Genomic DNA, 71817 nt, shown 5'->3' with positions numbered 1-71817 from the left:
GCCGGCTGTGGGCGATGTGAAGAAGGCGCTGCCTGGCTGTAATCCTGCTCCTCTCCGGTCCTGGCCTCGTTTGAAGGCAGCTCATGGACCCTGGCTGCGCTTCCTGGCCATGGGGGCTCAGGGCTTGCTTGCCCAGCTGACACTGGTCATTGCAGCTCTGCCAGGCTCCTACAGCTTGTGGGAGCTCTTCCATCAAAACAACAGGTTTTCATCAGAAAACGCCATCCAAATTCATCAAAATCAGCGCGCTCTGAACCAGGAGAGCAGCTTTTAATGAACTTCTGAGAAAAAAACAAACAGATTTTTTCAGGGCCTGCCTCACTCCCTGCTGGTTTCTTGAGCTGTCCTGTCTCCCAGGACTCTTGCATCTGTGGCCCCTGGGGGTTCCGAATATTTCAGATTTCTTGTTTTCCAGGGCCAGGAAGCCTGGAAACGTCTAGCAGGAACAGGGCTTAGCTCCCTGCAGCACAGGACAGAGCCTGGCATCCCAGAGGATACCCTCTCACACCAAGGACACGATGTCCCATGTTCATGGAACAAGGAACCTGGACACATTGAAGAGGCCTTGGATTAACACAAAAGGAAATTCCTGGGAAAAAAAAGGAGGTTTACAGGAACACCAAACACTAAACAACCAACCTAAATCCCAGGTTTTCCATTCAGGTCTCATACACATCTACGTGTTTATCCAAACTTCTTTTTGAAATGGGACATACTCTTGGTGGTCTGTGAGGAAGAAACACACTGCTTGTCCTCCCACCGCTGGGAAAGGAGAGTGCTCGAGGTTTCTAACTCTCCATCCATTCCTCTCACCTCACTTGTTGTAGGAACTGCAGGTTTTCCTGCAGGTTTCTTATGGGCAAATACATTTCCCTCAGTGCTGGCTTCACTGCATTGAGGGCACACAAGTCGTTCTTTTATCCAGGTGCTTATCTCTCCTGTGTTTGATGTTTATAAGAGCTATTTGCCAATGATTTCCAAGGTGTCATAATAGCAGGTGTTGCTTCTCTTATGTATGCCAGAGTGAAATTGCCTGTATGAGATCCAGAGATTGTGCGGAATGAGACGTACTGCTTTGGCTGTGGCTATGATAGTCTCTTCTTCTGGGCAGACCTTTCCTTCCACCACCCAGGGCAAGACTAGATGACCAATTGGGCATGTCTTTTAAAACTGCTGGAGGGAGCCAAAGCTACTCTGCACATTCCAAGGGCTTTTTGTAGAAGGCGACGAGCCCACAGCCCTCATTTCCTTATCCACAGCGAGTTGTTCAGGTGCCTTACCAGCACTGAGCACCCACAGCACGGAGAGACCCAGTCTGCAGGACTTACACAAAATATGACATTCGGGGGCATTTGGCAGAACTGCAGATACCTAGCTCTGACAGACACACTTCCCAGCACCCAAAGGGACAAGGCACACACTTATAACCTCCCTCTGAAGTGCTTCCATTGCTGTTTCTGGTTGATTGGGGGTTGGAATAGATGATCTCCAGAGGTCCCTTCCAACCCTATGATTCTATGATTACCTGTGATTAAAAGTCCGCTTAGTTGTAAGCACTGGCTTGAATTCCTCATTAACCACCATATCAGATACCCACACGTTCCTCCAAAGGTCTGGTTTAGCATTGTCTGACGGAGGTGTGAGCAAAGGAGCACCAGCTGCACAGGGTGGCAGACCCTGAGCTGAGAACAGAGAAGGTGGCCCATAGTCCTGGCAGGATTTGAGGAAAGGCAGTAAATACATCTCATTTCTTTTGCTTGCGGAATGTGAAAGGAGTGAGTGACATGGGGAAAAACAGACAAGAGAACATGAGGAAAGATGGGGGGAGAAAATGTTTCTCCTTGTCACCACTCAGGCTTGGCACCTACAGCAGGGGTTATGAGATGCCTTCTGATGTCAAACATATCCTGGCTTGATCTATCACCCTATTTTCCCTACCATTACTTGATTAGCAGACATTGTTGCTTTAGCGCATTAAAAGCATCTGCCAACAAGGTTGCAGAAACAGACAGAAATCCTCATCGTGTTCAGTGTCATGCCTTTTTTTGGTCCATCAGAACCATATTCAGCTCAGATGGCCCTGCTGCCCTCTGTAACCAGGCAGCCACCCCCTCAGAAACAGAACGGGCACAAGAAATAGCATGTTTAGAAGGGGTTAGGAGTCGATACATGGAGAGACGAACACTTTGATTTAGGGAATGGCCCATCCTTTTCCCACCTTGATGGACATGGACTTACTGAACTCGGAGACACACAACTGATCAGCCCTTCACCTCTTTCTCTTTGGTTGTCTGCTTTTGCTGCATTTGCTGCTGGCAGAGCAAGTTCTGTGCCCAGCCACTCACATCCTGGTGTCACGAGAGCCGATTGGCACCGTCCACAGACACCTGAGCGCAGAACATGTCCCACTTTATGTGTGGACCTCCAGCTCCAGCGCTGTTTCACTCTTAGCCTCCTCAGATTTTCACTACAGGAAAATGTGGGCACTCCTTCCACTGCTTTGGTTTTAATTAAAAACATCGTTTTCATTCCACTCATTATTTTGAAGAACTTGAATAGCTTCAACTGAGCTAAACATGCATTTATTCCTTTAAAATCTTTTTTTTTTCTTTTTTTTATCGTATGACTTTTCATCTTCTAATTACTCCATCGAGGCTTGAAAAATTACAGATTTCCTACGGTCCATGTTTCAGATGAGGGCTCAATGCTAGCTTGCTATGGGGGATTAAATATAAAGCAAAGATGAAAGAATAAACGCAGTCCTCTGTGTTCGATACAGAAGCCGACCATACTGTTTCAAGGCATGTTTCAGACAGAGCCGTGCAAACTGATTTGGAAAGGAAAACTCAGCTGTAGGCTGCGAGAATTCAGTGCTAACTACAGCAATGATATCTCTTTCTCTCTCTTAACTGAACTTTATCAGAAAAACAGAAACATCCTTAATATTCCTAGCACAAACCGGGCACGGATCCAAAAATATTTTACCTCTGAGTAACCAGGGAAATGTGTTCTACTCCAGTGACTCACCAAGTGGCTCAGCCCCCAGCATGAAGCATCCTTGCACGGCGATCCGTCAGCAGCAATGCTCAGTCAAGCATGTGCCATCGCAGTTCACGGGCTGCAAGTCAACTGAAGATTCATTTCAATACGGGTAGGAAATGCATATTTCATTATGTCCACTATGTAGAGGTGACATGCATATAATCTCCAAGAGCTCAATTTTAATATTAAAGCATGGTAAATGCTGGTTTTCCTTAATGTTCTACCAGTGCTGCATTGAATATTGTGTTCAAAACAAAGCCCTGTTCATGTCAGATTATGGTGATTTGTCCCAAATGGCCAGTGGATCCCTTCTGTAAGGTACACACATGCCTCATTCCTGCCTGGGGAAAAAAAATCCCAGGAAAATGTTCTAAAATGACTAAAATTGGCCCTGCCCCATCTTGTGCTGCGGATGTGCCCTCCCGCCCACTATCTCAGGAGAATAAAGCTTATTTATTCTCACTACTGTATTAAGGAAGAGATGCTGATTCTTTAACAAACTGCATGGGAACACACGCCCTTAAGCTCAAAAGGCACAGGCTGATGATAGAGCGAAGCCAAGGGGAGAGGCAGACCCACTTCCCTCGCTCCCCCTTACTTTTTCCCGGGAGTCAGTGGCTCCCCTCGCCCCGGCCCGGCAGCCCTGTGCTCTCTCTGGGCAGGATTCAACTCACTGAACCAGCAGTAGCTAATGCAATGAGAAAGTACTTGGAGTACTGTGTCCAGTTCTGGGCCCCCCAGTTCAAGGACAGGGAACTACTGGAAAGAGCCCAGCAGAGGACTACAAAGATGATGGAGGGAATGGAGCATCTCTTTTATGAGGAAAGGCCGAGAGACCTGGGTCTGTTTAGCCTGGAGAAGAGTGAGAGGGGACCTCATCAATGCTTATCAATATCTAAAGGGTGGGTGTCAAGACGATGGGGCCAGACTCTTTTCAGTGGTGCCCAGTAACAGGACAAGGGGCAACGCGCACAAACTGGAACACAGGAAATTCCATCTCAACATAAGGAAAAACTTCTTTACTTTGAGGGTGGCAGAGCACTGGCACAGGCTGCTCAGAGAGGTGGTGGAGTCTCCTTCTCTGGAGCCATTCAAATCTGCCTGGACGCATTCCTGTGCAACCTGCTCTAGGTGACCCTGCTTTGACTAGATGATCTCTGAAGGTACCTTCCAACCCCTACCATTCTGTGATTCCGTGAAAAAGCTGAATAGTTCTCTATTTCCATGTTTGGGAGTCATGTTGTCCTGGCAAAGGGTCCGTGGAGCGTGACAGCTGGCGCACGGAAAGGGGCTGGGCTGTGGGTGAGAGGCACAGGTAGCAGAAGGCAGGAGGGTGGTGAGGACACATTACTGCAACTATATTGCTGAGCCGCTGCCCCGTTCGGACCCTGGGCAGGGGTTGCTCTCACTGGTGAGCCCGGGGCAGACCCAGATATGCTGAGTCCTTGCCTGCAGGATGGGACGACCCGGCTCTCAGTCTGCTTTGTAATGACCCAGGAGCCTGATAAAAACAGCTCCTGAATCATTACCAATTATTCATGTGTCATTTTTGATGTGTTAGCAAACAGCTCGTGGAGGCAGGTTGTTCTGACAGTAAGACGGACACCTTGTCGTTCCTCATCTAGAGGAGAAGGCATTTGCTTTTCAGTAGATTTTACATGGAGTCCTTGACAATTCCTGCTCACCCACCACCATCTTAAGACCCGATCCAAACCACACAGAAGTCCATGTTAAGACCTGCTGACTCCAGTCACATTGGGACCTTTTTTTTTTGGTCAAAATAAAGGCCAGTGTAATGCAGGTCTTTACATGCAATATATCCTTTATAAAAGGAAGTTGTGGGCGTACCTGTTTACCTTATGGTGAATATTTTGACAAAGAATGAAAATGCCAAACTAAATTTCAAGGACTAAGCTGAAATTATGCACAGAATGTGTGCAGACCGAGTGCAAGAAGTACCACGCTCTTCACTGGTTTCGGTGAAAACGAGAATGAAAAATGTCCCCCTTCCCACATTTGCTCATTTTTAAATGAATGGGGAAGATCTTTCGCATCATGGTTAATTACAGAGATGGAAATGTGTCTTTCATTGTATCAGAGCGAGGAGCAAGATAAGAAACTAGAATTACAATACAAGAGAGCTAATTCCTGAACTCTGCTGTAACCATGGCAACCTTCATTCACAGTATTTAACTGAGAGTATAGAAAAATAGTGCATTCAGGAAGCCTGAATAAATTATCTACATCATTGGCTTACAAATATTTCAAAGATGTGAACCTTTACAGAAATTAAACTTTGTAAGAAGTTCGTATTTGCAGAAATCATTTCACATTACCTCTGCATTCCCCGTTCATGCTGACGCCAGGGACACATCTTTCCAGACTGGCCAGGGAGATATGTTTCAAGACAACAAAGAAAAAAAAAGGTGAAATACAAAACTAAGCATTAACATAAATTCCAACACAACATCCTATAATTGTGCAGTTAGTGTTAAAAGCTGGCACTGTCAGCAACAGTATTTTAGTTTTCTTTGACTGTACAAAAGCAAAAGGTGACCCTGGGCCAAATTCTTCTGTCACTTAAGTGTATGTTTTTCCCTTCCACCTTGGTTGGCGTCAGCAGCCTTGGCTTGCTGTGTTGCCACAGTCCCCAGTGCTCCCCATACATGAGCTCAAACGAGGGAGTAGTGTGGTTTCAACAGAAAACAAACCAAAATAGAAGTAATGGATCAATACAGTGACATTTCCTCTCCGCACCCGGCTGCTCCCTGGCACGTGGCACAACACTGTCATTCAGCTCTGCTTCAACCAGCATTTTTCTCTTTTTTTTTTTCTGGTGCAGAAAATGGCTGTAGCTGACAGAGGATAAAGCAAAAGGAAGGAAAATAATAACTTTCAAACACCAAAAGCAAACCCTTCCTCTTTATACATTTGTTGTAGCTGCTTGGTTTGAGGCAGCTAGTGAATGAGCTTTCACTTGCTATTTACTGATGACAAAAAGAAGCGGAAGAATGCTCCAGATCCTGTATTTACTTCAACATTCACTACATCAATGCACCATGTGGAAGCAACCACACCGTAGCTGTACTTGACAAACCCTTAACCTAATCCTTAGCCACACCAGATTGGTTAGTGGTGCTGGGACACAAGAAAGACGGAATTTCTAGTTCACAGGGATGGGCAGATTTCTGGCAGGGCTCTTACCACTGAAGGTTTAAGGGGGTCAGGGACATGTGGCTTCCCAACACCACACTACACCTGATGAGTTGGCCTCGCTAGCAAGGCCAAACAGGCTTGGACATGGTCACAAAACACAAGGTAGAGATGGCAAGATACCTGGTAGAATTAATGATTGTTGGAGGCATGCTAAAACTCTCAAAACACGAGGGTCTGGCACTGTGAGCGCTGTAAAGATGGCTGTAAGAAATGACCCTGGAAGATGGTACAGCGTGGGGAGAGACTCGCTCACGCTATAGTCCCTTTTCCCTTAGTCAGATTTTCCTTGTTTCATATACAAAATCCCAGTTCACAAGGGGGCTGGCCTTACTGGTTACAAGCATGCAAGGAGGCATTTGAGACCCAGAGGTCTGTCTATTCTCATAGGTCATCCTTAAGTATTTGGAACTAGCCTCCCTTTTTTTTCTTTTTTGAGGAAGACCTGGCAGCAAAACAACATTTTTAAACTTCCCTGACATGACTGGAATGTTTGGGTGTGAGCCTTGCTGCAGTAAGCGTTACAGCCTAAATGCTGTGCAGCAAGTCCCATACCTTTGAGCATGAGCTGGGCACGGGGAGGGCACTTCTTCTGCACATGGGAGCCCTAATATATCGCCGTCTGGAAGCAGTTCAGAGCTGTCGACGACGCAGATTTGCTAATCAAAACTCCACATGGCTGAAGGACACAACACACTGACCTTTACTACAGCCCTAGGAATGTTGCAGCAGCCTGAAATGACTTTCTAGAGCTGCTCCCACTGCTCAAATCAGAGAAGACTCTTTGCCAGTGCTAGTGGGGATACTGTGCCTCTGAACAAAGCACCTTTTTTATATGTACTTTTCAGAGAGAGGGGAGGAATTATCTCTGATCCAACAGGGCTTTCAGATACCCTTTCCAGACTACTACAGTGGTTTCATTCAGTTAAGCAGGCTTCAAATTAAAAGTTAATGAAAACTAACACACTTCTCATTTCTCCTGAGGTGCATTTGGTCTCTTATTTAGGCAGATGAGAAAAGAAAGTCAGAAGAAACTCCTCCTTGTTCGACAAAGGGTGTGGGGACTCTGAAAACTGCCTGGTAGCACATCCATGCATCAACATCACTGCTGTCATTTTGCATCAGCCCTGCTCATTTTCCAAGTGCGTGTTATAACAACCACCCACACAGCAACGCGTGTGCAAGTAAAGTATCATTAGCTCTGATGGGCACCCTTTGTCTTCCCAGGAAATGACTAAATGGTATCCTCAAAAAGCGGACAATTGGAAAGTAGTAGAAATTACAGACTCATGTTTGGCAGGGAGTGTCGTATTCGCAGCTGTACTGACTGCCTGCCAGGAGCTGTCGGCCTGCAGAACATGCCGTCTTCCAGTTGCTCGACCTGAGAGAGTTCAAGAGGATAAGAGCAGTGCTGGAGATGCAAACAGACACTCTTTTTGCAGATTTCTTTTGCTTGGTTTTATAGCTCCCCTCTGGAGGAAAGCGAGCCTGTTGCCAGTTTCTAGGCGATGGCAGATTCAAGCAGTGGTTTCCAGATTAACCTAAGAGCATTGCTTTTTGACTCTGGGTAAGGCATCCCTTCATTATTAACATGCAAGAAACACACAAACCTTTGAATGTTACGTATTTTACTCACTGATACGTGCAAATACAAAACGGAAAGACCTGAATCTAGGAAAATCACTGGGATTTTTTTTTTGCTAACATCTTTAAACCCTTACAGCTTCATATCCCCTGCTCTCCCTTATACCAGCTCTCCTTTTATAGCCATTCCTGTTTGATCCTAGCTATCACCTCGAGTCATGACGCTGGTACTGGGCATACCACAATAGACTCAAGTGCTATTCTTTATACAATTCCTTTATTTAAAAAGACATGTACAAAGTTCTTGTTTTTCTGAACATATCAAAAAGCCGTCAGGCAAACAGCAAGAGCCCACCTGCGCTCCCATTCAAACCTTTTCCAGGAAGCCCTTTGCCCCAGTGTTCTCTTTCCTTTCAGTGTCATGTCCCTGAACTTATTTTACTACAACCTTTGTATTTCTACTCTTTATTTTTATGGTTTTTTTTTCCTCTCTTACATGCACATGTGTGACTCCACAACTCACGGCTTAACCCTTTTCTGTCTGTATAATTTACCACTATACTGTATTACCAGCCTGTAGGGGACATGCTATTACTTGATTTTGTCATAGTGGTGCAATATTTTTGCAGGAGCATTGCACTGTTTTGGTCTTCAGTAATCAGAGTCATTTAACAGCTACCTCATGCCAAACCAATTTTATGTATCTTTTTTCTCATCCCATAACTTTCTCTTACTATTTTCAACAAGAGTTGATGTGATCACAGGCTGATTACATTTTGCTGCATGCAAATGGAAGTAAATTAAGATTGCACACGTGGGATTTTGCAAATGGCCAAAATGACGTTGGGATAGCTGCATAGGCTGATGGAGAGAACAAAAATCACCCCCAGGGTGCAAGTCTGTGTTCCCTCCTGCTCCCCCAGCCCCCCTGCAAAGCCCTTCCCTTCTGCTGCCTGCCCTGCTCTGCCTGCTGAGTGGTCTGCGGAGCTGTGCCCTGAATGGCTCGGTGAAATGATCCCAGTTTAAAAGTGCTTTTGGGGTAGTTCAGAGCGCTTACGCTTCAAAGTATGTCTGGACACACTCTTGCATGGGTGGCGACTTGGAGGGCCTGGGAGGGGACATGAAGGAGGAAGCATATAAAAGAGGGTGCAGCCGGATGGCTTACACGAGAAACGTCACAGAGATAACAGAAACATACGGACCTGCCCTAGGGACCTCCAGAGCTACCTGTTCTTGTGCCTTTTGCCTGAATGGCACTGCTATGACTGAGACAGATTACACAAGAGCATAGTGACACATTGCAACCCGGCTGTCCACTGGGTGGAACAAAGCACTCAAGTACGCACTTCGACCGTGAATCTAATGTTTTCCATTGAGAGCAAATGGTAAGGGAGATTAATCGCTGTGAGCACTGAAAACGAATTGAGTATGAAGGCAGTGCCTATGATGGCAATACTTGTGAGTGTATTTGTTTTCTGAGGATTGAAAGAAAATATTTTATTCATCGTCTCATGTGTGAATGCATGATTATATCAGCAACACTTATAAAAGGAACAAGAATATTGTGTGCTACCGCAGTTCACTAAGGCAACAGAAATACTGACTTGAAGTCAACCAGCCCTTGATAACCAAAGCTGTAATTTAAAACGTAAATGCCTTTCTGAGCTCATCTATTCTAAGCTGGATAGAGCCCAGCATATTTCAGTTTTTAAATAACTCATTCCCATGACCTTTGCAACTCACTACCTTACACAACAGTGCAAAAAAGAGCCTCATACACATGACTCAAGCTGCCTTAGGGTTGCTGAAATTTAAGAAGGCAGCCTACATAACATGATTGCAGGAAAAAGGAAAATAAAAGACTGATTATATAACATCCAGCCAAATTGAACAAACCTCTGCAGTTACACAAAACTGTGGGCTGCAGAGACGCATATGAAGTTCAAAGAAGTTTTAAAGAAACAGGCTGATGTGGCTGGTGTTTAGTCCTTGTGTTCAGCATCAACCCTGGTAGAAGAAATAATCCTTCCTCTCAAAATACTACTCTGAAACACTTAGATTGTAACATGGACGTGATCCAGGACATTTGAAACACAACGAGGAACATGACCCTGGGGAAAGAGCAAGGTGCCTGGACTGCTAACTTCCAAGCCCAAAATCATCCACAGTAGACAAGCAGGGTAGCAGTCATCTCACACTCACTGAATGTCTTCCTGATGCTCCCAGATCTTTCTGGAGGTTCCTCAGAGGCACAGTCCATCTGTGGGGAAACCTGTGATCTTGTACCACCTCCCTGGCCTGTGTCACCATGGCATCGTAGATCTGTGCAACTAAATATGCAGGTTATTTGGACTTGACAGCTAGATCCAGCCCTGGGCTGGTATCCAGAGCCAAGGAAGGCACCCAGGTGCCAATCCAGGGCAGAAGTAGAGTTGGGATCCCTAAATTATCTTCTAAAAATCTCCCCAGGACAAGAAGGGCACCCCTAAAGCAGGCCTGCTGGAAATGGTCACATTCAAGCCTTCTCTTCTGATTAAAAGTCTGGCACAGAAGCACAGCTTTGTTCTGCTGAGATGGACAGGATCTCAGGAGGAGGCATCTACCCCCAGATCCTGAACACCATAAACAAAGCTCCAACTTCTCTTGTAAGACATAGCATTGCTCCTTCTGCTGGTTCTTAGCTTACCATGTAATAGCCTAGCGGCTAAAGCCTATTCCCTGTAACTGGAAAACACTGGTATCATTTTCACCTTCAGCCCACGCGGCCTGTTTTCCAGGTGAATACTGTTACTGTCTTGCTGTAGGTCAGCTGAGGTGAGGGCAACCCTTTGCCCTGCAGGGAAGACTGGTCCCAACTCACACAGGAATCTACCACTCCTTGGCTCAGAGGCAGCAACCAGGACTCTAACCTTCTGCTTAGGGCACCTACCTGGAAGAAAAGAATAATTTACTGGATCTAGCCCTAAGACTTCAGATATTTTTAAATTATTATATTAGGTATATATTAGTTAGACTACATTCTCAGTTATTTGTCTGTGGCCAGACCCAAGCCAACTCCTTTCCAAGCCACCGGGAAAGTATTTTCCTTGTTCTGAGAAGCACACTGTCTAGGGACAGGCAGACAAACCAGACTGAAGGTAAGAGGACAGAACAAATACATTTTTAGTTCATTGTTTAAAGATATAAAATAAACATACAGTATAAAGCCTCCAGTAAATATTTATACAGGTGAGTTCACTTGAGATAATAACTCTATTAATGAAGGAAAACAGTAACTTAACTCATCTTTCTTCTGCAGAAAAAAAAACCCCAAATGCTTATATTTTTTCATCAAATGCAAATTTTAAACCCCAAAGGATACAACTAGGTCTTTTTTTCCCTAGCAGTTAGGCAAGGGTAAACTGCAAGAAAGTAAATAGGAGTGAAAGGAAGTCACTTTTGTCTGGTATTCTTCTTGTTAGAAGTGGAAATCGGATCTAACCCTGGTGCCTGACACATCGAAGACACTGGTTCAGAGTCTGCTCTTGGTTCTAAATCTAAATTTCTAATTTTATCTTCAACAACTACTTTCCACTCCAAAGTGCACCCTCATGCTAAGAAGATAACACCAGTACACCTAGTCATTGGCACTGGTTGCTCTTCCTCATTGCTGGAGAAATTATTATTCTTTAACATTCCCATTTGCCTAGCAAGATCTCGACTCAAATCAGCCACCTGCTTCTACAGACCACCCGTTGGCTTTCCATCTCTCGACTCCAGTGATCTCCAGTTAAGGTGAAAGGCTGTATCCAATTACCAATCTCTGAATAATCTTTAATTTCAGAAGTATCACCTAGGATAAAATGAAACCAGGATATCATTGTTCCAGTAGTATTTGGTAAATAATATTTTGTCTGTTATGAAGTGTAAGCTATTTTCTTTCTGGAAAAATGCAGGCAGACTCCTCTCCCTTCCCAACTTTACTCTCTACTACTTCCCCCGGAGCCTGGTGAATCCTTTGCACAGCAGCCACCATAACTGCAAATGTTGTTACTTTTTAAAATGACTATAACAAATAAATTTGAAAAATGCACACGATGGACTACAGCTGGAAAAGGCATCAGCCCCTTCAGAGCCAAGATAACTGGTGGAGCCAGCCTCCTGATATCCTGACACTGCTTCCTCATAGCACAGACACTGATAATGTCATAAATACCATTCTTGAAGCTTGCCAAAATGTCTTTTTCCAATAACATTTTTACTACAGAATTTCCTTTACTTCATCGAGTTGTCAGGATGCTGTATTCCTCAAACTGGATACCAAACCCTGAAAGACCAATCCCGGAGAAGGGTGCGAGCTAGTACACAATGCCTACCAAATGCAAAAAAGGCATTTAGTTCTCTGCTAATGAGATTTGAGGAATACAATAGGATGGTGAAAAGAAGTCCGGGAGGGGCAAGAGGCAACAGATCCAAGCTGAGCAAGGAAAATTCTGATTAACTACAAGGAAAAAATCTTTATGATGAAAGTGGTGAAGCACTGGAACTGGGGCTTAGGCAGGCTGGGGCACCTCCGTCCTCAGAGATGCCCAAAACAGGACTGGCCAAGTCCCTGAACACCCTGACCTGGCTTTGAAGTTGTCCCTGCTTTGAGGAGGGTGCTGGGCTCTATGACCTCCTGAGGTCCCGGCCAACCTCAATTGCTCTATGATTCTAGGAAGCTGATCCCAACTGCTGAATGAAGAAAGAGCCACCACTTCATTTCAGAAAGGAACTGAGAGTGAAGATACAAAGGGACTCTTGGGGGGACAAAATAAATCAAGCTATCCCCGAGTCCCACAGTGACGGCAAAATACCCTCTGAAAGCAATTGTCTCTGTAATTCCTCATCGGCCTCCTCTTTAAGAAAGAGCAGGGAGGAGACGAGTCGTGTGGCTCAGCACTGCTGGTTTACTCTCAGACTGAGTTTTTTTAAAAAAAATCACCTTTTGCAGGGCTCATTGTTAAACTTCAGAAACATTCAGCATGCCAGGGAACCCAGCTGTGCTATCGGAGGCCGAATACACCACCCACAGCAAACGCTCCCTGAGAGGGCAGCAGAAGACATGCATGTACAACCAAAACCTGCCTTTGAAGCAGACGGAGGACCACAGGACCATTGCTGTTTGCAGGTACTCCCTCTGCTTCCAGCTCTACTGACACATTTATTTTTGCATTTTTGCCATGTAATGCTCCCGATTTCTGCTAAAAATAAATTACTGCTCTGTGGAACAGCAGGCGTACATTGCTGTCATTGCTTCTATAATGCCCTCAGGAAAGGAGAGAAGATAGTTTAAGTCTTGTCCTACTCTTCCTCTTTATTCAGCACATGGCATGTTTTTCTCCCTTATTTCCCCCCTTGTTAGGCTTTTCTTTCCGCCTTCAAAACTTGTACAACTCTTCTATTTATTTTTTGCATTTTTTTCTGCTTCAGGTTGGTGTGGCAGCCTGCCAGGTGGAAGCCTTTGATCTCCGCACACAGTTTGGAGACAGGTTTTATGCGCGACTGCTCCTTTCAGCAGGCACAGGAGCAAAATGGCATTTCTGAAACACTGCGTGCAAAGATACCGTAAAAAATGTTAAGCAGTCAGGGGACTGATTCAATCACTTGAAGTATTACCCTGTGTTCCCGAACTGGTTTTTGGTAAAACTGAACCAATAAAATATTTATACATTAGGCATAAGAACTTATTTAAACTAGAAGGTTATCACAAACACCTGATTTAAAACGGAAATGGATTTCAATGATCTGTAATGGAGTTTCTCTGGAAATGCGCGTAGAAAGCTGCAGGGTAACTACCGCAGCACTTTAGCTGCAGTGCTAATGCATAGCTGCCTCTCGGTTCTGCAATGCAGAATCACCCGCTGCTGGCAACCGGCACAGCAGACAAGAACTGATGTCTTTTGTTACACACAGATGATAATCCTTCCAGCCAGGGAGAGACTTTGCATATCTCAAAGCAGTTACAAGTAATTGCTTTTCCATCAATCCTTGATGTAAAATGTTAAAAGTGGACCAACAGGTTTTCGTTCATTAAAATAATTTTTAATTCTTTAAAATCAGCAAAAGTGGACAAAAAGGTCTCGGCAGCAGAAACATGAAGAAAAAGAAAACCTAACTTTCCAGATTGCAACATCCAACTTCTGGCACACCAGCAAACTCACATCAGCTTGAGGACCAAAATGTCAGCCAAGTTTTAGTATTTTTTCTTTCATTTGTGGGATTTATATGGGGCTGCTAAGGCCAAATTCTCTTCTCTCTCAATATTTTAAAATTCAAATTCTGCCTTTTGTTCAAAGTGATACTGTGGCACAGGGAGCCACGGCTTCCAATACCAGCTCTAAAAGTAGCTCCTCTCCTGGCCTTAAATCAGGAAGAAAAAGGAATGAATGAAATAAATAAACAGAGCAATAACACTAACCTAATGGTCACAAGATGATCTGAAGACCAAAAGTGCTACATGCTAATTATTTTGTGGATTTTTTTTTCCTCAACAGGCAACTCTAGACAGCAACATTATCTTCAGAAGTCAAACATGAATCCACCCTCCAAACCCTGTACTTCCAATCAGAAACGGGTGATCAGTGGTGACTTCATCCCAATCCATTTCTATATATCTACTCATACAACTATCACTCAAATACACCCAGGCACAGGACTGTCTTCCCACAGCGTTTTACCTTCTGATGGGGTAAGAGGATGCCTTAATTGTGCTGTCTTACGTAGTCGTTAAGAACATTCCTAAACTTGGGTGCTTTACAGTCACTCTTGCTGCAAATGTGACTGTACATAATGCAAAAAATTATGTAAATGGTTGTTGCTACAGCACACTCTGCCAATCTATTTCTAACCATGTGCTACTGTTAAAAAGGAACGTAAATTATTCATCTTCCATACCATTTAATGAAGGCTTTAACGTACAATGGTGTCTGTCAGATGTTTTTGTATTTTATTTTATTCTAAAATAAGCCTCAAAGAGAAGATGATGGTGTACCGTTATGGATAAACAAATAAATGTCACAAAAGTCATCCAGAACACCAAAAACCAAACACTGTAATACTTTGTGCTTTCAGCTACTACTGTGAAAGACTTGCATTTTTAAGGATGGCATCATTTTATCTTTCTAGCTGGTTTTCACATGGAGGGTCGCAGGGCAGTACTTTCCACTCTCATATTGCAAGTAGACCTCTTGAGTCTTCTTGGCACTAAGTGCGGATTTTCCTTTGCTTCCTCTACTGGTTTCAGTATACAGCTGTAAATACAATAAAGAAGATAAGGATGCTAGTCAAAACCTATGCTTTGTTACAGCTGCTAAAGGAATGCTAATTGCAGCACTCCACAGGCTAGCTGAACATCTGCTGCCAACACCACACAGCAAAGTGGGCATCTCAGCCACCCTGAAAATAGAAAGGCATGAGAGCATGTGCATCTATAAACAGAGAAAGAGATGATCAAGGAAATCAAAACATTGTCGAATTTATATACTTTCCATATTCAAAAATGTACATGAAGAATACAGCTGGATCAAAGTGTCTCTAAAGCATATGCAAAACTGAACGTTGCCTAGAGCTGTGGAATGGGGACAGGATTGTATCTAACAGGGGAGAGAAAGGAAGGAGGGGAGGCCACGGCTTCTGTCCCACTGGTAGGAATGACAGGTGCTGCTCTTCTGGGGAAGGACTGTTCTTTCTTAGTAGCCATTGCCCTCAAACCATTCCTTGCTGGCAGCAGCAAATGCGGCTTTCTCAGGAACACAGGGCAGAGAGGTTGTTTGGCCTCTGTGGCAGCCTGCTTTGCCTGGAGAGATTCTGGTGAAGACAGAACACCAGGGAGCAAATATGAAACAGAAAAACCAAATGTTGCAATACAGGCTTCAGCAGCCTCTTGCAGCGTTAGCATGTTTTGCGACTGTTAAAAGCATTTCACGAACATTTGAAGGGGAAAAAACCACAAAACAAACCCCAACAAATACTTCCCACTCTTTAAAATTAATTCAGAGTAAAAGTCAATACGCCCCACTTAAGTTTGTAGACGTTTTCCCATTTTCAGCCTCCTTAACAGGCAGAAGATAAACGACCCTGACTCCCGATCCGAGGATCGTGGGGGGCAGGCTGCTGCAAGGGTGCCTGTGTCGCACGGCCGCGCCCGCAGGACAAGAGGACCAGCCACCACGGCTTCCCCTTCAGCTCCACCGCCTGGTGCCAGGAGCCAGCAGGAGGCCGGGGACAGCTCTTGTCCCCTTTTTATCTGCAAATCACCTGTTACAACCGCGAAGCACCGCGGGAAGAGCTGCCAGCCGCAGCCACGGCACTGCTCACCTCAGCCCCGGTCCCCGGGGCGAGGAGCAGGGGGGCGAGGAGCCGCAGGGGCAGCCCGCTCTCGCTGAGCCTCGCCCGTCCTCCTTCCTTCCTTCCCTCAGGAGCGCGGTGAGCCTCCCATTGGCGGTTCCCTCACAGACGGGCAGCTTCGGCCCGCTACCGCGGCCATGCGGCGGAGGGCGAGCTGGGGGGCTGAGGCGCGGATGGCCTCTCCTCCCCTCACACACACCGATGAGGGGTGGGAGGACGGAGAGAGAGCTGAGGGGCGGCGGGGGGCTGAGGTGGGGGCAGCCTCACCTCTCCTCCCCTCACACACAGCGGGCAGGGGTGGGGGGGCGGCTCGCGCCGCCACCTCATTCGTGCCTTCCCGCCCCTACACAATGCGCGCGCATGCAACTCCCCCCCTTCTCCTTTCCCCCCCGCGCTCCCTCAGCCACCGCCGAGCCTCCGCGTCACGTGCCCTCCTTGCCCTCACCGGCAGCCAATGGGCGCCGCGCCGCGCGCCACTGGGCCTTTATAAGGCGACGCGCAGCGCACCGGCTGCGGGTGGGAGGTGGTTGCGGCAGCAGTCTTGAGGCTGGGAGCGTGTGTGGGGGCATCTCGGTCCCTCCAGCCGCTTCCCAGTTCCGCCCGGGGGGCCGGGCTGAGCCGTCCGGGAAGGGGCCAGGTCTGTTCCCGGAGAGGAGGGAGGAAGGGGTCGAGGCGGAGGGAAGAGGGCTGGGGAGGGGCGGCCATGTCGGGGCCGCGCGTCGCCTGAGGGGGTAGCGGTCTCTGCCGCGGCGACGCCCAGTGCCGGCGGGTGGGCCCTGCCCGCGGGGAGCGGGAGCGGCGCCTGGCCTCCGCCAGAAGGGAGAGCGCGGCCGGCGCGGGGCACGGTGCCTGGCAGGGCGGTGGCGGGCGCTGGCTGCCGAGCTTCGGCGGGGCTGGCTGTCTCCCATCGGCGGGCCGGCGGCGGGTCCGGTGGCCCGCAGAGGGGCTCCGTGTTTGCGTGTCGTCTCCTCTCTGTCGTCCCCCCCTCCGTGTCGGAGCTCTCCATCTCCTCTAACAAACTCTCTGCCTTGCTTCTCCCTCGCCCCCCGGGCTTCTGCTTTGTGGATGTTGGCGGCTTCTTGTTGTGACAGGAGAATGTGTGTGTGTCCCGGGCCCAGGCGGATCGGTATGTATCTCGCACCGGTAGGCGCTGGAGCGCCAGGCTCGGGGGTCGGATGGGACCCGGGGAAGGGAGCGCCAGGCTGGGCTGTGCCCCAGGGCTGAGACCTGGCTGGAGGGAAGGCTCTGCTTGTCTTGAATGTGTCTTGTTCCTCCTCTCCCCGCTCTCTCCAACGGGCTGATTCATTCAGGTCTGTCAAGTGTCTGAAAGACACCTGGGGCGAGTGTTTTTATCTGAAGCCATGGGTGCCTTTGGCACAGTTAAAGGCAGGTGTTTTGGAGGAACCTGTCTGTGCAGCATCACTTGGCCTTAATAGTACAGTTATTGCAAGCCTTTATAAAAGGAGGGGGTAATGTTTTTTTCCATTTTATTAGTGTAGTACTACAAAACTCATTAAACTGCTAGTAATGAGTTAGATAGTCAAATTATATTTGTGGCCTGAAAAGTAGCATTTGTACTCTGTTCTGGGCTTGGAGAGGTATTTAATACTGACTTAGATGTTCATCTCTTGATAAATCTTGACTGGATTGTAAAATTTCTACTTAATTTCTTCTCTGCCATCTCTTGATCAAACATAATAAACTTGGGATCTTAAAGAAATTATTTAGGAGCTAGTTGGAGTACCTGGTTATATTTGGGGCATCCACATTGTGGGGATAAATGGGAGAAACTTAGGATAATTTCAGGTTGGCAAACTTGGATTTTCTGTCTTACTTAATCAAGTAGGATTTATTAAATCTAGTATGTGAAACACATTGATACCTTAAACTGATACGGATCTACTGTAAATGATACAGGCCATGGAAAATTTGATGTGAACTTCTTACTGCTTCCTCTTAGATTTTGTGGAATATTTGATAAACTAATGATTAAAAATCAGCAAAATATCTCCTGGTGGCACTGCAGAGCCACTGTAGCAGCAGTATCTTTGTATTTTTGCTTCATCATGGATCAACAGCAAAACTGTCGGAACAGTTGCGGCACCATGTGTGGATCAGCACTGAACACAAATGCTTAGGAGTCAGGAGAACTTGCTTCAGTCAGAGTCTAACAGGAGATCAGCACTGCATCTGAGGTGCTACTCTACGCCAAGCACATCTGTAGAACTCTGAGGTTCCCATTATGTAAGCAAAATTGTTGCTTTTAAATGTAATGTGAAAAAATATACGTAACTGTTGCCAAAATAGCTCCATTGTTATTAGAAGGCAGTGAATAGATTTTAAAATCTATATTTGGAGTTGCACTTCTGTCATGCTGTGTGCATGTGAAGCCTGGGCTGGAGAAACAGACTTTCTGGGAACCAAATGGCTAATGTAAATTTAGTATGCATCTGGAAATTCAAGCCCGTACACAGCTGCTGAGTGTCTGGATAGCTGTCTGTGGTCCAGAGGACTACAACCAGAGCTCTTCCTGGTAGCTGCATGACACAAAGCTGTCCAGTTGAGCCTTCATAGCTGTCAGGGGGAGACCTGAGAGAGGTCAATGGACAAGAATTTTTGTCAGTGTAAGTCAAGACTGGCAGTCAGTCATTAGTACTAGGAAGCCAGTGAAGTAGTAGAAACGGGAATTCTGCTTTGCCTTCAGCACTTACATATCTTGTAACAGAGAAACAGGCCCTGCTGCTGGTTACTTAAGGAGAACAAGCAAGCTTGGAGGGAAGAATGTGACTTCTGTTGCAACACAGAGAACAGGGTGAAGCTTCATATATTTCCAGACACTTCTCAGCTGGTATGGGTGATCGGAATCCTGTGTCAGAAACTATGGAATAGGGTGACAGCAGAATGCAGTTCCTTCTATGTTGCATGATCTTTTAGACTGAGTATTGTGGCTTCCTGCATATTTTGTAGGGGCTGTGTCTCATCTGAAGTACTGGTATGCCTGCTTGGCTGAAAAAAAAAATCAATTTAGTGACTGAAGCACCTTGCACAACACAGCAGTATCCAGTTTTTCAGTAGAACAATTATATTTGAGATACAGTGGTGCTGACAGGCTAGTACTTATGACTGCAGTGTGAGGTAATTTGTAATGGTCTTTTTCTAAAAAGAAGCTTTTATGATGAAACTTGATCATAAAAGTTGGAAAGAGAAAATTGAATTCCCCTTAACTGTACTTCACATAAGGCACAGTTCAACTTTTTTTCCACTATGGAATTGTTTTCTCAAGTACAACACTGTAAAAAAACTTCCTGATAATGAGGCATAGTGAATAAGGGATTTAAGAGGCACTTACACTAATGTGATTGGGTATGTAAATGAGGACAAGGAAGAGTATGTTAGAATAATATTTCTTCAGAGGAATGAAAAATTATAATGAGAATTTTTACATGTGGCAAATAGTAGTAGAATACTTTTTCTTGGATACTAAATAGTTTATCTTAACATTGAACTAGCTTTAGACTATCCTGCAGGGCTCTGTTGTAGCCATGGAAACAAACACAGCTTGCATGTAGTCCTTCAATTGAGTAGCTTTTTAAAGCAAGTTCTAATCCTGAAATTTACTGGGGTAGATGAGCTGCTGGTAGGAGAGATGCATCTGCTTTCTACCTCCTGTATTTTTACCTGATAGAATTTACTAGAAAATTGCTGCATAGGCTGCCATGGCTATTTTGTACACCATGGTGTCACAAGTTTGAAGTTTTACGTGTGAAAAGGGGGAGAAGAAACAAAACCTGCTACTAACTTGTGATTGCTTGAAGAATATCTGCTGTCTATGACCTACTGTTTGCTTTTATTGTCTAAATAATCTTCAACTTAAACCCAGTTGTATGTCATCTCAGAGTTGTTTCTTGAATCTTACTGGTATATGCTTCATCTCTTCTTCAGCTTTATAGAAAGAGTTTTCCTCTCTGTGTGCCACATCTGGCTCTGTCAGCTGGGAAACCAGCAGGAGAACAAATACTCATAAAAGTATTGTAGAGGGTGTCCATACTGTAGAGTGCTCCATGCTAACTGTTGTCTTAAGTTCTGTTTGAAGCTGCATTGTCTGTCTGGATAATGTTTTTGCTTCTTGCCTGCTGTCTGAGTGGGTATAAGAGCTAAAATGTCTATGCTGAATTTAAGAGTGGTACAGCTTTTTTGTTATAGCCCAATGTAGTGTCTATAAACAAGCACCTCTTAATGCCTTCTCTTTCTCAAGACCTGTGAAGCTATGAACTCCGTATAATAAGCAACTTTGTTAGGGGCTGTAAATGTCTTAACTTAGAGTTCTGGGAAAAATCTGTTAGCCGTGCCCCTAAGCATAGTTGTTCTCTTGTCTTTCAGCAATTCCAGTCCGAAGCTCCAGGCTACCATTGTTATCTGATGCCATGCCAGCACCAGCTCATCTGTTTCCATTGATTCGTAACTGTGAGATTAGCAGAATATGCAGTACTGTGTGTTACTGCCACCATAAACATCTGTGTTGTTTATCATCTCATTTTGCTCACGGTCACTTCAGATATGCACCTCAGAAGAAATTTGCGGCACTTTATAGGCCAAAGGAGAACTTTAATCACTTTATTCATGCAAGGGATTATGCTTCTACGCCACAGAGATTTTACCTCACGCCTCCACAGGTCAACAGCATTCTGAAGGCAAATGAGTACAGTTTCAAAGTCCCAGAATTTGATGGTAAAAATGTAAGTTCTGTTCTTGGCTTCGATAGCAACCAGTTGCCTGCTAATGCTCCAATAGAAGACCGGAGGAGCGCTGCCACTTGCTTACAGACAAGAGGGATGCTTCTGGGTGTGTTTGATGGCCACGCAGGCTGTGCTTGTGCTCAAGCTGTCAGTGAAAGACTGTTTTACTACATTGCTGTCTCATTGTTACCTCATGAGACTTTACTTGAAATTGAAAATGCTGTGGAAAGTGGCAGAGCTCTGTTGCCCATTTTACAGTGGCACAAACATCCCAATGATTATTTTAGCAAAGAAGCTTCCAAGCTTTACTTCAATAGTCTAAGAACTTACTGGCAGGAGCTGATTGATCTCAACAGTGGAGAAACTACTGATGTGAAAGAAGCTTTAATTAATGCTTTTAAGAGGCTCGATAACGATATTTCTTTGGAAGCTCAAGTAGGAGACCCAAATTCTTTTCTCAACTACCTAGTGCTGCGAGTAGCATTTTCTGGTGCAACTGCCTGTGTGGCCCATGTGGATGGTGTTGACTTGCACATTGCAAACACAGGTGACAGTCGGGCAATGCTTGGGGTTCAGGAAGAAGATGGATCTTGGTCTGCAGTTAATCTGTCCTATGACCACAATGCACAAAATGAACATGAAGTGGAACGTGTGAAAATGGAGCATCCAAAGTCTGAAGAGAAAAGCCTTGTGAAACAAGATCGTCTCTTAGGTCTCCTGATGCCTTTCAGAGCTTTTGGTGATGTGAAGTTCAAATGGAGTATTGAGTTACAGAAAAGAGTAGTAGAATCAGGCCCAGATCAGCTGAATGACAATGAATATACAAAGTTTATTCCTCCAAACTATCACACTCCCCCATACCTCACGGCTGAGCCAGAAGTCATACATCACAAATTACGGCCACAGGATAAGTTCCTGGTTTTGGCCACAGATGGGCTGTGGGAGACAATGCACAGGCAAGATGTGGCTAGAATTGTAGGGGAGTACCTCACTGGTGTTCACCATCAACAGCCAATAGCTGTTGGCGGCTATAAGGTAACTTTGGGACAGATGCATGGTCTCTTAACAGAAAGGAGAGCAAGAATCTCTTCAGTATTTGAAGATCAGAATGCAGCGACTCACCTGATCCGTCATGCAGTGGGTAACAATGAGTTTGGCACTGTGGATCATGAGCGACTATCCAAGATGCTTAGTCTTCCAGAAGAGCTGGCTCGAATGTATAGAGATGACATTACAATTATCGTGGTGCAGTTCAACTCACATGTTATAGGTGCATGTCAAAATGAGGAACTGTAAATTCAATGTAGTGAACTAGTTACCAAAGTTGTAACAATGGCCAGTATGAGCAGCAAATAAAAAACAACCACCCAACAATAAAACCCCCCAAAAAACCCTCAGCAAACAAATTGGTTGCTTGCTACATTCAGCATATCTATTGTTTCTGCCTTCCCCCAGAGCTCTGAATACATGGGAAGTGCCATTGACCTAATACAAACTTGAAGAGGATGTCACAGCTTGGGAAAAGAGGTTTTTGTAATAGCTTTGCACTATTGATTTCATGAATGCTGCTAGAACAATGTCTTGAATTTGGCAGATTTGGATGAGGGAGGGAAGGAGGATAAAGAATAAACTAACAGATCTGGCTATTCAAGAAATAAAACCTGTTTATAAATATCTGTACATATCTACACATTATCTTAAAAGATGAGTAAAAAGGAGTATTGTTGAATTCTACAGGGCTAATTCTTGCAAAGTAGATATGGCTATTTGTGAGTATATTGTCTACTGTTTCTTCTAAGCAGAAGGTCACTTTAACCAAGTCTTTGGTGTAAAAAAAGTTGTCTCACTTTCATATAGACAATGTCATTCACTTAAGGATATTTGTCTAAGTGTTGACTTTCAATGCAGGTCTAAGCCATAATCAATACCTGAGATTCTGTTACAGCTGAATCATATCTTATGCATGGTGACTTCTGAACTTCTTGTGCATTGATAGTTTCTTGGCTGTGGGTTTCTGCACAACTTGTAGGGCAATAATACATTACAACATACAGTAAGATACCAGATAACTTTGTGGAGGACTTCAGTTCGCAGTATGAAGAAACTTCCAGGCTTTTTGAAAAGTCGATGGTGTTGGTCAAGACTGTGTTGGCTTTCCTAAAGGTCATGTCCTTTATGGACTCCACACCTGTCTGGTGTTACTTATCTGGTAAATAAATGTTCATCTGGAAAAGATCGGGAAATTATTGCTAATCTCTTTAGCTTTGTAATTTGCACTCGTTTTCACTTTGTCTATCTCAAATGGTCACATATTTGGTGTCTTGCACTTAAAATCATATTTGTAAGTTGGTTTAAAAACTACAAATTACATAAAATTGAAGTATGGCTTGTAAATACTGTTTTAGTTGAGAAACTAACTGGTGTGCATGTGTATGTTTAATGGTTTTTTCTAGCAACTGCTTTATTAGCAGCTCTGTATTTCTGGACAGCTGGTGTACGCATGTTCTTACAGTCCAGAATGCTATCACAGAGCAATCTCTGAAGTGGATCTCTCTGGCATGTAATTGTTGAATTTGAACATAAAAGATTGGCTATAACTTGTGTGCCTAAAGTTGGGCTTATAACTGTAGAAAGTAGGGACTGACAACTAACTTATCGGTCATCATTGTGTCTGTTGTAGGTATGTTGCATTGTATACAGATTTATTTTAACCTGCCCTTAGGTTAAAAGTTCAAATGCTGGCTAAAATACCAGCCCTTGATGATAGAACACATGTAACTTGATTCCTGTGTTCTAGAGAACAGTGGTAGGTCAGCTTATTTCACTTTACAAGGTGTTTCAGTTAAAATACCTCCCTAGCCTTCATCATAACTGATTAAATCAACACTTTAAAAACCTAGCTAATTTTGATTAACTGAGTAATGTGGCATTTTCTACTAAATAAAAATATTGCCAATTAATCCTACTGTTACATAGGGTACACTTGGTTTGAACAATGAACCTGTGCTATAGTAAACATTGGCTTCTCACAAATGCTATGTGTACTTAGTGGCCTGCAGCTGTAACATGTCTATTCCTTCACCCAACCTTAAATATCAGGATCAATGTTGCTGTAAGGTTAGTGATACCTAAGTTCACATTCAAGATGTGCACAACCCTTCTTTATTTGAAGGGAAAAGGGGAACTCTTAAATGCTTAGACAAGTACTGGCTGTTGACATTGCTTCTTCATGTTGTGTTTTGGTGACTGTGTCATTAGCTAGGTCAATAGACTTTATGTTCTGTCATTCAAATGCAGTATGTATCTAAGCTGTTGCAGTATTTAACTTTCTTACTTTTTTACTGTTAAAGCTCTATTACATGTATTGATGTATTTAACCTATGATTATTGATACGAATTTGGTACAAGTCATAGCTAAAAGAGCTGAACATTGGTCCCATGGATATAACTTTTATTGAGGAAAAGCTGCTTTTTGTATAAAGATGCATATGTGTGGGGTCAGACAAAATAATATTTATGTATTGCTTGGAGACTTGCTCAGTATGTATGCAGTGAACAAGCAGCATAACTGCCTGCTGAACAGGTGATCTGAACAAACATCTTTTAACAAATTCCAATAAAATGATCAATTATGCAGAAATCCATGTGTATTGGACTGATATAGAATGTGTTAGCTATTCTGCTAGGGCTGAAACTTATGAATTACTTGTATTTCAAGAATGTGTTTTGTGTAGTCCCTGTTATGAATAGACCAGATGGCCAGACAAAGCAAAGTATAAATGGAAACAGACTGAGAATGGGACTTCAGAGCTCTTAAATGCTAGTGTGAGGCTTGAACACCTGCATCAGGCATGCTGGTGCTGCCACTGCCTGGCGGCAAAGCTCAGATCTTTCTGTCAATGTCACTGCATGTCTCAGTTCCCGTCATCTCATAATTACCTTCAGGGATGGTGCTGCGGGTAAAGCAGCATAATTTGATATCATTAAGTTGTGGACTGTACCCTATATAGAGCAATACAACATTTCATAAACAAGCCAAAATACTTACGTGCAAATTAAAATGGCATAAGAATGAATTGATGGTAAACTAAATAGAAACAGAGGACATGTTCTGTTCGTGTTGTCTACAAACATGTTGCATTGCGGAAAGAACTGCTACTTTATATGATAGGGGGGTGCTGTCATTACTTTTCCAAATTAGGATTTCACAGCTGCAGATACATCTCAGCCCAGAAGGATAGCTGAATCTTGGCTGTCAACACAAACCTTCAAGTTCACCTTTAAATCTTTTAAAGTGTTCTAGGTTAATGTGTCAACAGAACTGTTTAACAGTATACTAGGTAAGAGAGGAGTGGGAGATCTTTTAGTCTATGCTTCCAATTTAAAGCTTTGTAAACTCTGTTCCCTTGTGTTTAAAATGGTATGTGCGTTATTTGCTTTTTATGGTATTTTACATCTACTGTTCTGATAAATGGAGGATACGGAATTTGCCTTCTATGTGCATGACTCCGAGTACAGAACTTATTAAAACTTTCCCTTTCCACTCACTTCCTCATTGCAGGGCAGAGATTTGCATGTAGCAGGCTCTTAAAATGTGACACATGCAGCAAGGAGCATAGTCTCATTGTGAAATGTTTTTAATTAGACTTGAACTCAGGTCCCTGTACTTAGAACAATTCTGGAGTGAGAGGATGCCTGGTAACTATTTCTGATAAGCGCTCTGCAGAACAGCTGGGCTTCTGCAGAAGGGCTAGGCTGCTCTGTGCTTCCTCAGCATGGAGGCATATTTTATAATGAGATTACTTGGCATAGATGGATACTTCAGGTTTCTAGTTCTAATCATCTGTGGTGTCCTCAGCTCCCTGATGCAGACAGACCATCTGGGTTCATGACTCAAATACATGCCATCTGATTTTCATGAGTATAAACTGCTGAATGCCATCCTCAATGCTGCTGCACAGCAGGCTAAGAACAGTGCTAGCACAAGGCATTTTGGGATGCCAAGGGACTTGGCATCTTTTAGGTGATATGTTTGATCCCATGTAAGAAACTTGTGCAGCTCCTGATTGTTGTTCAGTAATGTATAAATAGAAACAAGATCTGTGGAGTTGGAGGATCTGGCCAAAATGCCCTGTCATTTCACTGAAATTTCAATTTCACGAAGCTTAGAATGAAGCAGACCCTGTGGGTAGAACTAGCTTTCTTCCAGCCTACCAAGTGCCACGCTGCAGCTTGATGTTGTCATCTTGCTATATGTGCAATGAAGAAGTGAGGTTTAACTTAACAAAATGAGAAAGTCCAAAGTGTCTCTCTCCAGAAATGATCATCTCTGTCATGCCGAGGGGTGCTTCAAGTGTGATAGCATTCCTCAAGCACTGTTTTGCAAGATGCTTTTTTCTGTTATCTTCAGGGGCTTACATACAGAAGTTAACAAGATGCTTCTTTGTTGTATATTTGGTCCTGTGTTAAAACAACTGTGCTTAAAACGAAGTGGGGATTAGAACTGAATGCATTCATGGTTTCTCATGCTAGGTTAACTGTTTTTCCTTTTTCCCCTGTTTTTATTTGAAAGTCCTCCTTTGCTATGTGCCTTTAGTTTCAGGATCTTTCCCCTTCTTGTGTTGCTTTTTATTCAACAGTGAATGCGGGATGTATTAATGTCTTTCCCAGCACTGAAGTATTTGTGCAGGAAAAAGGCTTGATAGTGTGCTCTGGATTAAATTATTTATTCAACAGCTACAGCATATTTAATTGCTGTGCAAACAAGTAGATATTGTCCCTTTGACAGGAGTGTTGTCAAATACAATCTATGCAAACTTATTGCTAGAATATTTTTCAGTTTAATGTTAACCTGACTTACCAAATCTTGATGAGGGAGTTCTTTAATTTACTCTTTTAAAATACAGTGTTAATAATAGTCTGTGGTTTAAAGTTAAATAAAATGTAAATATTTTATCATGAAATACTGTGTAGTGGAGGAAACACGTAGGTTCACTTTACTTTTCTTCTACCACAACGAACTAGGTGTTAAGCATTACTGATGACTGATTTTTTTTTTTTTAAGTGCTGTCTTGTAGGCCAGAACTTGGAACAAGTTCCTGAGTTGTGCTTACCATTGGAAGTACGGGGGAAGAGAAAGGAAAAAAAAAGTAAATAGTCTTCTAAGTAAGGCATCCTTTAAGTGGACAAACCAATCTGAATTCTGGTCCTTTTATTTGGCATCCCATCCACATGAATGCTGAAGTGCAGCCCATGTTGATTGTACCTGCTGTGTTGTTTTGTTGAAAGAAACCTGAGTAATGTGGTTCTCCCTATATTCTTTCATCTAATTTGGGTGGCCAGGGGAGGCCACCTTTTGGGAAGGTGAAAAAATGAAAAAGGTGAAAAGGAAGTGTATATCTGTTCTTAGGGGTCCCAGTCTTAAGTAATGGGTTGTACAGATCGCTGGGGATGTTTTAAGCAGTGGACCGTATGCTACCACAAACAATAGTGGATCTTTCTTTGAACAGAAAAATTATCCTTGATGTATAGACTTTCTATGAGAGATCTCCTAGCTAGGAGATGCTATTTAATACACCTTGCCAATGCCAAACTATTTTTATGTAGCATCATGAATAAAACTACTTGGTTTTAATATCCTATGTCTGTACTTGAGGGTAGCATTTGATATATGGCCTCTCATCTTAATTGCAAAATTAATCCAGTTAGGTCTGTCCAGCTGTCACATGATGCTGGAAGACAGGAAAAACACCTAATGAAAAACAGGGGAATCACTGATGTTAACAGGAAAGCACCCCATGAGCTGACGCACAACCATGTATATGAAGCCCAGTTTCATTCAAAAGCTCTGTATATTAATGAAATGAGTCAGCTCCTTATGACTTTGGTGTTTGCCAGAATTGTTGCAAGCCTATAATCATTAATTCTGTAGGTCTTCCCTGTTGCCCATCCCTAGTACTTCCTTGCCCACTGTGGTGGTTCAATGGCTGGGGTAATATAAGAATACTGTTTTCCAGGATTTTATTCTGTGCAAGTTGATTAAAATGGCTAATGGTAATCGGTCAGTGTTCTCAGTTTCATGCATCTGGGAGAGGAGTGAATGGTTCTTCCCTAATAGCAGCCTCTTCTAGAGAGGGGAAAAGGTAAATCTTTATTCATCTCAACAAAAACTGGCAGCTCTATAGAAGACCTAGCTATGGCACAGCAGTGCTTGACAGGGATTTATTACTCCTGCTAAGAAGCAAGGTGTATTAATCTGTAGAGCATGCTAAATTATTAGTACAGCTCTACCACTCTGCTACTCTGAAAGTAGTTCAAATGTCCCTGCAAAACTCGGTGTTTCCCTGTGTATAGTCACTGTCTGTTGTGGGCAGTTACCTTAGCAGCTTTATCTTAAGACACCTAAACTTGGATACTTGTGTGCACGCACCTGCACTCTGCGTGTTGAAGTTCCTGTTACAGGTGGTGGAGTCTCAGTAGCTATTCAGCCCACTCCACTCCTACATCAAACTCTACTGGGTGTAATAGAAGCTTAGGCACCTTGTCCACATATAGGCAGCTCCGTTTAGGTGGGGTCTGGAGGCAAATCTCATCCTTCCTTTCCAATGTCTTCAAGGATACAGTGGTCCTGCAGCTCTTGCATGTGCCAGTCCTTCATAACAACTATAGCTAGGGTTTTAAATTCGGTATTGTACCTAATGCACCTGCAAGTAGCCCTATCCTAAGGGCTTGTTCTTGCCCTTTGCTCCTTTAGATATATGGAAGGGCATCTCAAAGCCCAGTGTCACCTTTTGTGTTGACCTACGCAGGATATGGCTGTCATGAGCTATGACACGTTGCTGTTACCCCAAGGACTCCCTTTATTTTGACTGTTACAGAGCCCGGCCAGTGTTTAACAGCTGTACGTGAGCAATGTATGATTTCCTTGGCATAATCTCTGAAGCCGGCACTTGTAACAGTATTTGGCATTCCTTCTAGCTTGAATGAGTAGGAATCTATAAAGAAAAGCTCACAACACAGCCGATCAGAGGAATCTATGTTCTTCCATTCATTCCACTACAAAGCTCAATTGTAAGAGCAGCTGTATAGAAAAGGTGATCCAGGCCTTTACATAGTTCCCCTTTTTTTAAACAAGAAAGAAAAAATCCTAAACTGGGCAGAAAATGATGTTTTATCCGAGTAGTCCATCTTGTGAAAGGCTAAAATATTAATAAGTAAGGAAAAAAACAACCCTAACTTGTAGTTGATAGTACAGAAGGGAGAAGAGCTTGGCAGCACTGTAATGTGGTAATGGAAGACTGACTTCGGCCAAACTGAGTCGGTGAATCTAATCTAGAAATGGACACTGAGGTGCCATTTGCTTCTTAGTAAACACTGACGTGAAAGAGTCTGAGAAGCTGTCTGGCTTAATACCGGAAAGACAGATAAGCATAAAAAAAATTATAGCTGTTTGACAGACACTTGACAGTTTGTTTTTTGGATTTTTTTTTTTTTTTTTACATTTGGGTTGTGTTTATATAACTTCGTCCCAGATGATCATCAAGCAGGTGAAAAGAATCTATATTCTGTAGAATTGATGCGTAAGACCTGCACCACTTACAGCTGAGGAAGGCTACTGACGGCTCCTGGTACTTTGTCAAGCCTATGTAAGAAACTTGTGAAAATCCAACAAACAGAAAAGTACAAGGAGGAGAGAAAGTCATACAAGATCAGGCTTCAGAAATAACAAAACCCCTCCAGGTTGGTAGCTGGCAAGCATTCAAGCTGGTATTACTGCATTTTAAAGCCACTGTAGCAAACAACATTTGTGAATTAAAGTTGCCTGAGCTATGACAAGGGTTCAAACAGTTGGAATATATAATCACTCAATGTGGTAAAAGACACAATTCAGACAATTTTGACGCCTGTTCTATTTACTAACCTGTATTAAAATAGCAATACCAGTGTGCTCCAGGCCCTATTTCCTGATGCAGCAGCTCACAGGAGCCTTTGAAGCATGTCACAGCAGTGAGATTAAGAGCTCGGTTCTGAAGTCAGGGAATCATGAAAGTCTCTTTGATACAAGATCAAGTGTTCCCAGGGTATCTGCAGGAAGGGTGCTTGGCACTTGGTGCAGCAGCTAACTCTTACAAAAATAAAAAAAAAATAAATCATAGAACACAAGGTCTGTCTAGTTAACAAAGAGACAGCAAAAGCATGTCATAAGCTGTGAGGCAAGGCCTGAAATGGCAGTGAGTAGTGAGGAGATGGGTTCAGAAAAGCAAGAGAATGTGGAGTTTTTCAATGATACAAAGAAATACAATGAGTGTGAATCCTAAAAAAAAAAAAAAAATTCAGGATAAAGTAGGCAAATGAAAGGGGAGGAAAAAAACATGTCATAACGTGTCTTTAAAGTTGAAATTGTACACATGAAAGAAAACTTAGAAGTGTGTCATAGCACATGTAGAAGCCAGCACCATAAACTGTAGCGATGTCAGAGATAGCTATGAAGAGAAAGAGCTTGTACCAGTTACGGCTGGTGGCATGGTCCTGCTCAGAAAAAGGAAACCAAACAGCAGGCTGCATGTGAGATCAGAAATGCCTGAATGCCTAAGATGAAGACCAAAAAAAGCTGCTGCTAAAAAAAAAAAAAAAAAAAAAAAAAGGCAAGCTGAACAAACTATGGGTGTGGCTGTTTTGACTTTTTTTAAATGAGGTTTACTTTACCAATTTGTGCTAACATGAAAAGAGAGACACAAGTCATCAAGACAAATCTATGAGTGCTGGGAATGTTAAAAGCCAAGGACCACGCAGACTGCAAAACAGTGCTTTTCTGATTTTTACGTTGCCGTGACACCTCAGAGCAGGAGATAGAAAGGAAGCTGTGAGTTGAGGAAGAAAAAAGGATCAGAAAGACAGAGTAGAGGAAAGAAATGAAAATCCGAGGTGAGGAGCACCCTTTGGAAAGAAGGAAGAACAGAAGTGGCACACAATTCAGTTAGCCGCTTTAATGCGTTGTCAGGGATAACGCAGTCAGTAATCAATCATGTCTTTTTCTTCGTATCACAGCCTGGTGGGGGTTATTTTTCTCTATTCCCTTTTGTTTGTCTTTTTGTCACTTAATTTTCTTTTTCTATCAAAGTCTTCTAATTTGAACGATGGCTGTGTGTTTTTTTTCCAGAGACTTTTTGAGCCCTAAGGCTATGCTTGTAGACCACGAAAAGTTGTGTTTGGCTTACGATGTCGTTAAAAGCAGCTGCATGGTGACATTTTCATGGTTGTTAAAATGCAAAAACGGAAGTTTTGCTCTTATGCATTCCTCTAGTTGCTGCCCAAATGAATACTAATCATTGTGGCATTCACTTGTTCAACAAGTTTTTCTAGTTCTCTATACCTTGGGTGAGTGCTGCTGTCCTGAAGACAAAGTACAGAGAGTTCATTTTGTCTATCTTAACTCATCCTCACCCAGGAGAGGAACGTTCTGCAAGCATAAACATGGGTGTCCACGGGCATTCCTTAAAATATCCTCAGGGCACTCAGAGATCATGCCAGCCCATCAGACACAACCGAGTCAGCTACTACCGAGAGGGGAGCAAATGATCAGATGACAGAGTTGCTTGCAAAACTGGGAGCATCACATGATGCCTGGCACCTACAGCTTCATAAGCAAAGAACTAAAATTTTTATCATAAGATGGCTTTTGGGGTATTTCCTTTCCAGAGACTTCCTCCGAGATAAATTTAGTTCCCAAAATATACCACTAGTGGGAGTTTGACAGAACAGTGAATAAGTCTGTATAGATGATATGATTGATTGGACAGAACCTGCCAGGAACATATGTCCAATGTACATTTGGACTTCGCAATAGTGAATTGTTGAATTATTAATGACTATGCACTAAGCAAAAAATGACATTCTAGAATAGAAGTTCAACAGGGACAATAATGCATCCAAACCCGACGGCAAAGCAGGACAGGAATGCAAAGCCCAAAGACAATAAAAAAACTGAACTCAGATCTTAGGGATGATAATTTAAGGGATAATCCTATGTATACTATGACAATAAAAAGATTATTGATCTGGATGGAAGTTTGTAAAATGTGAAGTAAAATATCCAGTTCCGTCTGAATAAAAAGCCCAAACCCAAAAAACCAAACCCAACAAAAATTAACTATTTTCCAGTGCAAGTTCAAAGTTTTCTTGTAAGAGAGGGGTAAAAAGAGAAAACTAGTGATTAATAATGATGACAGAGAAAATGTTTGATCAAATTGATACTAGTTTTCATCTACTCCTGTTTTTAAAAACCACTAGACTTACCCAAGACACAGGTATTTGCAGATGTTTTTGTAGGAGGAAACTAAGCAGCAGTTTACATAAGTTACAATGGCTGCAAAAGGCATCTTGGATTCAAAATTTGTATGTTTTCATATGCTTAATTCCATTTTCAAGCATTAACACAAATTTTCTGAACGACTCTTCAGAGAAGCAGGGAAGAAGAGCAACAATACAAATTCTTTAATTGCTAGTTTTCTTTTTTCTTAAAATTTCGGTCAAACTAAAATACTTTTTGTCACTTAGGAATTTGAATAAATCATTTTATTTCTGTGAACTCCTCCCAAACACTTTACATCAACTTTTTGCTATTCGTTCCTTCATGATGTGTAATTAGTCACTTCTTTCAAGAAAAGAGAGGGCCAGAATAAAGAGGAAACTGTGGTTTGAAATTTTCTTAAGAAGTCAAATTTGGTTAAAAAAATAATAATGGGCTGTGCAGTTCTTTGATGTGAGGAAAACTCTGGGTGAGTTTCATCAGACTCTTTTATTTCCACAGAATTGCCAAATGATTGAGGTTGGCAGGGACCTCTGGTCTAGCCCGGTTCTCCTGCTCATCCCCCCTGTTCAGTTAGAGAAATTGCTGTCACAGCTAAACCAAGTAAAACAAAGCTCTAGGCAGGTCAAGAGAAGTTTGGAACAGAGCAGGCCTGACAAGCATCAGTGCTGAGGCCTTGCAAACTCAGTACAAAGCTTATGGTCTGTTATTAGCAATGACTATGCTGGATTACAGAGCTACATGGTTACAAAGTCCATGCTGGCTGCTCCCAGTCACCTTGTCCGTCAGATGTTTGGAGCTGGTTTCCAGGAATACTTGCTCCATCACCTTCCAAGGGACAGAGGTGAGGCAGACCAGCCTGTAGTTCCCTGTGTCCTCCTTCTTGAAGATGGGAGTGACATTTGCTTTTTCCCCACTCTTCAGGAACCCCTCGCGATCACCATAACCTCTCAAAGACAATTGAGATTGGCCTCACAATGACGTGCTCTCTCAGCAGGCATGAATGCGTCCCATGAGGCCCTATGGAGTTTAGTATGTCCCTCTTTTTAAATAAAGTGTTCTGTAACTTGATTCTCCTCCGCCTCTCTTGCCCCAGACTTTCTCACGGGTTTCAGGAGCCTGGGATTCCTGAAGGCTGGTCTTACCAGTAAAAACAAAGGTGAAGAAGGCACCAAGTACTTTAGCCTCCTCTGTGTTCTTTGTTAACGTGTCCCCTATCCCGTCCAGCAGCAGGCCCACATTTCCCCTGGTCTTCCTTTTGCAGCTGATACGCTTGTAGAAGTCCTTCTTGCTGTCTTCCACATCCCTTGCCAGATTCAGGTCCAGATGTGTTTTGGCTTTCCTAGCCCTGTCCTCTGCACACTTGGATGGTGTCTCTATATTCCTCGCATGTCATCTGTCCTTGCTGCTACTTTGTGTGTGGTACCTTTTTTATATCTGATATTTGTCAGAGGCCTCTTGCTCATCCTTGCAGCCACCTGCTGCTTTTTCTTGATTTTCTGCACATCAGGACAGATCATTCTGGAGACAAAGGCAATGATACTTGAAAAATCAACTGGCTCTCTTGGTCACGTCTACTCTCTAGGGATGTATTGTGCAGGGTTTTTCCAAGCAGATACCTTAAGAGGCCAAAGTCTGCTCTCCTGAAGTCCAGGGGTTGATCCTTAGTCCCTCCCTGCAGGATCCTCCACCATTTCATGATCACTGCAGCCAAAGCTGCCCTGACCTTCACGTCCCCAGTGAGTTCTTCCTTGGCTGCAAGCGTGGGGTCCAGCAGAGTCCTTGCCCTCATTGGATCACTACTAACAAAGTGATCACCTTCGTTAGTAAGTTCTCATCAATGCACTCCAGTAACCCCCAGATTGCTTGTGCCCTTCTGGGTTGATCTACCAGCCAATATCCTGGTGGTTTTGTTAGATTGGTTAGAATGTAAAAATTCGGCATTTAATCAACTGTATTAAAACAATCTTGGCTCTTGTGAAGGTACTTGTTTTTGAGTAATGGAAAGAGAAAAAAAAAAATTATAGGCATGAGACATTTTTTCTGGTCTTAATCAACAGCTCAGGTAATCTTACTTTGCAGTGTAGGCAGCAAATTAAGAAAACAGAAAAGTAATCAGGATAGCAACAGACAGATAAAAAGAGAGAAACCACTTACCTTACTCTGAATTCTGCGTAAGTGAAATGTAAAATAAATGTCTAAACAGGAAGGAAAAACCATGCTGCTTTTAGAGAAAGTGAGTCTGCTGAGAATTGAACTAACACCCGTTTACAGGAAAGAAATCTTGAATGAAATCCCAGCTCAAGTGAATTCAAGAGAAATCCTTGCTGGTTCTCATGAAGCATCTGGCAGCATTTTAATTATCTTTGACAGATATGGATTTTCTTATCCTGCCAGGCATACTGGGTAACTGTAGGCACGTTGCCCAAGATCAAGTTTTGAAATACGACCACTTAATGTGCAAACCTCAGGCTTTGGATTAAAATTTCAAAGCCCCTGCCCATACAGTCTCAGGGTGCACGTGCACCCTTTTGACTTCAAATGGCTCTCTGAAGGCTCAGCGCATCTGAAAATCAAGCAAGAGGAATCACAATTGAATAAGCACTTTGTACGCTTGCCCTTCTTCCTCGATGTGTCAGTTCTCCTACTCTTCTACAGATTTTTATAGCTGTAAAATACCGGTGAGGCTATTTACAAAGACACTGCCAAGTTAAACTGAGCTTTGTGGCCGATACTGAAATTAGCACAGTAAATTCAAAATGCAAACTGCTGTTATACACCCATGTAGTAACTTTATTTTACTGTGTAAAGCTTTCTACTAACCTTTGCTGTTTTCTTTCAGCATCATCCAGTATTCCCCAGGGAACCAATTTCGCTTAATCACACCTTCCTGCCTGGGCAAAATGTGTTTGGCATCGTAACTAATTGAGTTTAAGAAAAATCCAAACCAGGCTACAATAACACAGTGATTGGCCTGTTTGATTAGTTAGGTGCTTTTATTTGATTTTATAGGCTCTTTTTGTAGGCAGTTGGTCTTTGATGTTCCTTCTCTTCGGGTTCGTTTACAGTCACAAAACATCTGTTCTCCGTGTAATTGGGAAAAGTTGGAATAATGCAATTAGGCAAAATTAGGCAAACATCCCCTAGCTGGTGAATCTTCTTCCTGCTGGGAGTCTAGCTGAAAGAAACGCTCTTTCTTTTATCAAGCAGAGATTATTGACTAATCCGTTTAGCCCGGGCGCAGGCTGACCAGGAGCTGCAGTCTTTTTGCCTTAATGAATTATTTGTAAATCGGGCTCCTCCTGGTGGGTGATGTTTGCGGCGCAGCGCTGGGCAAGGGCGGGCTGATCTCTGCGGGTTGCCTAGGTTTAGAAGCAGCAAATCATTAACGATTAATATGCAAAAAGCATTTCAGTCGTGTGTCAACACCCACTTCACCCCCCAGGCGAGCCCCAGGGGCAGCTGATGGTTGCGTGCTCTGCAGGCGTTCGTGTAAAGAGCCAGACCAAGGCGGTGGAAGGGAGATGCTCTCCTGAGGAGCCTTTTCTTCACAGCTGCGGTGCTTAAAAATAAGCTTAACAACCTGAATTTCAATGGCTGCAAGGCGCAATGGCTGGTACAAGCAAGTTTGCCCACCACCCTTCGATTAATTTTGAATTAATTTTACGTTAGCTGGAGATGCTGCTCCTGACAGCAGCAGGTATGGCAACAGCAAGAACCCCGAGAGGAAACACTTCTCCTCGCCCTGAATCAATGTGAAACGGCAGCGACCCAATCTGCCCCCAGTTTTTCTTTCATGGTGATTTTTCAGTCAAATATTCTTTTCGGCGAAGCTGAAATAATGTGCTGTGTTTTCAACCCTTAAAATATCATATCTGAATGTTATGCTGAAATGAAGGATCCTGTTGAAGTGGAACTCTGTCCATTCAAGTCTGAAAAATTCCATTTTTTATCTTAATATAATTTTATAGACCTATTTTATTTTTTAGATTTTTTTTTTAGATTTTTTTTTATAGATATATTTTACATATGCAGTTTATCTTTGATGTTCTATCTTTTTATAATTCTTTCCAATCACAAAACATCCGTTCTCCATCTAATTGTGAAAAGTAAAAGTCAGATTAAGTCCACCTGAAATAAAAACTGAGATTTTCTCAATACAACCCTTTTGGAGGGGTTTATATTTATTTATTTATTTATTTATTTTAAATTGAGTATTCGTGAAAGACAAACACTCTTGAAAAGGAAACTGACACATTCTTTATAGAAATTATGAAAAAAACCCAAAAGTCTTTTATATGAACTGTTGGTTTTGTTTGGTTGTTTTTTGTTTTTTGTTTGTTTTTATTTTTATGGTGCCTTTAGGAAGTACTGCTTCTCTTTGTGCTTAACATGTTAGATTCCCTGGGCAGGAGAAGCAGTGACGGATGGTTTTGGTCCTGGTGAGGGTGTTTGTGTGCCTCCCAGCTTTGGCAAATGGCAAGCGTAACATCTACAGCCACTTGGCAAAAAGGGGAAAACAGCGGTCATTCAATGTCATTTCACTTTAGTACTGTTTTCTTTTCCCTTTTAATATAGGAGGAGGAGAAGGAGAAGCAAAATCATCTCTATCCATCATCTTTGTTCTCTAGCAAACATGTAATCCAGAGATTTGTCACAAAACCTCTATGAAAGGGATATGTAGGTGACTAGACAAGATCCAAGACAGGGAATCGCTCACGCAGTCCTCTTTTGCTTTGCTCTCATTCGGATATTCACCCTAGACAGACACAAGCAATGACATTTCTGAGAAGCGTGTAAGTGCGGCCGTGCCTGTAAGCGTGAGCAGCCACAAGTGCAAGGGCTGGCCCGCAGGCTCCGTGCACTGAGCAGGAACGTGGTCCAGGGTCTTCTCCAGTCCCTTTCCCCATCCTGTAGCTTCACCCCACTGAGTCGTGAAGTGCCACCTGAGCCTCAGAGCAACCAGGGGAGTCACCGGGTGATTTTAACCTCCCATGGGGATTTAACTGAGTATGTCCTTGGGACATGATGGTGATCCCAGTGCTGTTGTGATTTTACTAATAGCAAATAGCTAGGCTTGATTTTTAATTTGGATTAGAGTTATAGCAACAGTAGAAATATGCTATGAAAATAATAATTAAAAAACCTAGCTAAGTGATCCGACTGGTACGTTATCTACTATCCATGCTGCTGAGTACCGAAAAAATCCTACGCAGATATGGGAAGCCAATTTGTTTTCTCTTTTTAATGAGAGAAGAGGCTATTCAACAAATGTGAAAGAAAATAGCAGTGAGAATTATGAAAGAAAGGTTTTCTTATAATCAACCTATTGATTGTCTTGTCAAGAAGGAATGAATCAGCTGTTGTCTTTGTCTCTGTGTCATTGTCACAGACATAATAAGGGCATAAACAGCTGAAGAACTTGCAGGATTTTATAGATGCATTTCGATACTAGAACGACTTCCATACCTTTAAGATAAAAACTATTTTGAGCACACTAGGGAGTAAGTTGTTTTAGTGGCAAGTTATTTTTTGACTGCAAGCTATGGGTTTCTTGTACCTTTCTCAAAAAGCTGTTATATTGGCTGTGGGGACGGCGTAGAAGATAGAGAATGTCGGAATATGGGGGGAATGGTGTAGTAAATATATAAATATGATCTATGGATTTATTTGCAGTTGTATTCCTGGCTCACTCAATAATCCAAACAAGCCTTTCCTGCGGAAGCTAATGTCACTGTTTTGTAATTAATGCAAATTTCTCTTCCTGAAAGACTGACACAGAAACACCTTTTAAAATTCAATATGCATACTGTTCCTCAAAGGAAGAATAAAACTAATCTGATCAGTTTGAAAAGAACTAACAAGATAAGGAATTAGAAAATATATGAACTGACAGATCTGATTTAGGAGAGAAATACTGATATTTGAATGAATAAGCGTGAAATTATGACCAACCTGCCCACCTCTCCACGTAGAGGATGAACAGGCACTTCATGGCAACGCATGCATGGGTGTTCTTTTCTTTTCCTTTAATTTTTGTTTCCATAATTAGTCCTGAATTTTATGAGAGCTTGAACCTGGCGTTTATGAGACATTAATTCTATCAGTGTCCTGAAGATAACAGAACTGCCAGCTCCAAATTAAGTCAGAGCTGCTGAGGCGAATGGCACAGTCTGTAACCCAGATCTCAGCCTAGAAAAAATACTGCTCCCTGGCGACAGAGGCTGACTCTGGGAAAGGAATTTATTGAGATGGCTACAACTGGGCAGAGGCACTGCTAGTGCCTCTGGTAAATCAGATACTGATGGTTATCCTAGTGTTTTGCACTAAATGGTCTTCTGACCTGAGCTATCTAAAAATTATTATGTCGCTAAATGCGGGCAGTAAAAGTCAGTCTTCCTCTGGGTACCTTATGGGAATCGGATTCACCTGTAAGAAAGCCAAATAATTCATTTAATTTATTGATAGTGTGCTCTACTGCCTGCCAGAATACTGGTAGAGAATCAAGTTCCTGGGGGGTGAGTGTTTTTCAGGTTTTATTCGGCAGGTTCCAGCTCAACAGCAGAGCCTGGCTCTGAAAGGCAAGACTGTTGTAGCCCAGGAAATTCAGTCTCAAATCCTCTGAAATATATGTGAGTTCACAAATTTGGAAATAAGCCAGCTCATCCTGAATTCTTCTAAACCGTATTTTTCTGGTATTTACCTTGCTAAAAAAAATAAGCCGCGTATCAGCAATAACTGTAGTCTTAGTGGAGGTACCACAGCTTTTCCTTATGCATATGCTCGGTGCTGAATGTGGGACCAGAGAGGTACCACCATGAACGAAACACTTTGTTTTGCTGCCGTATCCATGCACCTTCTGAACAGACCTAAACTCGGCCTCCTGCTGGCACCAAAATGAGCATTATTCACTGGGGGTTGGAACTAGATGATCTTTAAGGTCCCTTCCAACGCGAACCATTCTATGATTCTATGATTCTCTGAAACAAAAATAAATGTGTTTGTTTGAGTGATGCCCACCCAGTGGAATGCCCTTGGCTCCTGGAAGGATGGGGAAGGGGCCGAGCCACTGGAGTCACGGGGGAGCCGGGTTGTAGCATTTGAATTCTGCTTTGAATTTTTAAAAATTTTTAAAAAGCGTCTGTGTTGTTTGAATTTACTCCGTGTGATTGCTTGAAAGCAGCATCCAAACAGCATTTCTGCTTGTTATTTCTCACATCTGTCATAACGTTTGGCCCAGCTACTAGCCGGGGCTCTCTGGAAGAGCTCACCCAGCCCTGCACGCCCGAGCGTGGATGCGCTCTGGCTGGCACAAGCCGAATGACTCACGTGTCAAGAACGTCTCTCTCCAGATGCAGCTCAGCTTTATGGCTTGAGATTGCTCCGCCTTTGCTTTCCGGCTGACATCAAAGAGCGTTAAAATAGGTGGGGTTTTGTCTTTAGGCGTTTTCCTCGGTTTAAACTGGAATTCTCAAATGTTTCCATTTCACAGAGCAGCAAATACAGTATTTTGTGCCCAGAAAAGTTTTTCCTTACATGGCACACATTGAGGAGCCATGTCCTTCTCAAGTCCCTCCTTCAATTAATTGGCCTTTGCTCTCCTTACTTAAACAGACAAATGCTTTTAAAAAGATGTACTCTTTGTTATGTTGAAAAACATCTTTCTGGAGGGAATTATTGGAAACCTTGTTACTCAGTATCGAATGCAAATATTGCCATTTTGCTAGGACCAAGGCTTGTGTCTTTATGGGTGAGGTCTTAATTTTGTTCTCATTTTCTACCTCCGAGCAGCTTGGGCAGGCAGCAGGTCTCACAGGGGCTGGCAGCTCTGACAGCTCCCGTTAATTCTTCCATCCTTCTCGGCACATGAAAAGTTCAAAACAAATTCTAAATTATTTTTTTCACTTATAGTAGGGAAATCCCAGTAAGCGTATCAGCTAGCAGCTAGGATGGACGGGTGTCAATGTCCAAAAGCGTTTTCTTTCTTTATAGTGAAAAGAGTTCCAAAGGACAAAAAAATGCAGAGAAACAAAATAAAAAAAATAAAAAAAGAACAAAAGAATAACATAAGCTATAACATAAGCTATGACAAGAAGTAAAGGGTGGGAGAAGGATGAAAGGTATGCCAAAATGAAAACTTCAAGCTTCGGGTTAGGAAATTTATACCCAAAACAAAGCACTTGCTTGATACACTAATGTGCTTGAGAGTCCTTTGGTGTGGCACCAATATAGCCTTAGTAATTTTAAATTAGCACTTTTAAAGGAAAGAGTCCTCTCAAGATTTTTTTTCTTCCGTTTTTAACTGTACATTTAAAATGGATGTTATATTGCAGTACTCACCCATCCGCCTAAGCTGCTGTCGGCCTTCCTTAGTGTGCTATGGCTTGGCTCAAGCCCTGAGTAAGAGAAGTCACCAGTGTAGCCTGGGTGTTATTTTGACGCTTGGATGTTGTTAGTTGTCACTGAAGAGACAAGGATTTGCCTGTCCCAGCGTGTTGACCTGTTTCTGTGAGTATATGGCACTTTCTGAAGCCTTACGTTGTATTTAATTTCATTCATTTCCTCAACACGAGGAACAACTTCTTTACTTTGAGGGTGACAGAGCACTGGAACAGGCTGCCCAGAGAGGTTGGGGAGTCTCCTTCTCTGGAGATATTCAACACCCACCTGGATGCGTTCTTGTCCAGCCTGGTCTAGGTGTACCTGCTTTGTCAGGGGGCTTGGACTAGATGATCTTCAGAGGTGCCTTCCAACCCCTGCCATTCTGTGATTCTGTAATTTACATTAATTCACATTTTAGTCAATTGAGTCCATCCTTCCTGCAGATTCTGTCACCGCATGTTGTAAACAGTCAGACCTGATCCTCTCTCATGTGTCTCTGTCAATTCAGAGCTACTGCCCTGCAGGGTCCCAGCACTGCACAGGAGTTCTGAGCAGACTCTCCACCACCCTGGGGGTAATCTTGGGTTTAGATGTTTTTCACAGTGCTCTCTTCATATCCCCTGTCAGCATTAGAAAGCTGTGCTGGGGAGGGCAAAGGGACAGCCCTAGTCTGCCACACTCAGTAAAAGCCTCACCACTGGCTTCTGCAGATTTCTCCTGGGACTTACCTGACCTCCTGAAACCCTGGAGAAAAATGAATTTTCACTTCTGTGTGAAGAGCTATTTCATAGCAAGGTGCTAAGAAAATAGGGAACCCAACATTTTCTGGGACATGTTGGACTTACTATCCATAAGCACATGGGCATATAAATCACAGAATCATACAACAGGTTGGAAGGACCTCAAAAGATCATCTGGTCCAACCTTTCATGGGAAAGAGAGCCTAGGTGAGATTATCTGGCATCCTGTTCCATCGCATCTTGAAAACCTCCAGTGGTGGGGACTCTACCACGTCCATAGGGAGGCTGTTCCAGTGCATAAATGCTCTCCCTGTAAAAAAACTGTGCCTCATATTGAGAAGAAACCTAATGGGCATGTCCAAGTGTGCATGTGATTGTCACTGTGCCTGCTGGTGTCAACAGCGTGTGAGCAGTGAGGTGCAGCGATTGACTCATCTATCCTACCAGCTATGGCAGGGTAAGCGTCCTGCCTGGTGACCAGCAAGTCTTGGAAAAAGCTGTCTATTCAAAAAACAAACTGCTCGGTTGCCTACCCACCATTTTGGCAGAGGTTTTACCCTCTGAACAGGCTAAAACCATCAGCAGAACCATTCACTTCAAGTCCTACTGGCAACATCTCATAGGGAAAGGCAGGATGTGACAGTGGTAGGGCTGCTCCAATGACAACCAGCATAATCATTTTACACTGGAAAGTGCTAGTTTCTCAAACTGTGTATTAGAAAAGGACAATTTCAATGAATTTTAAACCTCTTCTAAAATGCCTGAAAGTTGTTCACATATCCTACGTCAACTCTTCTGAGTGATTAAAAAGCCTCATTTTAAAATTTAAATTTAGTTTCAGTAAAGTTAAAGCCAAATTGAAACCAGTATTTTGATCATAAAAGGAAAAAAATGATGTGTCCTACCTAAAGTTATTCTTTTGCAGACTTTCAGTGTTTAAGCATACTTGAGATTCTGACTTTTGTTCCTATTTTGGATGGATGGGATTGTTTAGAAATTTCAACATTTTTTGTGTAAGAGGAAATAATTTTCAACTTGCCTCTAATTGACCACTGGGTTGCATGAATTTGGACAAATCATTCAGAATACCCATCTTAAAAAAATGGGATAATTGCATGTTTTCAACTGAAGACAGCTGATCAAATCTTGACTCATTGGCGAAGGCAGTGACAAAATGCCTGGCTCTTTGATGGTGTCAGGTTTTTATCTCCTGTATCTAAATAAAATATTTTCCTACTCTTTTTAAACCATTAAGATGTCTTTATATGCCTATATAATTATACATAGAAGTTAGGTTCTTTCAGTTCCTCCGGGATGTTGCTTTGTTTTGTCAGTGCAATGAGAAAAATAAGTTTGAGAGCATTCTTCTCCGACAGTGGCAAGGTGACAACACCACTCTGAGACGCAAAATGATGCTTTGGTGCAGCCATTTGCTGGGGGAGCTGAGTCTTTCCAGGTACTTTCCCATTTTTTATCTTTTGGCTGCATGGATTGTCCTCGTTTCCCCCTCCATTATTGCACCTTCAACTACCCTTCCCTGCTACAGAAATGGATGGCAAATCTCCCCAATCCTTGGAAATACTCATGCTTCTCTCAATTTCCCGTCTCCAGTCCTCGGCTTTTGTTCATGAAGAAGCTGAAATTGCAGTCTGTGGCAGTGATACCTAGGTATGCAAATTCACCTGTGAGCTTCAACAAACGGAATCACGGAATCACAGAATTTTTCAGAGTTGGAAGGGACCTCTAAAGATCATCTAGTCCAACTCCCCTGCTAAAGCAGGATTGCCTAGAGCACATTACTCAGGGCTGCATCCAGGCGAGTCTTGAAAGTCTCCAGAGAAGGGGACTCCACAACCTCCCTGGGCAGCCTGTTCCAGTGCTCTGTCACCCTCACCATAAAGAAGTTTTTTCTCATATTTGTTTGGAACTTCCTATGTTCCAGCTTGTGCCCGTTACCCCTCGTCCTGTTACTGGGAACCGCTGAAAAGAGTCTGGTTCCATCCTCCTTAAACCCACCCTTTAGATACTTGTAATTGTTAATAAGGTTCCCCCTGAGCCTTTTCTTCTCCAGGCTAAAGAGTCCCAGCTCTCTCAGCCTTTCCTCATAAGGGAGATGCTGCAATCCCTCAATCATCTTTGTTGCCCTACACTGGACTCTCTCCAGCAGTTCCCTGTCTCTCTTGAACTGGGGAGCCCAGAACTGGACACTGTGTTCTAGTTGTGGCCTCACCAGTGCAGAGGAGAGTGGGAGAATGACCTCCCTTGACCTGCTGGCCACAGTCTTCCCTATGCAGCCCAGGATGCCATTGGCCTTCTTGGCGACAAGGGCACATTGCTGGCTCATGGATAATTTACTGTCTACCAAGACCCCCGGATCCTTTTCTTCAGAGCTGCTTTCCAGCAGGTCCACCCCATCTTCACCCCACCTTCATAGGAGAGGTGCTCCTTCGCCTTGACTACAAAGGGCAATGAAGATGATCAAAGGGCTGGAGCACCTCTGTGAGGACAGGCTGAGAGACTTGGGGTTGCTCAGCCTGGAGAAGAGAAGGCTCCAGGGAGATCTTATAGCGGCCTACCAGTACCTAAAGGGGGCCTACAGGAAAGATGAGGAGGGACTGTTTATCAGGGAGTGGAGCCATAGGATGAGGGGTAATGGTTTTAAACAGAAAAAGGGGAGATTAAGATTAGATATTAGGAAGAAATTCTTTACTCTGAGGGTGGTGAGGCACTGGAACAGGTTGCCCAGGGAAGCTGTGGATGCCCCATCCCTGGAAGTGTTCAAGGCCAGGCTGGATGGGGCTTTGAGTAACCTGGTCTAGTGGGAGGTGTCCCTGCCCATGGCAGGGGTGTTGGAACTAGATGACCCTTAAGGTCCCTTCCAAGTAAAACCATTCTATGATTCTGTGACTAGAGCTCAGCTGGGGCCAGGAAAGCCAGGCAGGGGGCAGCATCTGCTCAGCCAGTGGCGAGGGCTGGAGCTGGGATCCAGCTGTGCTCCAGCTGCGCTCCTGCCGGGCTCTGGCTGCGGTGGGGGGAGCCTGCAGAGGAAAAAAAATCAGCTGTGGTTGCTTGGGTGCAGTCGCCTGCATAGTTTTGTGAGCACAGGAAAGAAGTTTTGATTCTTCTCGATAAGCTGCAGTAGCTTCTCTGATGGCGGTGGATCAAAGTAACGGCGGCCCCACTGGTGAAGTTATTACACGGATATCAAAGTGCTCTGTGGAAGGAAACCGACTGCGGCACAATTGTTTTAACATTCATGGCAAGAAAACTGGGTGCTAAAGAAAGAAGTGGGGACAACAAATGGAATAGTTGACTGTGGACTTTGTGGTATCATGTGTTATCTGGAGCACTGATTTCAGTCGAAGCAGATCAAAAAGTGACAACTAGCCCAGTTCACTGCTAGTCCAACAGTTACTTTTTCTCATATGTATATAAGCCTTTGTTTCCTGGTGATAGACAAAGTTGTTTATGTAAGGACACAAAAAGCTGCAGATTGCTGTCACAATTTGAGTAACAGAATGCCTGTACAGTTATTTTCGTCTGCTGCTGACACAGATTAAGGTCTGAACTGCAAAAAGAATTGAGTCAATTCCTGAGCCTCCTATAACAGGTACTACACAAAAGGGAACAGCCACAGCTCGTTTTTAGACAAAGGGTACCTGAAAATTCGTGCATAACAGTCAGCACTACCGATCCTGCGTAGCTTTGTGGAGGTTAGCCTGTGCAAAGCAATTAACGCGTGTCGTATGTAGTTTGTTCTTTCTTTCATCTTATCCCCAAGAGAACTGCAGAAGCGGTGAAATGTTTGTGGGATGTTTGGTCCTTGAGAGCGTCAGGCTTTGATCACCTCCACCCGCCGGAGATGGCAGTCTCCATTGCAAGGCAGGTCTCTGCTCTAAGGCCCCACGTCTCCTTACTGGTGAGCTACAGGTGATGGATGTGTCTGCTGCAGCCTTTTCACTGGGGTGAAGTTAGATACTAGCTCTGCAACAGTCTGTGTCTTCCCGGAACAGGGAGTGGAGCGCTGGCTAAAGACCCCGAGCCCTGCGCCCAGGTGAGCTCTCCACGCTCCCTCACCAGCCCCTGGGCCTTTGGGAACACCGTTAGCCATCTGGCTGCCGGGTGTCGAGAAACCCGGCAGGTTGCTGCCTGCACCGTTAAAGCAATTGCCTGCTGCGGAAAGCTCTGCCTGTGCCAAAAGGAAGAGAAGCATCCGCCGCAGTCTCCCTCTTTGTGTGGCCTGTTGTGGTCCTGCTCTACACCATGGAGACCTTCAGAAGCAGGGATGGGGGATTCCTGGGAAGCCAGGGCAGGCTGTGAGGCTGGTGCTGATGGGCTTGCAGCAGGGATGGTGCAGTGCTCTGCAGCATTTTTTTTAAGAGACGGTGGCCTTGTGCCCACTCCTCCCCTGCCTTAGCACACTGGGATTCATAACGCAGTACTCCGTTACAGCCCAGCTGTTTCCTCAGCCAGGGCTGGACAACTGATACCGTCACTTCCACAGCCCGCTGGAGTGCAGGGGAGGTTTGTCATTATTGGAAACTGGAACAAGATTTGTCCTTGAGGGCTATATTCAGAAATTAATTTAGACAGACTGGACGTATCTAGTCCAGAAGTAGTTTAGTACTTACTCTTCCTAGACATTTCCCTTGAGCTCTTACGCTGCCTGCCAAGATACTCTCAGTCCAGGACAGCAGGTACAGGGCTTCCCTCACAACCAGGTCAGATTAGGGGAATTAGCTGGCGTGATGCCGACTTCACTGAAGCACGCAGTCCAGAAGACGCAGATTATACATAGGCATGGCAAAGGGCAGCACAAAGTGCCGTCAGGGCTGCTGCATTCTCACTGCTGCAGGACTGTTCCTGCCTCTTATCTGTGACTGCTTAATATAAACAACAGTCGTAATCTCACAGGAGGGAGCCACAGTGTTCCCTCATCCTCATCAAATTCATCATGTTTTCTTTAAGTCTTCTGCCTGCTTCCAGGTCTGGTGTCCTCAGTTCAGCAAAGACATAGACCTCTTGGACCGAGTCCAGCGGAGGGCCACAAAAATGATCCTAGGGCTGGAGCACCTCTGCTATGAGGACAGGCTGAGAGAGTTGGGGTTGTTCAGCCTGAAGAAGAGAGGGCTCTTGAGAGACCTTATTTTGGCCTTTCTATACTTAAAGGGGGCTTAAAAGAAAGATGGGGACAGACTTTTTAGCATGGCCTGTTATGCTAGGACAATGGGCAATGGTTTTAAATTGAAAGAGGGTAGATTTAGATTTGGACATAAGGAAGAAATTTTTTATGATGAGGATGGTGAAACACTGGAACAGGTTCCCTGGTGAGGTGGTAGATGCCTCATCCCTGGAAATATTCAAGGTCAGGTTGGACGGGGCTCTGAGTAACCTGATCTAGTGGAAGACGCTCATTGCAGGATTGGACTAGATGAGCCTTTAAGGTCAGTGCTTTTCTCTCTGAAATCCCACATCTCTGCCATCCAACCCTGAGTTAGAATGTACTTTTGACAGACAGAGAACTTGTGTCCCTATCTCTCCTCCCCTCCCCTGCTTTAGCAGTTATTGCAGCTTCCTGGGAGCTGGCAGACATTTTGAATGCCAGTCTCTTGCTTCCCAGAGGACTACGGTCATCACAAGTTAAACAGGTAAAAAGTGGGTGCCACTTCAAAAGAAAATAGTGAATCTTGCTTCATTCTTCGAAAGAAACAACGTAGGTACCTTTTCTCTGAAGAATTCTTGGCTCTGGGTCCCCCAGGGGTGCAAGCACCTACCTGCAGCCCTGAATTAATCCCCTCAGATCCTCTGAACTGCAGCCTCCTTCCTCCACCTTGGTTTCTATTAAGAAAAGGTTGGATGTTGATACACCTCATGGGATGGGGTCAGACGTGTCTGAAGAAATACCCAGAAATCCCCTACTTGAAGGTGCCTGACCCCATCCCACGAGGTGTGTAGACATCCAGCTTGTAACTGGGAATCCTGTGTTCTACTCAACAAGTTCAGTATTGCCTAAATTCATTACTGGTTTCCTAGGGATTTGGGTGTTTGTGTTAGTATTTATATGGGAGGGTCATAGGTTATCTATTTTAAAGTGTTCGTTAGTTGCAGACCTAGTCTACAGCTGTTCTAAACATCTTACTGGGTTAAGCCAAGTAAGACCAATGGTTTTGTACCACGGATGCAAAGACTCAGTCTCTCCAGCCATCCTCATGACCCATCACCTGTCTCTAGCTTTTCAGTGGCCTCCAGTTAGTCCATCCTCATGTTCAAATAGAAAGAAAAATGCATTACATTAAAAAGAAATATCTCTTTTTGGTTCTTTTCCTTGCATAAATTTGAAAGTGTGCATGCTGGCACTGAGAGAAGGCAGAGTGGGACCCAAAGCAGCCTTATCACTTACTCAGGGCTGAAGCTTGTGTACATTAGCTGCTTACCTAGTCCAGTAACAGGGGCACAGTGAAATTCTCAAATAGATTTTTTCCAATGAGTTAACAAGCTACTGTAAGTAAGGATCTGTAAGATCAAATGCTTCTATCATTCTCTACAAAGTTAGTTCAATTAGGGCAGCTTACACGGCATGATCAGGATCTTCAACTGCATGTGCTTCATTTTTCCACATCTGGGCCAGGTTGACAAAATTCATAAATACCCAATATTATCCTAGCAAATTGCAAGCATGTTTGTTTTCGCATTCAGTTTTAATTAAGACAAGACCACTGTGAATCATTTGAAAGGTTCTTGGGACCCATTTTAATGACATCCTTTTGTCTGTTTTTCCATGCGAGCTTTAGCTGGTGTACTCATGGAAAAGATAATTAGCAATATACAAATAAGCTCCTCAGAAAGCAAAGTTGTCTTTGTTACTTAGTAAAACAAACAAACAAACACAGGGCTCTCATTCAGGCATGGCAATTTTCTAGCTAGTAGGTATGTAAGTGAACCACTGAAGTGAAATGTTTGGTATCTCTCTTTCTGATTTCTTGTCTGACACAGGTATGACACAGGGATTTAGACCAAAAAAAAAAAAGACAAGGAGGACTCTTCCCCTTCCGTGGAAGTGGATGCCAGAAGAAGACTGCCACTTTCCACCCACAGTTGCTAAAAGGGAAGCAGCGACCCCGAGTTAGCACTGAGGGCGTCCCCACCGGACCGCGGGTGCATGCCATCCCATGCCTGTCTGCCCACAGGAGGGTCATCAGCCACTGACCAACACTGTCTCTTAAATCAGAATTTCTTCTGCCTGCATTCCTAAAGTGTTCACATGGTATGATATACAGCGATGCTTTATATTAAAAAAAAGTGTGTACATCAGTGTGAGTTGAAACTGTTTAGAAAGGACAGTCTGCCACCACCACGGTCTCTGGTACGGTTGTTGCCCCATCTGGTGGAGTGAGCTGCCGGGTTATCTTTGGCGCCAATACTTATGATAATGTTTTATTGCCAACCTAAGGCAGTAATATATGGCTTTTCTTGATCTTCTTTAAGAGAATTTACAGAATCTGTGCATTTTTCTAAGCATGTACTAGAAAAAGATGTTGCAATTCCAGAGAACAGAGCACAGTCCTGTGTCCTTCTACCTCGAGCTCTTGTTCTTTATTAATCAGTGCAAGAGTCCTCTGCTCTAGAATAATTCCTTGCTGCCAAGGCTGTTGTATCTTATCCCAATTCATTTACAAATTGGACTATTACCATGGTAAAACTTAAACACTTCACTGTAAACTGCTTCACCAGCAGATCCGTCTTGTTTTTCTCAATTAATCTTGTGTGCGGGGCTATCCGGATGGCTCTTCTTCCCTGGTTGCTGCTGATACACTGTACAGTTTTGCAAGCTAACTCCTCTCATTAATTCTGCCTGGTTCTGTTTGCCAGCATGACTTGCGAGAGTGCAGACAGTGCCAAAGTTTGTAAAAATTTCCATGCGGCTGAGGGGTATTCTGCAGGGAGGAGGAGGAGACGTGAGAGAAGTCACCGTTTATTATTGCGAGTGCCCTGAATGCAGCATACAGAAAAAAGTGCAGTAAGTGGCAGCTTCTTTAGTTTCTGATTATTTCTGCCAGCATGAGCCTTTTGTCAAGGAGTCAAAGTGAGTTTTGTGCAAATTTATAGAAACACTTTGACTCTCGGAGTGCTAGAAATATCCTGTGAGATGCATAAAAAACTTTGTCTTCGAGATTTTGTATTTCAGTAGGTGGCCTCCTGTGTTTACATACGCCACACATCTAATACATCAGCCCTTTTCTCCAGGCCTTTGAAGGGAGCTTCTGATGGAACCTCCTCCGTGGTGCAAGTTGACCACCTGTGAAGGGTGGATCCTTTAAACTTGTTGTCAGTCGTATAGGAGCCTTGGTGGGATGGGTGGGAGGCCTCCTCCTAATCCCACTGAAGTCAGAGGAAGGACTTTAACTCCAACAGGCCTTGGATCAGTGCCTGTGGGAAGCTATTTTATAAATCCCAGCTCGCCTTGAGCAGCTTAATAATGCCTACACTTCTTATAACTTACTAGGACGTGTTTTGATATAAAGTCATTCTTTACTTCAGTTTTTCTAGGATTACTTGGAGGAATAAGGTCACCCTGTCGAGCCAAAATCTGGGGTCTTGGAGGTTAGGAGAAGAAACTGCTGGTAGGTCCAGTATTTTCTTTGATGCAGTCCTGTTTATTTGCAAAGAATGTAAATAGCTCTTTTTTTTTTTCCCCAGAGCACAGCTGGGATCAAGAAGGTTACAATCCTCTTGCTTCTAGCACCAAAATCTTCTTGCAAAATCATCTCTCTGTCTTTTAACAAATGCACTCTCATGCCTGCCCACAACGCTGCCATTGTCTGACCATGTAGCACTCTCTTGTGCAGTCTGCTTTGCTTTCTCCTCCAGTATGAATTAGATCCTCACTCACAACATCTCCCATAAGTGACTATTTCCCTACTTATCGTCTCCTGTTCAGACTCCATTTACGCCAAATATGTATATTTACAGTGCAAGCTTCTGGGGGAAGTAAGTGACCATTTTGTGTTTACACATTAGTGGTCTCTTGGTCCACCATAATGACAATAACAACAACAGCAACAATAAAAATAATTTTTAAAAAAGGCATGGTGCTCCCAGTTTCCTGCCACTCTCCCCACCACCCCCTCCACTCAGTCCTGCTCTGGTCACCCTGTCTCAGGTGGGTTTCCAGCTGCAAAAGAGCTAACAGAGTGGCTGTTCCCTGCACCATATGTCCCGAAGTTAACTGGAAGGTGTCAAAAGGGTAAAGAAAGTTGACAGCAGAAGGGGAAGGACCTGAAATGGTGTATCTGGCCATTTCTTTCCCAACTGAAGCCTACAAAAGGCTGAGCCTCCTGATTTAGGTCTGGGGGCAGGAATTCAGGATTCCCGAGAGGAAGGAGGGAAAGGTTCCGTCCGGGACATGCAGAGCTGTCCCTGTGCACCTGGGCACCTTGTTTTGAACAGTCAAGTAGTTTCTGAGGAGGATCGGGTTATTAATGCGAGTATATAAAAAAGAAATGCTTGTCAAGCCTGCTGCTGACAGGATTTCCCGTCTGAAAGCTTTGTAGGTAAGGGGGGGGAGGCTTTCTGGAAACAAATTATTTTCCTTGAAGAACGACTTGGCACCAAGGAAGGAATTCACTGTGTTTGCACTGACCTGTCAGAAGGTGAATTTGGACTCATTGCTGTTGCTTATCCTGCTGGAGCGTGGGGTTGATTTGTGAATGTGCAGTGTTTACAGGGGAGAACGTGAGCCGGGCACATCCAAAGAGGAGAGTTACAGTTTGTCAGCGTAGTTTCTCTAAAAGGAAGGTTATATGCAAGCATTTCTAATGTAGCTTGGGTACCAGCCTAGTTCTGGGGGCCTGTGGTGTTCATTATAATGGCACATTGCATTCCTTAGTGCTGGGAGATCATTTTATCACAACATTGGAAGTATAAACTGAAGTCGAAGTAGAAACCGGCTTTTTTATTGCTGGTGGGAAGATCATAGTGTACCCTGCCAAACATGAGTTCAGAGTACAGCAGAGGGCATCATCAAACAGAGGTACCGGTCCGTCCCCCTGACGTGGCTGTGCAGGCAGCAAAAATTGAACTTCAGCTGGGCGATTGCACTGATGCCTTGCATACAATCGCTCTTGCTTCCCTCGGCTCCTCTCACAGTGGATTATGTGACACGGGGCAACGCCGTGCTGAGACGCCAGCTCTGAATGAGCTGCCTTGGCTGCTAGGAGCAGTCATAATCGTGTTGACGCAACGCTTGACCTGTGTTAATTTGCCTTTCTGAGAAACTACGTGCAGTTGTCCAACAGGCTCTGTGTCGACAAGCCTATTTTCTTTGTACCCCTCACACTACCTTGAGTATCTTCTGCTGAGCCATAGAAACATATTTCTGCACCAGCTGTACCCAAGCCATCCTCTGTGGTGCTGTGAGAGACAATCAGTGTCACTGTCTTGCAGATATGAATTAAAAATCATTCACCTTCTCTGTTTATTTCAGAGCACTTTTGGCCTGCTGATGTTTTGGGCCGTGTTCTTCCAGCACATTTGAAAATCTGAGCAGTGCGTGTAGGAAAGAATAAGGTTACGCTGAAAATACAGGCCACTGGAGAACAGCTGTGTTGTGCCTATCTATCATTAAATAAAGAATAGAGCTCTGAAAGTGTTTACAGATTGTAAAACAAAAGCAGATTTAATATGTTTTAAATTCTAGGAACTAACCTAAAATTTGCTATAAAACAAATATATGGCTTACAGCTGGAAACCTGTCAAAACACCCAAATGATTGCTCTGCACTGTCTGGAAAGAGTTTCCGTGCCCAAAGACTTCAGAACAGCAGCAGATGTACTGTTGCATAAGAGAGACGTCCCTGTTTTGAATTTCAGTTTATAGTACAAAAAAGCATACAATAAAAGTAAAGTTCTTTTCATCTTACCCAGGTCCCTCTGCTTCCTCCTTAACATCTTGCTCCATGTACTTCTCCCGTGTTAGAGCGATTAGCAGAGATATAGAAAGATGAGAACATACATCATTATAAGAGGAGAAAAAACCATCTGGCTCAGTGTTTGTGGCTGGCTCTTAATTCAACCATGTTGGGTTTTTTCCATGCCCCTCAAGCCCCTCCTTTTCCAGAAACAATCTATGTGATCCCACATCTCCTCTTCAGTAACGTGTTCCAGATGGTCAGCTTTCTGCAGGACGGATTTGCCTCAGCTTCTCAGTTTTTTCCTAGTTTCTTTGTTTTCAGATCGCTTCCCCTTTCTTTGAAACCCGTTTACCCAATCATCTATCTCTCTCTGGATCTTTTCCCTAGTTTTTATAGTGTAATCAAAAGATATTTGTGTCACGCAGCCATTTTTATCAAACACTCAGTCCTTGTCACACAAGGATAATGAGGCTTTTCTTGTTAAATGAAGATGTAGAAGAGAGGTTGTGGGAGGCTGCGTAAGGAGGCAGTTTTAGAGAATATTCAATTAATCAGTATGAATTCAGCATTTTCATTGAATGTTTCTATTCAATGGATTAAATAATATTACTAATATCAGTCAGGAGTATTGCCTCTTGCACTTTAGGATGGCATCTACCCTTCAAAGAGCTTAGCTCTGCAGTTCGCATCTGTCTCCTTGTTTCTGATGCCCACATGGCGCCAGTTTGTGTTCACCCCGAACCCGTCTTTTGGAGGAACTGGTTCCCTCTGAAACACAGCATGTGTGTGGTTCTGGAGGTATCTCCTTCTTCCTGAGACCCTTCCCAGTACCTGGGAAGGATGATGCTCATCCCGTTTGGCTGCCTCCCCTGGCACAGCCCCCTGACAGTGTCCTGGCAGCCTTCGCGCCCTCAAGCAGCCTCACTTGCTCTCCTGGGCAGCCCAGGACGCGCGACATCTACCCTTCATTACATACCCTAGAAACATGCAGCATATTGCTGGGCTGCAGCACAGCCATCAGAGGGTTTTTTGGACATTTTAAACTGAAATAACAAAGCCATAAAAGATAACTTAGTCATCGAGAACCACACTGTCTGCACTGATAAGTGAAATCCCCAGGCATTGCCCTTCCAGCCCAAGGGCAGGCACAGCCAAAGCCGTCGCAGCTCTACTGTCCCCCTTGAGCGGAGTGGTGTTATCCATGCATGTTATCCTGGGAATAGCTCCCCAAAGGCATGCAGGCATTGCCCATGCGGCTAACTGATGGCTGGGGCCAAAATCGCATCAGGCAGCTGAGGTGGGCAGGGGGAACAGATGCGTGCCAGTTGTGTGTCAACATTGAAGCCCTGTTCAGGCTCTTCATATCGGTGGGGCTGAGGAGTCTGTATTTACAAGAAATTTTAGAAACTGGAAATAATTATGAAAACATCCCAAGGCCTCATGGGAGTTCAATAATTCTGAAGATGGAAAAAGATGATCTTTTATAACTAGAGTGTTGTACCCTCAGTCCTCCCTGCGAGGGAAAAGCCAGCTTTCCTGGACAAGAAGTAAGACAGGGCTCATTAGGTTAGGAAGATTTCCCACATTTTCCATCTGTTGGTGCAAATTTTTGAGGCAACAAATGTGTGACATTTCACAAAGTCAAGACTCTCTCAATCTATAGCTGGGGGCTATTCCTGCTCCATGAAAGCTCAGGCTTGAATGTACAGATTTCCAGGAGGAAAGCGGTCTGTGGCGCCAGGACAGAACAGCTGGAGACCACCATGCACAGCCTGTTTCCAGCCCTGCCACGGCTCGGAGGTCCATGTGGGAAGCGGGCTGGTCACCTACCCAGCACCCCCCAGCACAAATTCCCCTCTGAACTGCCGCTTCTCCCTGCCTGTAGCTACAGGAGTGCATCAATTAAGACTAGAGGCATAATAAAATGCAAAATAAGAGAATGCCTTCTATAAATACACCTTAAAACAAATAGGCTTTTTTTAACATGGAAAAAAAATATTAACCAAAACAGTGGATATCTCACAGCTCTTATTGTTTAGAAACAGGGATTTTATTTTTCCAGTCTGCTCTTAATTTTTCCATTCTCTCTCAATTTGGAGTGCAGTGCAAATGCAGTACAGCTACATTCCTGCTTTCCATCTTACACCTTGCAGATCACATTGACAACAATTTAAGCAAAAGGATTGCTCCGACTGACAAGGTTCATCTCATTTACAGAAACTCCTAGGCTGGAGACATACCATGCTCTCCTGCAGGAGACCAGAAAAGAAAGAATGTTGTGTGGATTATGTTGCATGTTTTTATTAATATCTTTGTCGCCTCTCTGAGTTCATACCAGTTATGGAGGAGAAAAACATTCAGTGTGAAATCTTGCTTATCAAAGTTCTTAAGTAATCTCGGTTTCACATCTTTAAGTGCAATCAATCAAACCTTCTTTTTATTTTTTTTTCATATTCCCTGGTGGGAAAGTCTTCTGAAAGCCAGTTGTTTGTGTTTGTGTTCAATACAGGCATTAATAAGACTAAGACATTAATAAGCAAAAATGAGGATTATTCATCATTATTTCATACTGCAGAATATTCCATGGGCAACTATATCAAGATAAATTCGTTGTATGCACATGTACTTTTTGAAGGTTTATCTCTGCTTTTTTCTAGATTAGTAATTGAGCAACAAAGCATTGCAAGCGTGTTCATCTGATTTGAAATAGGACATTGGCTCACCCACATTCGCAATTGTTTAGTTTCATTTGCAACAGCTTTTGAGCACCTGAGTTTACCTCGCCCAAGCACCCAGAAAGTGTTAATGTTAAACTCTCCTGTTAAAACAAAAATCCAATTTCAAAATGTACTTTCAATTGTGATAATGAGCTTTTTCACCATATTGTTGCTTATGAAGATGTCTCCAGTCTCTAATAGAGACCCTGTAACTTTGCCTTCTGCTTCTCTTTCTCTACTTAATTCTGAGAGTGCAAATGAATTGTAGAAATCCATGACTCGGGAACACCCAGATAACGCTTACAGCCCTGCAGGATCAGGGCTGATGTTCTGTGTACTGTGGAGTCTAAGCATCACTGTCACGGAGTGGTTGCTTTCCACAACCTAAGCTATAGCTGTGTTTTTCTTGTAGTTAAATACCCCGATCCATTAGATGATCACCTCCAGGTTCAGACTGTCACAGGTTATGCCTTTTGCAAAATTTTGCCTCCTGCACAATGAAGCGTGACGGACTTTGCAGGCTGTCAGATGCCCAGAGCTAAGCTGGGGTCTGCTTAGTTTTTGCTCTGCCGTCAGGATCATGCCTTTGCTCTGAGGTGTTCGTCTTGTGACATATACAAGTGATTTTACAGTGTAAACACCGTGGTTTTAAAAGTTACTTTCTCTATGTTATCTTACAAATAAATAGATTTGTTCTTTAATCTGGCAGTTATGCCAAAGCCATAGGGATGACTCTTATCTGTCAGGAACTTGCCCTCTCCGTTCAGGAGGACACGGAGGTTGTGGCAGGTCGATAGGGCAGCCGCTGTACTCCAAGGAGCAGGAAATGGTGTGTAGGCATCTCCTCTTTTCCTTAGACCTGTACGTGTCTTGTGGTAGCTCAAGGGTTTGTAACGTTCTTCAATGGAGGTGTTCAGGGAGTTGCTGTGGGTGGGCTGACTCTCAACGGGTCGGAGCAGGACTGAACACAGCCTAGCTCCGAGCTCTGGGCGCCCTGACGGCAGTGGCAGGTGGTGACAGCAAGGTCTTGCAATAGACAGGGAAAAGTGGCTTTGCAGCAGAGGTGGGGAGCAACAGAAAGCCCAGGAGAAGACACTGTGCTGCAGGCCCTGTGCGCTCACAGCACGGGTCTCCTGTGTTGGGAGCCGTCACGGCAGCCTGGTGGCTGCTCCAGGCTGGCAGATTTACCAGATCCATGTGACTTTAAGTCTTTTGGCAGGGAAAACTTTATGGAAAAAGCAAAAGTTGCACTGGATATTGTTTTGATTATTTGTTTCTAACCTCACTACAAATGGAAAAAATTTCTCTGGCGAGTGTCTGCTTGTTATTTTCCTATTGTTTTATCATTCTCCCAGCTCTCAGTAGGGATGAATAATCCTCAAATGCCACTCTGAAGGCTGATGCTTAGGCCAGGTTATAGAGCTGCAGTATTGGGGATGGATCTTTTCCTTCTCTTTTATTTGTTTCCCTTCACTTTATTCTACTTCTGCTCAGTTCTCTTCTCCTCTTTCCTCTTCACTTTATTCTACTTCTGCTCAGTTCTCTTCTCCTCTTTCCTTTCCGCCTTTGCAACGACTAAGTTCCACCAGCAGTCCCTTCAGCAAACAACCCCTTCCTCTTGCTCCCAATTCTGTTTGGAGGCACGAGCTATGGTTTGGTTGTGATAAATGTGTACATTTCCATAATCGGGATTAGTAAGATGTAAGCAGCTCATCCATACATAAGCAAGCAGTATAAAATAGGGCATTTGATATTTTTCACAAAAAAAAAAGGGCTTCTAGGAGTCTCAATATAATTTATAGCTCCTGAATCAAGATGAGCAAAAGATTGTATTTGATTTTATTAATTTTTTTGCAACATATATGGCTTTTGAATTTCAGAGACTAAGCAGAAATCTCAGGTGACCATGGACTCTACACGAAGAGAAAATTTCCCATCAAAGAACTGAAATATGGATTCACTGCTTGAACGTCAAAATTTGACACAGAAGATGATGGGCAATGAGGAGACGAAGGGAAAGAGAACAGGAACAAGTAAGCTCTTCTGCGACATCAGTGACCTTAGTGCAGTCAGATGTCTCATGTCACTGGGCAGATGCATTGAGTTTTTTACTAGAGCATGAGTGCGTTTTTTTAAAGGCAAAGATGTTATTTCAAATCCATAGGATTTTCCACTGGGTAGTAATTAAAGCCACTCAAACTATAAACTATAAGAGATATACTTGACATTATCTCGAGAAGTAAATTTATTTCAGCATTGCTTTAGGTTCACAGGATTTATGTTACAGAGAGGCAAGAGACACATTACAGTGCCTAAGTCATGTAGAGGAGGATTATGCAGTACTTAACTATATCTGGATTTAAACTTAGGCCTTTTCTCCCTCCCAGTTTAATGTCTTCATTTCAATAAAAATGTTTGTTACTCTATTGGAGAACACAGAAACATTCAAAACACACTTTTGTTCTTTGTTTCTAGGATTAAAGCACAGGTCCTTTCTTTAAAGCTCAGTTTGAAAAATTAATTTATAACGTAAACACAAAGAGTATTGTAATGCAACTCCTAATCCCAGCTGCCTCCACCTGTTCTCTACCTGCCTGAAATAAAAAACAAGCATACAACAATGTAAGGAAATAGCACTTATACCTGATAATTGGTTGTTTTCAAAGCATCTTACAACACGTGTAACCGTTGTTGCAAATAACAACCCAAGGTCATGATATCCCAAGTCTCCCAGCTCGCCTGTCTGCTGGACCTCACTCTTATCTCTGTTTCAAGATGCAGACCATTGGAGAAGTTGGATGATAGTTATTGTGCTTTTCCAGATGCGCTTCCCCATCCCGCCCCTAAGTCCAGAAGGCTGCATGGTCTCTCAGCCCCCTGCTCTTCCAGCAAAGCAATTCTGTTTTGAGGCTGTATCAGCCAAGGGTGTTAAAGAGGTGGAGATCTTGGCAGTCTTGCTGGATCACAAGTTCCTCCTGAATATCCAAGTCTCAATGATGTCAAATAAATATCAGTTTTTACTATTGTTTTGTTTTCTTTTCTGTCAGAGGTAGGGTGACACACGCTTTGTCACTTGCGCAGTGACACTTCGTCATGGGTTTCAGTGTACCTTGCAGCTCATACACTGTGTGCAGCGCAGAAGGTCAGAAAATGTGTGTGTGCCCCTGGAGAAAGGAAGGGGTGAGGTCCCCCTTTTTCAAAATCATTACTAAACAATCAAAACCTTTTCAGCCAGATTGTAAATTCTGAATTGCCTCTGCTTATGCCCACCAGGCAGAGCAGGATCCGTGCTTCCCAATCCCATTCCTCCCATGGGCAGAGTCTCTCGCCGCATCTCAACTTGCATGATGTGGTACCTCTCCCCTTGCTGAACTCTCCGGTGCATTCAGGGTGATGTCCTGTGATGAAGTTGTTCATACCACAGAGGAGCCTGGATGGAAAACAGATTAATTTCAGCTCCTGCAACTAATGGAATACTGTAACAATATTTCAAAATAGAAAATATTTATGGTCGAAATGTGTTTTTGTTGTTGTTTAATGACATGAAGAGTTTCCATGTGGCCACCAATTTTTTTGTGAAGAAATTTGTTTACTCAGACCTCTAATATACTTAGTAATTTTTTGGAGGTGGTAGACCAATTCCAAACCATGCAGTATTTGTTTAGCATAGAATCACAGAATGGTTAGAGTTGGAAGGGACCTTAAAGACCATCTAGTTCCAACCCCCCTGCCATGGGCAGGGACACCTCCCACTAGACCTGGTTGCTCAAAGCCCCATCCAGCCCAGTCTTGAACACTTCCAGGGATGAGACCTCAACAACTTCCCTGGTCAACCTGTTCCAGTGCCTCACCACCCTCATAGTGAAAAATTTCTGCCTAATATCTAATCTAAATCTACTCTCTTCCAGTTTGAAGGCATTACCCCTTGTCCTATCACTGCACGCCCTTGTGAAAAGGCCCTCTCTAGCTTTCTTGTAGGCCCCCTTCAGATACTGGAAAGCTGCTATAAGGTCTCCCCAGAGCCTTCTCTTCTCCAGGCCCTAACTCTCTCAGCCTGTCTTCATAGGAGAGGTGCTCCAGCCCTCTGATTATCTTCGTGGCCCTCTTCTGGACCCGTTCTTCTCTGTTGGGGGACTCCAGAGCTGGACGCAGTACTCCAGGTGGGGTCTCAGAAGAGCAGAGAAGAGGGGTAGAATCACTTCCCTCAGTCTGCTGGACACTCTTCTTTTGATGCAGCCCAGTATATGGTTTGCTTTCTGGGCTGCAAGTGCACATTGCCAGCTCACGTTGCGTTTCTCATCGAACAGCACACCCAAGTCCCTTTCCTCTAGGCTGCACTCAATCCATTCTCTGCTCAACCTGTAATTGTGCGTGGGATTGCCCCGACCTGCGTGCAGGACCTTGCACTTAGTCTTGTTGCGCTTCACAAGGTTTGCATGGGCCACCTCTCAAGCCTGTCAAGGTACCTCTGGATGGCATCCCTTCCCTCTTGGTGTCATCAGCAAACTTGCTGAGGGTGCACTCAATCCCAATATCCATGTCACCAACGAAGATGTGAAATAGTACTAGTCCCAGTACTGACCCCTGAGGAGCGCTGCTTGTCACTGCTCGCCACTTGGACATCAAGCCATTGACCTCAACACTTTGAGTGCGGCCATCCTTATTCACTGAGTGGTCCATTAATCAAATCTGTGCCTCTCCAATTTAGAGACCAGAATGTCATGTGGGACAGTGTCAAACACTTTGCATGAGACCAGGTAGATGATGTCAGTTGCTCTTCCCTTATCCACCAATGCTGTAACACTGACATAGAAGGCCACCAGATTTCCTAGACATGATTTGCCCTTGGTGAAGCCATGTTGGCTTTCAAGAATCATTACCTCATTTTCCATGTGCCTTAGCATAGTTTCCAGGAGGATCTGCTCTGTGATCTTACGGGCACAGAGGTAAAACTGACTGGCCTGTAGTTCCCCAGATCTTCCTTTTTTTCCTTTTTGAAAATGGGGGTTATGTTCCCCCTTTTCCAGTCAGTGGGAACTTCACCAGACTGACACGACTTCTCAAATATGATGTATAGTGGCTTGGCAACTTCATCCGCCAGTTCCCTTAGGACCCACGGATGAATCTAACCAGGTCCCATGGAGTTGTGCACCTTCAGGTTCCTCAGCTGGTCTCAAACCTGGTCTTCTCCTACAGTGGGTGGTACCTCATTGTCCCAGTTCCTGCCTTTGCCTTCTGCAACTTGGTTGGTGTCGTTGGAGCCCTTACCAGTGAAGACTGAGGAAAAAAAGTTATTGAGTACCTCAGACTCCTCCATGTCCCAGGTGAACAGATCTCCTGTTTCCTTCCTGAGTGGGCCCACATTTTCCCTAGTCTTCCTTTTGTCACTGACATACCTATAGAAGGCTTTCTTGTTGCCCTTGATGCCCCCGGCCAGATTTAACTGTATCTGGGCTTTAGCTTTCCTACTATGGACTGCATTAGCGCTCTTTGTTAAATTTCAGGATGAGATATTTAGCCATCAAATTTTGAATTTAATTCCCTGGTTGAGTGAGGGGTACCATATTCCCACCAGGTTTCTCCAGCCACATCCAGTAAGCACGAATGCTGTGACAGAGTAGACCATGGGCTGCTGATTAGACACAGTCATCCTCTAGCTCTACCATGGAGCTACCAGCCAGCCACTGATATGGGCCAGGATCTCATATCCTCACTATAAAAATGCATTTCTAGATGAAAAGTTTGAGTTCGGACATTTCTGTATTTGCTAAGTATTGCACAAAACTGAAACACTTTTCAGATGAGGGATCTTAACTTCACAGAAGAATGCAAATGTCTGAATGATACCAAAAATCTTTTCTCCTCTGTGAACAAAACACCCCTTTTCTAGTAATCCTCTAGACCTCCTGTTTTGCTAGTCTGATTGCAGGAACTTTAATAGAATAGCAATATTTATTTTTTTTAAGCAATTACTTTCTTTAAAAAGCAAACCTCTCTTTTTTTAACTTCTGCTGAACACTAATCTTGGTAAAATCTAGTGCTCATAAAACTACAACACTGCCCCGGGAGTTTTTTGCAAGACTAAATAAGTTATTTCTTCCTGCTGAACTTTCATATTACAAGAAAAATATACTACCCTTTTCTAAAAATATATTCTTCCAGTTACACTCAGAAATAAATCTGTCAGCAGGCATTGTGACAGATGCAGACTTTACTGTTACTAGTTAATAAACAATGAGTTTGCCTTTCCAAATCTTCTTACAGCAACTTATTAACGGTCTGTTTATTTTAGCCTTACCTGAGGTTTGGTGTTCTGATGTTAGATAAGAAATTATAACTTCCATTTATTTTCCCTTGGAGCATATTGATTTGCGGTACCTTACTGAGGGCACCCTAGCATACTCTTTTAGAAAAAAAATTGGTTGAAGCAGTATAATATATATAAAATACATATTGCTTGTTCAATTTACTTTTGGAAATTGCAATTATGGAATTTTCACTTAAACAGCTGTGACATTCCCTCCCTTCCCTTCCCTTCCCTTCCAGCACCATAGGACTGTCAACGTTGCCTGGCTTTATTCCACTTGGGAATTACCAGCAGGGAAATGTGCTGTCCATTTAAGGTAATTTATCTTCTTTTTACAGTAACTACTTTATGTTTTTTCGCATGATAAGAGGGGCAGAGACAGGCTAAGAGACACATCTTGTGTGAGGTGGACACAGAATGGCACTAAATCATATTTTCATTTCCATATGTTTTTCATCTAGAAAAACAACTCTTTTTTTCTTTTTTTTTTTTTCTGTATGTGATGATAATTAACCCAAACAACTTCATCCATTTGCTTCACCTGATTTTTCTTCTAAAGGTTTCTCTGGATTTCATAAACTGCACAAAGTTTCACAATGACACAGGACGTATCTTGAAAAATCAGTGGACAGCAAAATTGGGCAAGCATGAACACAGTGGAAGGCTTAGCAACAGGGGGGAGACGCTTCCTTGGATCCAATGAATCTCCAGAACGCAAAGAGCTGGGAGGCAGCACCCTGAGATCCAACCTATCCTTCTTCCAGGTGATTTAATGGTCTGCCCTTTGCTTAGAGATATCAAGTAATAAATACTCTCAATTTCAGTTTATGACCTGCCTTTCGGTCCTTTATACCTTTGATGAAGATAATTAAATATGCCTAATAGAGAAAATGCCTTTTTCTTTAAATAGCTAAGGGATTTTTTTTTCTGTAAGATTTTTTTTTAGGAGACCTTTTAGGACAAGGTTTAATTAAAAGTGATTTTCTTATGAAGTGTATGAAAGCAAAAATTTGTGATACATTTGCTGCTTCAGTCTGTCAATATGGCTGAAAACGACAACTTCTCATAGTATCAGATATTACAAGGAAGGGCCTCGGAAATAGCAGTAGACATAGGCAGTTTTTATACTGACCAAATAAGACAGATATTCTGGTTTTCAAAGGTGAAATCTGACACCAAAAAACCTTATCCTTTCTCAGTTTTGTCTACACTCCTTTGCAGAGCCACTGTCAGGATCAAGATTCATGGTTCCCCCATGACTGCACAGGGAAACATTGTATTTTTCATCATCTGATAAAGCTCATTAAAATGTTGTCTACAACACTTTTCTTAGGTTATTTGTTCTCAGTGGCATGCTACACCATTTTAAATGATTCCCGAGGGAAATAAGGGCCCTGTTTTTCAGCTGTTGGGATGAGAGAGACAATCTCTCACATTCCAAATGAAGGGAGATATATTAATAGGAAAACAATGAAAGAGTGCTCTAGTTTTCACTCATCTAAGGCTCCTTTCCATTGTTCTTCTTGGGAATAATATTTGATTAAAGACTGCAAGGCTTGGTCTGGTGAACTTCTATTTAATGGATGCTCTCACAGAAAGTGAAATCTACTCAAATCTGTGTTTCTGACTGTATCAAATCATGGATGTAAGCAGTTAATGGGAGGAATAGCCTGGTGTTACATGGCTGCTCTGATAGAGACCCAAACAGCCCATATGTGCCAGCCCCAGACGGTCATTTAGTCAGCACGCTACAGTAGGAAATGTTGCTGCAGCAGCGTTCTACATAACCATCGATAGATTAGTGATAAGGGAAAAATCACAGCATTTTTGAGTTATCAGTCACAAAAGCACTTCAGAAGAGCGCAGTAACCAGGCCCCATTAGTTTCTAAATGAGAATATGCGTTTCTGGATGCAAGAGGAAGAAGCTGATAAAAAAATGACCTTTTATCTGGGGTAATTGGGGGCTATGACTGCTTATTATTGTTGACAATTTGTTAAAAAAACCCCCAAAACAACAAACCCAAAAGCTACAAAAAAATAAGAAATGTTTTATTCTTGGTCTTTCAGCCATTTTTACCTGCTTGATGCCAAGAGGGTCACTACCTGCAGATTGAAGGGACCCTGACAAATTGGACAGAAGCAGACTTCAAATGGGATAGGAGAGAGAGTGGAGAGTGGGAGGGGAGGTTCCTCATGCAATCCCATTTTTGTTTGTTGGTTGTTTTTCTTCCTTAGGTAATGAAGTCAGAATGTCCTGAAGTGGTGTCTGTATAAAGTGGTGCTTTCATTAACGTAAGTCCTTGCAGACATAAACCACGAGCCAGAAACCTTAGATCTCAGGTGACTTCCAAAAAAACATGCAAGAATTGTGGGTGAGACGTCATTAGGTCTGCAGCCATGGCCTTTAAGCTGTAGGACCTTGTCACTACAAGGACTGGCAAATGTGAAGTTGCACCTGGAGCCCCCATCAAGGACCTGAGGCCAGGGATGGATGGAGCTGGCACTCAGCCCAGTTCCACCAAGCCGAGGGCACGTGAAATTTCACATGTGGGTCTTACTGCAACTGTCCTTGAGAGTCTGAGGAGAAGGAAAGGGAGGGCTCGACCAGATCTCTGACAGGAGGTTTGTTCATGCGAGTTAGATTTATTACCGATGTCTACCGATGTTGTGGTTTTCATCTGCAACTGTGTCTCAACCCTGGAGTACATTTGGTATTGTCAAGTTTTAATGTCAAATTAACTTGCCGGCAGTTGAAGCCAGGCTCTTGCCGTATCTAAGCAACTGTTCCAAAACAGTGGTTAACAGGAGGCTGGGATGAGCGGAGCTGGAGGCAGCGAGCGCCGGCGGCCGCACATCCACGTTCTCTCTCTGTTCTGAGCAAGGTCGTTTGTACACGTGCACCTGAGGGACTGTGTGACCATCTTTGGACTGGAGTCTGCGTCCCGCTCACTGCGGGGCTTTTTTCTCTCAGCTTCCCGTAACTGCCTTTTCATGACACAGCACATTTGAAAAATGGTGCTTTCAACGTACAACAAGCCACTGAATCCGGGATCAGAAGCTATAAACCAGGAGCAGGGCAAGTTTTTTCACCCGTACTCTACTCAATTCCTTTGCCCTTTTGCTCGGAGCCTCTCCTGATCCTTCTTTCTTTTGAGTTGAACCAGAGGAGCCAGAAAATACCTATAAATTTTCTCTGACCTTGAGAAGTCCCCTTTTACCCTGGTGACCTGGCGGCAGGCACAGCACATCAATGTCTGTGTCTGCCGTTCTGCTGATCCTGCTGTTCTCTTCAGGGGTGATCAAACTGCCCGCGTTTCGGTTCCTAACCAAGGCTCCGGAGAAAAGAGCTGTTTTTCTTAGGGGGAATGAAACCCCTTTGCCAGCCAATAGAGAAACTGGCAGAGGGCAATAAAGGAACACTTGCAGAGGGCAACTTGGGATGCTTCAGGCAGGCTCTGATGCTCAATTTCCCTCCAAAGGTCTCTCTACATATTACCTGTGTAGGAACCCGCTGAGCAAGATCCCTGCTGGTCAGCTGAGTTTCCCCGAATTGCAAATCCCTCTTGACCTGGCTGGCGCTAGCTCCCAGTCTTACCTTGCTGACCCGTCTTGCAAATGTTCTTGCCCCCTAAAATTGGTGTATGGATTTATTGTGTAATTTAATCTGGACAGCAAATTAGAAACGGGGCTTTGGTGCATGTGTGCAAGGAAAGAGAAAGCACTCGCTAGACCTCAGCTTGCAGCTGCAATGGCACACATCGCTGAGTTCAAGTACTCCATCTTCACGAACGGTGCACAATTGCGAAATGTCATGATATTGCCAAATGCATACCATGACACCTCATCTGGGTTCATCAGCAATTCCGAGCTCAGCCTAAATGGAAGGAGTAGCTTACATCGATAAAATCTTTTAGGATCATTTAGGAAGAGAACAGCACTGAAAGCTGCAGGCTGTTTTGCTTTCTGCATAGCCCACAATAACTCTTTCAAATAAGAATATTGACCTGAACTAGATTGACTTGTATCCTGTACTCTGCTCAATACACTGCTTTCCTGCCTGGCGTTTAAATGGAAATATTGCTATTCTGCAGTACGGCATGAAGGCTGGACGTGACGATGTGCTCACTGGCTGCTTATAACTTGAAGTCACCCACCTGGATGATGCGTCGGTGAGTATCAGACACCCCCAGCTGTAATTCCCAATGATGTGGCTCACTGGTGATTATCAAAGCCACAGCAAATGGTCCATGAATCATATGGGCCCCGTGTTCGGGGAGGGCAGTGCCTGCAAAGCCACGTGGCTGCCTCTCCGCTGCCGCAGGGGACCCAGGTGGCCAGCCAGGGTCAGCAACCCTGCAGAATGGCCCCTGGAAAACAAATAATCAAGGATAATGAGCTTCTCTAATATATACAGACTCGGCACAGGGGCTGGTTACAAAAGAAGGAGGTAGTTGAGGCGCACTACCATCACAGCCTGAAGCATCACTGTCCCTGGGTACATGACTAAGTACTGCTCTTTCTTCCAGACATGAGAGCTCGGATTTGGTTTTGGATCTGATTCATCCGAAATAGCTGACAAGGGCAGTAAATCCCAGTTTTGTTACTTTCTGATGTATTCCCAATGCTGCTGAGTAATTCCCTTTTATAGAGCTCTCTTGTTGAGATACGTGTCTCACTCTTGATTTCCACTTCTTCCTACTTGTACATCTAAATATTTTCTTGCAGAAGATGCATGTGAAGAAGGGAAGAGGAAAGGTGGCTGGGGATATGACACAGGCACAGGTTCACTGCAAAACCCTCCCTTACTTGTTCTAACTGAAGATAACCAAAAGAAAAGACACGAAGCTGAATTTTACACAGTATTTCTCAAATGTTGTTAAACCCCCACTTGTTATAGTTTATGGCTGCATTCTTTCTCCTGCTCTGAGTTTAAACAGTTTTCAGTGGGAGTCCTTTACAGTGGATACTTCAGAGCTGTTGGCACTGGTTTTGCTGCCTCTTATATTTTACTCTCATACTTATGGGAAAACATCATGTCCTCAAAAAATGCCTGTGCTGATCTAGAAATCTCTAATTTTGACATAAATTAGTATCATATTCATATCTCCTTCTCTTCTGTATTCTTTTCAGTGTTTTGTTTCTGGGATCTGAGTCTTGCCAGCCCCTAATCTGTGCAGGCCCGAAGTTAGGCATATGAGTAACTCCACGGAAATGCTAATGCTCGCAGACCTCAGCCCTTGCTTTTTAAATTGAAACTTAAGTGATCTTTCTGTGTGGGAGTCTTGTTAAGACATTCTCTTTGGTGGTCTCAATTGTTACATCCGGGACTGTAACGTTATTGTAACTCGTTATATCTGTAATAGGCATGACACAAGCCAGCCTCACTGCCCAATGTGTTACCAGCAGATCAGGGATTGCATCTCAGCCATCAGAAAGCAAAGTTCAGCTGCCTGAGGCTGTCCTTAATATGATAATTACGTTAACGCATGTCGATGACTCAAAACCACGGTGAGGACGATGGGGCAATTCAAACCCCCGCATCTGGGAGGGTCTCTGTGTCCAGACACCTCTCAAAAACCCAGTCCATTGGCAATAATTTTTTCTCAGTGAAAATGCCCTGAGGCCATTTTACAAGTGGATTTATAGCTCCAAGTAGAGCAGTAACACTTTGGGAGCTGAACCCCATGGAAACAACTCAAGCAAGTAGCTTTAATCCACAAGCTACTACTTTTCCTTTAGTACCAGCATCATCCTCAATTTTTTTCTTCTGAGCTTGTCCTTGCCTTTTTAGCTTTGCCCTCTGTTTTGAACACCAATAATCAGATATTAGTGGTCTATAGCCCTGAGCACTGAAGGCAGGCTTCAGATCATTTTTCCTGCTTCCCTCAGAGGACAAAGAGTTGTGCTAAGCACAGTAAATGATGTCAGTAACCAAAACTTCATAGAAAATGTGGGACATGAGAGAAAAAAGCACAAAACCTACTCAGGACTGAGACTGAGCCCATCCTTGCTAAGGATGGGTGCCTCCCAAAAATGTAAATCCGCACCCTCCCCACCCAGTCTCTTCAGATGATGTTAGAAAAGGTCTAATAAAGTGTTCTTGTTTTAGTTAATCATTCCTTCAAGCTCTCCCAGCCAAGCTGAGTTGCAGTCCATGAGGTCAGCGTGCTCCTTGTACTCACAGCCAGTGTTCCCTTTTTTTATTAGTATATCGACAGCGCAGTTTACTCCAGTAATGCAACAGTCTCAGGGTCTCATTTTCCACAGCATGAAACTATTCCCACTTCACCTGCTAGCAAACGGAGCTCTGCTTTTTTTCGAAGTAGACAGACTGTTCCTACCTCGTATGCCTTGACTTTGTCTTGAAAGCTTCTTCAGACGATGTGCAAGCCAATTTCTGAGTTATTATCCAGTCCCTCAAAGCAGCTTAATGTCTTTCCCACGGTGAAGAAGGTAATTTAGAGAAAATGTTGGCTGATTTATTATCTACAGTCCTTATTAGTAGCTTATCATGTGTGGGCACTGTAAGGCTAACAGCAAACTGGGAGGCATGAGTTTAAAATATGTAAGTATTGTCAGTGTCTGCATTCTAAAATATCAGGATGATTTTGAAAGTTTAGTGACTCTCTCAGGCTGGCAGAAATGTGCTAATTAAGAAATCCAAAGGAATTGCAGATTCAGAGAAGCCCCCAAGGTGAGGGGAGAAATCCTGTTCTCCCCATCTCCCCATCTCCCCATCCCCATCATCCCCATCTGTCAGTGACGGGAATAAACTCTAAAAACAAGAAGGGATTTGAAGAGTAAAACAAAGAACCAAAGAAAAGGGGTTCCACCTTTAAGAGAGGAAGGGAAAGGATGCAAAAAACCCAAGGGGTTAAGTAACCCTGGAAATTGTAGGGGAAAGGAGAGGTTTGAGCTTAGCCTTTGCAAGCTAAATAAAGCAGCAGAGCAACTAAGGAGGAGCCTTGCTGCTAAACAGGGTCTGTAAATGCATTTTCTGACATGATGCTTTTGCAACAATGCTTGCAGTTGCAAGGACTAAAACGCCAGTCTTATCTTGTTGATGCAGAACAAAACATGGCAATTTCTCCTGCAACTCATCCAGCGTTGAGAGCAACTCCAGAGAAATCTGACACACACTAAGATTCCCAGAGATGATGTACCTAAAATTCCAGCTTTGGCGGCACTCACAAAACAAGACACATTGAGGCTCCCCCAGCCTGCAGCATGCTTTCCCCTAAAATTGTATTTGTGAACTGAACTAATCAGATATTATAGTAAAGGAGAGAAGCGAAGCCTTCTCCTTGTACCCTCACTGGTTGTCACGCATTTCTTCTCCAGCTAGGGAAGGGCAACAAAAACTTTTCAGATTAACTCCTACTGTCACACAATATTACAAAGGAAGAAAAAGCTGGTATTTTATTTTTCCTCCTTTGGTCTCTGGGTGTTGGTTGCACGCATGGCTGCTGCAGTTCCAGATTGGTGTCATCCAGCATTCCCCCTGCGCTGGGCTTTATTTTGGAGATACCAAAGCATGGAGAGCTGTGCTGGCACTGCCACCAGCAGCTGATGGCAGAAAGTAGGGTCAGAAGCAAGAGCACCGCGCCTCCAAGCCCTGCACCCGCCAATGGTAATTGAAGAAAAAAATGCAGAGAAAAATGCAGAGACTGATCTGAGATGGGGACGATTGTCAAAGTCAGGAGATTCAAATGGTCCAGAGAGTTTACAAAGCTAATAAAAACAATGGCCAAAAAATGCGACCAAAATAACAAAACTTAAAAAGTAGGTTCTATGGGGAAATCTGAAATCAAAGAGGTTGTTAGGTTTTTTTAATCACAATTCCTAATCAGGCAGGAAACTGCCTGAGAGAAACCTCAGAGACCTCTTCAGACAAACACCCCCAAAGGAGAAAGATTTTGTGTTTCTACCAAGCAAATGTAGAGATTTAAGAGCTTGGAAAATATGCAGGTCCTGCAAAAAGGCAAGGAAATGTTACATTGGAGTAGCTTTGCTTTTATGTCTTCCTTCAAAGTTAGTAATGGAATTCAAAGAGCCAATAAATATTGGGAGGAGAAAGCAAAGTATTCTTACATTTCCATAAAACACAGAATTGACAAGAACTCCACAGAAACTTTTTCCTAAACTAAGCATGCAGTGTTGAGCATTTTTCATATGCTTGATAATGAATCTTGAAATAAAGGATAATTCACGGATTAAGTTTCTGAGCAACCAGTGGGAAGATGGTTGGCTGTTTATGTTGTTTATGTTAAAATTCTTTGTATGGGTCGAGTACGTCTCCCTCGGTCCATTTTCTGCCCGAAGGGAAGTTGAGAACAGAATATTGTACTGTAAATTCTTCTGGGACTGTATTTTCAACATTGGCAATGCTCTGTTTAGGGAAAGAAGTTGCAAAAGGGTGGCAAAATTTAGCAAGATGTTAAACCTGCAGTTACTTAATTTTTTTCAACACTCTTTTTAAGCCAACATGCAAGACAACACATGTCAGGAATTCTTCTAGCTTGGAAGGGCTTAGGCTGAAGCTTATCTTTCTATACTGAGAGACTCACAGTGGTAAACACGGAAGTCCCCTGGGACTTCCCAAGGTGCGTGAAGTGCAGTCAACTTCACATTTCCTGGGATGCTTCAACAGGAAAAAAAGAGGTGAACGGTTTTGAGGAAGGAGAGCAGCTGGACACAGGGTGGCCATGGAAGGAGCTGACCCTCTTCTGGCATGGCCCCCCCCCTGAGCTAGGGCCGAAGAGGACCGGGGAGCTGGGCTCTGCCTTGCTGGGTGGTTGCAGGACATGCTTCTCAGACTACTTTCCCATACTAGTGACTGCTGGCCCAGAGTGGTTGGCATCCCCCTTACCAACCTCTCTTCTCTCCAGCATCCAGGTTGCCTGACCCTGGGAGTGGCCCCTAACCACACCACCTCCCAACTTGCCTAGTGTCCCCTGGAGGGATTATTCATCCAAGCCCCAGGGTGCAGACCATCCACCCACCTGTACAACAGCTTGGCATAACCTGCTCCTGTTCAACCTATGTGTGTAGCGAGACCCGACATGTCTCACCCAAGAATACACAGAAAACAGTGTGAGCTGGACAGAGAGCCATGCTTTGAAGTCGTGTTAAATAAATGTCCAAAGCGGTGCTTGCATGACTGCCCTCTTTAAGCTCAGTTCAAATTGGTTGTGTGTTGACAGTGGCAGGTCACTGTTTTCCATTGAGATTTCATTGTTGATCAGTGAATGTACAGACTAGCCACAGGGTAATTTCTTCTCCTTATTTAATCAAATGGAAACTTTCAATCCATTTTTGCATTCACAGAACAGCCATCGCAGTTTATTTAAGTAGGTTAAATATAAATCAGCACCAAAAAACACCCCAGCAGCATAACGATGCCCTCCCTTTCCTTTGCAATATTATCTTTATTTTCCTTGATCTTGTGACTGCTTGGAATTGTTTCATTTAGTGCCCATTGGCATTTGTTCACTAGTGCACAGAGCCCTCTGATTTAAAGGCTTTGACTTAGTGCTGAGGCTTCAAGGGCAGCAGTGCAGCCATCGTAGCTCCAGCACAGGGAGAAAGAAGCAGCACTGTCCTTTCCATCTTAAAATCAGCAGCAAAGCTCTCTACGGACTTTAAATGGAGCATGATGAGGACAGTTTTATTTTTTCACTAAATATAGGCAGCACATTATGGCCTCCAGGTGACTAGAAATAGGCAAAAAGAAGATGTAGCTTTTATACCACTGGACCCACTTGAGCATGGTGTGATGGAAGGAGGGAGGTGGTGGCTTTTCCAGAGGCACTTTGGAGCTCCCCATGTAGGTCACGGTTGTGGTGGGAAGCTCATGGGACCACAGATCAGGGACACTGTAACCACCTGAGGAATTTACCAGAAAACCAGATTGATTGGCAGTGTGGATGGTACAGGTGTGCAAGTCCACCAGGGCCAGGCATATCTGCACTAGGTGCGGCTGGTGGTTTAAAAAAATTCCTCTTCAGCCAGCAAGGTTGGGGTTGGAGTTTTGGCATCGTTTCTCATTTTCCTATTCCCTGTTACAGCTCTACACAACATGGAAAATAGAGAGGTGGAAGTGAGGGAGCTGGAGGGATGTCGTTTGCATGAGGAGGTCTGGAGAAGGTTTCTGTCACCACCTGACGCGACTTGGCTCCTCGGGTTCTGTAAAACAGAAGAGATGGGAGTAAACTCTTCCCAGCTAGCGAACACTGAGCCATTGCAGAATTAAGAGCAAGTCAAACAGCTCTCAGGAAGATGTGATTGTTTGATAAACAAGAACATTTTATGGTAATCTCTGTATTTACAAACACGAGGATGGGTCAAAAGTCTGCTCCTTGGAAATTTCTTTTTTTTTCCTAACAGAAATTTCCTTTAAAGCCTAGCAGTTAGAAAACGCTTGTGCTAAAAATAACTTATAAAAGGGATATATCCATGCAATGCTCTTTCTCGCACAAAATCCAGTATTTTGCAAGTATTGCTGGTTTTCA

The 71817-nt window shown here is 43.6% G+C and overlaps 1 protein-coding gene and 2 long non-coding RNA genes across 4 annotated transcripts; 1 reads left to right on the top strand and 2 right to left on the bottom strand.

Annotated features, from left to right (window-relative positions):
• Positions 1–13880: 13880 nt before the first annotated feature.
• LOC128905753 (uncharacterized) lies at positions 13881–16532 on the bottom strand. The gene is made up of 2 exons (XR_008464967.1): positions 16177–16532; positions 13881–15110 (listed from the first exon to the last, which is right to left on the bottom strand). It is a non-coding gene; the product is annotated as an uncharacterized LOC128905753 (long non-coding RNA).
• A 191-nt stretch (positions 16533–16723) lies between these two features.
• Positions 16724–24582, top strand: PDP1 (pyruvate dehydrogenase phosphatase catalytic subunit 1). Its single transcript, XM_054192234.1, has 2 exons — positions 16724–16843; positions 20587–24582. Exon 2 carries the CDS (start codon positions 20631–20633, stop codon positions 22236–22238), a length of 1608 nt encoding a protein of 535 aa, XP_054048209.1. The 5' UTR covers positions 16724–16843; positions 20587–20630; the 3' UTR covers positions 22239–24582.
• Positions 24583–34661: 10079 nt separating this feature from the next.
• On the bottom strand, positions 34662–52405 carry LOC128906330 (uncharacterized). 2 transcript variants are annotated; one of them, XR_008465128.1, is made up of 4 exons: positions 52291–52405; positions 40918–41022; positions 40591–40756; positions 34662–35612 (listed from the first exon to the last, which is right to left on the bottom strand). It is a non-coding gene; the product is annotated as an uncharacterized LOC128906330 (long non-coding RNA). The 2 variants fall into 2 exon arrangements; XR_008465129.1 differs by lacking the exon at positions 40591–40756.
• Between the last annotated feature and the right edge of the window lie 19412 nt (positions 52406–71817).

The sequence above is a fragment of the Rissa tridactyla genome, chromosome 2 (genome assembly GCF_028500815.1).
Source record: "Rissa tridactyla isolate bRisTri1 chromosome 2, bRisTri1.patW.cur.20221130, whole genome shotgun sequence".
NCBI classification, from domain to species: domain Eukaryota; kingdom Metazoa; phylum Chordata; class Aves; order Charadriiformes; family Laridae; genus Rissa; species Rissa tridactyla.
The sequence above is the reverse complement of the archived record's forward strand: the minus strand, read 5'-3'. Positions and strand labels throughout refer to the sequence as shown.

What these genes read in the sequence shown, in the direction of transcription:
- PDP1 (XM_054192234.1), top strand. Translation starts at nt 20,631, where the DNA reads ATGCCAGCACCAGCTCATCTGTTTCCATTGATTCGTAACTGTGAGATT.